Here is a 72,089-nt window from a genome sequence, read left to right as displayed (position 1 = left end):
AAAATGTATTATTATTATTATTACTGGTGTCAGTGCATCAAGAGCCACCACACACAGATGTATTCAGGAAAGGGGCTACAGCTGTTGCATTCCAAATATCTAGTCACTCCTGAACCAGAGACAATGTCAGAAGTGTCTTGCCTGAGCTAAGGAGAGAGAGAGAACTGGACTGTTGCTCAGTGGTCCAAAGTCCTGTAGTTTGGAGAGTGCATTGTCAGGCCAGGTTGTGATAGTCCTTGTGGTGGGCCTGGCTCTGCATCTGAGGGGGGTGTAGGCTGGGGAGAGCAGGAGGGAAAGATGGTCTAACTGGCCGAGGTGGGGGAGGGGTATGGCTCTGTACGCATGCTTGATGTTGGAGTAAACATGATCCAGAGTGGTCTCCCCTCTAGTAGAACACTTAACATGCTGGTAAAACTTCGGCAGTACAGTCTTCAAGTTGGCCTTATTAAAGTCTCCTGCTATTATGTGAACACTGTCAGGGTGGGCCCGCTGCTGTTTGTTAACGGTGTTCAGCAGGAGAGAGAGCACTGTGTTTACACTGGTGTCAGGTGGAATGTACACAGCTGTGACAATCACCACAGTTAGCTCTCTCAGTAGAAAAAAAGGCCGGCATCTTACAGATATGTACTCAAGGTCTGGGGAACAGAGTTTATCTATAATTGTTCCGTTGTTACACCAATTGTCATGCACATAAATACAGAGCCCCCCTCCTCTACTCTTACCAGAGTTCTCATTTCTATCCCAGCAGAGCAGAGTGCAGCCTGCTAGCTGCAAGCTAGCATCGGGTATTTCTGGATGAAGCCAGGTTTCTGTGATAATTAAAACACAGCAGTCCTGAACATAGCGATTTCCAGTGAGTTGTAATTCCAGATCATCTGTTTTATGCACCAGGGATCTAGCATTGGAGAGATACAGGCTCGGTAGAGGTGGCTTGTGTGGTTGTTTTCTTAGCCTTAGCATAGCACCGGACCTGCGGCCCCGCTTCTGCTTCCTCTCCCTCCTCCATCTGAGCCGCCTCCTAGACCCAACAACAATCCACGGAGAGCCCGGCGGTCTCGCTATGTCATCTGGGATGTTATGCATGAAGAGAAAGTCGCTTGAAACAGATATCTGGTGTTGGTCACCGATGGCTAAAAGTCTCTGGTGGGTGTACTGGATGTTCGCAGAACCAATGGTGCACAAACAAGAAAGAAAGAAATACACAAACAAACAAAAAAAAAAGAGCACTGAAAAGGAGAGCCATAAGCTGCTGCAACCACGCGCGCCGCCATCTTGAGCTGGAGACATTCACAGGAACGGTGCTGGACTATATCAAGTTGTGCATTGGGAATGTGATGGTGGATAAAAACATCCGGGTCTTCCCAAACCAGAAACCCTGGATGACCAGCCAGGTCTGCTCACTCCTCAGGGCTTGCGATGCTGCCTTCAGGTCAGGTGATAGAGCTCTGTACAGAGCTGCTCGAGCTGATCTGAAAAGATGAATAAATAAAGCCAAGGTGGACATAGAGTCCCAGCTGCGCATAGAGTCCCACCTGTCCAGCAACAACACACGGGAGGTGTGGCAGGGCATTCAGGACATCACAAACTTCAGAGACTGTGATGTGCCAACAGGAGACTTGAGTGCGCCACTAGCAGAGGAGCTAAATCGCTTCTTTGCTCGCTTTGAAACATCTCGGCAGCACTCATCTGCTCCTGCCCTGCCCCCACCACCACACAGTTCCTACACCACTCCTTTCACTGTACAGGAGCACGATGTCAGATGGGTGCTCCTGGCAGTGAACCCCAAGAAAGCTGCCGGCCCAGATGGTGTACCTGGTAAGGTGCTCAGAGCGTGCGCCCACCAGCTCGTCCCTACCTTCACCAGGACCTTTAACCTCTCCCTGGCTCAGGCAGTCATCCCGCCCTGCCTAAAATCTACAACAATAATCCCAGTGCCGAAGAAGTCTCCCGTCACCAGCCTGAATGATTACCGTCCTGCGGCCCTCACCCCGGTAATCATGAAGTGCTTCAAGAGACTAGTTCTTCAGCACATCAAGGACCACCTCCCCCCAGACTTCGACCCCTACCAGTTCGCATATCGCACAAACAGATCCACAGAGGACGCCATCGCCGTAGCTCTCCACTCTGCGCTAAATCACCTGGAGTAGCAGCAGAGCTATGTCCGCATACTCTTTGTGGATTACAGTTCAGCTTTTAATACAATAATCCTGGACATCCTTATTAGAAAACTGGACACTCTTGGCCTCCCCCCTCTCACATGTGCACTCAAAAAAAAAACCATTGGATTTACTTAACCGAGTTATGGCAACCGGTCCCACGAAACTGTGTTAATTTAGATGTATTGAATACAGTTATGTTGAGTTTTTCAACACATAACTGTATTCAATACATCTAAATTAACACAGTTTCGTTCGACCGGTTGCCATAACTCGGTTAAGTAAATCCAATGTTTTATTTTTTTGAATGTGCTTGGTTAAAGGACTTTCTTACTAACCGGCCCCAGACTGTGAGACTTGGCCCCCACTTCTCCTCCACCCGCAGGGCTGTGTGCTGAGCCCCCTCCTGTACTGCCTCTACACCCACGACTGTAGTTTGACCCACAACAACAACCTCGTCGTCAAGTTTGCTGACGACACCACAGTGGTCAGACTCATCTCAAAGGGAGACGAGGCAGCCTACAGAGAGGAGGTCCTGAAGTTGGCAGCCTGGTGTTCAGAAAATAACCTTGCTCTGAACACCAAGAAAATCAAAGAGCTCATTGTTGACTTCAGGAAGCACAGCACCGACCTAGCCCCCCTCTACATCAACAATGTGTATGTGGAGAGGGTCCACACCTTCCGGTTTCTTGGCATCCTCATCTCCGCCGACATTTCCTGGTCAGTAAACATCACAGCAGTCATTAAGAAGGCTCAGCAGTGGCTACACTTCCTGAGAGTCCTCAGGAAGTACAACCTAAACTCCAACCTGCTGCTGACCTTCTACTGCTCATCCATCAAGAGCCTGCTGACGTACTGTATTACAGTATGGTACGGCAGCTGCACTGCTGTAGACAGGGAGAGGCTCCAGAGGGTAGTTAAGGCAGCACAGAAGATCATTGGCTGCCCTCTCCACTCCCTGATGGACATTTACACCTCCCACTGCCTTAGCAGAGCTAAGAACATTATCAAGGACAGCTCCCACCCTGGCTTTGATCTGTTTGACCTGTTGCCTTCAGGGAGGCGCTACAGGTGCATCAGGACAAAGACAAACCAATCCAAAAACAGCTTCTTTCCAAAAGCCATAACTGCCCTGAACTTGGATATGCTCTGATTTTATAGTCTATTTATTTTACAATACGTGCAATAATTTATAACGTGCAGTACTTTATAAGGGACTCTGTCTGTGCAATACTTTTATAATGTGCAATACCTCACTCCATAATGTGAAACACAACACATTCACCTCACCTCAGGACTGTGCACCTTACATACAGCACATGCACCTCAGGACTGTGCACCTTACACACAACACGTACACATCAGGACTGTGCACCTTACACACAGCACATACACCTCAAGTCTGTGCACCTACCTTACCTTGCAATACTTCATAAATGTGTAATATTTTATTTTACGTATAATGTGAATTTCTTGTGCAATAATTTATAATGTGACTCTCTCTGTGCAATAATTTATATGTGCAATGAGCAATACCTCACTCCATAATGTGTAACACAACACATACACCTCAGGACTGTGCACCTTACCCCCCTTTTTTCCCCCCTTCCTCTCTCTCTCTCTCTCTCTCTCTACATGCTGTTTTGCACTGTTATTGGAGATGCTTTAATCTCATTGTACAGTACATGTGTATAGTGACAATAAAGGTATTCTATTCTATTCTATTCTATTCTATTCTATTCTATTCTATTCTATTCTAAAGTAAGTGTTGCTCTTCATTTGGAAATCAAGGCCCTAGAGTCTGGAGGAAGAGTGGAGAGGCACAAAATCCAAGGTGTTTGAAGTCCAGCGTGAAGTTTCCATAGTCTGTTATGATTTGGGGTGCCATGTCATCTGCTGGTGCTGGTCCACTGTGTTTTATCAAGTCCAGAGTCAGTGCAACATCTACCAGAAGATTTTAGAGCACTTCATGCTTCCATCTGCTGACAAGCTTTATGGAGATGCCAATTTCCTTTTCCAGCAGGACTTAGCACCTGCCCACAGTGCCAAAACTACGACCAAATGGTTTGCTGACCATGATATTACTGTACTTGATTGGCCAGCCAACTTGTCTCACTTGACCGCCAGAGAGAATCTATTTGGTATTCTCAAGAGGAAGATGAGAAACACCCAACCCAAAAATACAGATGAGCTGAAGGCTGCTATCAAAGCAACCTAAGCTTCAGTAACACCTCAGCAGCGCTGATTGCCTCCATGCCATGCCACATTGGTGCAGTAATTCTTGGTAAAGGAGCCCAAACCAAATATTGAGTGTATAAATGAACATACTTTTCAGAAGTTGGACATTTCTGTATTGTAAATCCTTTTTTGACTGATCTTTTCTAATTATTTAAGATACTGGATTTCTGATTTTCATGAGCTATAAGCCATGATCATCAAAATTAAAACAAACAAACAAACAAACAAACAAACAAACAAAAAGGCTTGGAGTATTCCATTTTACATGTAGCAAATGCACAGTATATGAAAGTTTACATTCTTGAATTAAATGATGGGAAAAATTCACTATATTCAAATTGTTTGAGACGCAGTAATAGATAATGGATGGGTGGATAGTTTCATTAATTTAAATGTCATAAACCTGGCCACATCCTGCACAAGGTGATTTCCTGAGCTTGATTTAGTCACACACAAACCCATCTTGTGGCTGGGTTTGTGTGTGACTAACCATCTGAACAAGGTAAACATAAATATAATCATAATAGTAATATGGATATAAAACATAAATATATAATCCATAAAATACAATAGTATGAGGTGGATCAAAAGCTATTTTATCAGCTGTAAAATAATGAGGATTGAAAATGTACTGTTGAATTAAACCACATTTATAGTGATATGAGAACTTACAACTTGGATTATTTATACAGCAAAAATATTGCCGGAAAACTTAGTTCCTATTAGATGCTCATTTCAATGCTTCCCATCCTCTTTCTTTTATTTTACGTTGTATACAGAAATGTACAGAAATCCTTTAGAATGGCTTTAATACAGATAAGCATGGTACTTATGTTATGCAGCCCCAATGTAGGTACCCTTCACACAAACTCTTTGCATTTTTTTTTTATTAAAATGATTCACACTAGTTTCATGCAATAATTTCACAACTGTGAATATCAGTTTTTTTAAATTAATTTTGTGTGTGTGTGTGTGTGTGTGTGTGTGTGTGTGTGTGTGTGTGTATATATATATATATAGCGCTAGAGTGAAGAATAGCCAAGTAGTTTCTGAAACTAAAGGACTAATCAGATGGTTCACAGCAGTTCATTTACTTTTTTAAATATTCTGCCATTGTATAAATAATGCATTGTCTTGTTTATTTCCACACCTGCATTATTACAAAATTAATTTTAATTGATGTTAATGTGCATGTTATTAGTCATGTGTTATAAGCTATTTGGAAATAAAGTTTTTCTTATGTTTTAGACAGAGCAGAACTAATGATCCGGTTTCATGAGGATGTTTTAGATATCGTATATCTCACCTTTGCTCATTACTCATCTCAGAGTAATTGACACTTGATAGAACACTGTAGGGCACAAAAAGCAATAAAATTACAATTTACATACATGAATATACCCCATTTTGAATAAGCACAGAACAACTGATTTTCTTTAAAAATGCATTCGACTGCCTTTGCTATTTGGAAGTTAATATGTCCTCACCTGGGTGTTGTGACCGCCCAAAGGCCACTAGTGCTGTTCAACATCACTGACATTTGTTAGGAAATAGTCATGCAAACTGAAAGCTTGGTAAACCACCTGTAATGTTAATTGCTAGCTCAAAAATATGATTCAGTAAACCACTGAACTGCAGAGTCTGTAGTTAAGCATACACGTTTTAGCTGTGAACACAAAACAGACAAGAGATATAGCCCAAATAATTGCATTCAGCAATTAATACATTCAATATGCATGCAATATATTCAGCATTTAATAAAATAAATAACACAACAAGCAACATTTACACTGCAAATAAGAAGTGATTCATATAATATGTGTAGTTGTCTGGGATAACACTTCTGCTGCATACTCACATGATTCAATAATAAACTCGTCCTTTCTGTTGCAAAGTCAAAACTGAAATGAGATACTAATGTTTGAGGTCTCTGATTTTCACACTTCTGTTTTTTTCTTTTCATGACGACTCTAGAGTTCTATGGAGACGTATATGACGTTTGCCCATTAGGTTGCCCAGCGAACAGCTAATGCGCTTGTATGCAGCAGCACTGAGGTTGTGGTTATATTTCAATGTATTGAGCTTGCTGAGTCCCAGGAAAGCTTGTGGTAAGATCATTTTTTTCTCATAAGAGGTAAGTATTGAATAAAAAATAAAGTGGCTTAGTGTGTAACAAAGACAAGCAGTCAGACAGTGTTGAATTGTTTTCAATAATAGTAGCTGTAATTGGAATTTGGCCTGCAAGGTTTATAATAATGTGCCCATCCTAATATATTACACTTTCTAGACCAAAAACATACACAGGGACTTGTACAACAGATGCTGCACATGAAAAAAAAAGTGTGTAATTGTTAATATGGTGACATTTTCCTTGAGAACATATTTACTCAACATTGATGGAAGGAGGTCATAAATGTCAGCACTTTCTGGAACAGTAACCTTAAGTTTTCCAGCACAAGAAGGATTTCAGGACCAAAAACTTTGTGTGCAACATTAAATGTGACCTATAATCAAATATTAATGCCAGATTTTTATGTCTTATATATTTATCACATCATTACTGTGGTACTAGAGGAACCTGTAACGACTTCTTCACCACATCCAAACCTCAAAACAGGCACATTCATATGAGCTGGAAAATGTGAAACCTCTTGTTGTTTTATCCCTTTTTGTAATTTTGTCTGTATGCATGCATGTATGTATGCATGCATGTATGTATGCATGTATGCATGCATGCATGTATGTATGTATGTATGTATGTATGCATGTATGCATGTATGTATGTATGCATGCATGTACTGTATGTATGTATGCATGCATGCATGCATGTACTGTATGTATGTATGCATGCATGCATGTATGTCTGAAAGAATTTTCACTCAAACTTTTTCGATTTGTCACATCCATTTGTGACAGTTAACCACTATGCCAACAGAGGGGACCTTTCCTGAATTCTTGAAACTGTCCTTTTGTTGTCATGCTCATTACCTGCTCACTCACTATAAAAAGAATAAATATAAAGAACATGGACACAGTGTCGAGAACTGGCACCTACGTCATGGCACATTGCATTGAGTTGTGGTCACCATATTTTAGAATACACCTGTTCAAATTATTTGCCTGTGGCCTCACTTACTTCTCTTTTTTCACTTTCTCTTGAAGTTAATGAGACAAAGAACAACTATTTTTCTTGTTACTGAGATTTTTAAGGAATTTTTATTTTTGCCTTTACTAATGCCCTTGCTCAAGGGCACTTCAGCCATGGATGTAAGGGAGTGTTCATTCACTTCCCCCACCTAGTTCTGTCCACCACCCACACATTTTCCTGAATCTCTAACATTTAAGCCATGGCTTCCCCAAGTCTTTTCCTCACCCAGGAATTGAACCCGGATCACAGCAGCGAGAGTGCCGAATCCTAGCCACTAGACCACCAGGGGGATAAAAGGGCCAATGTCAGCAGGGGCGATTTCTCAGAGACAACAAGGGAAGCCGAGCTTCCCCTAAAATTCTCTCCCCGAACTGCGGCGTCTACGACGTTGAATTCTCATTAAAACAATAACTTGCATAACATAATATATGCCCAAGATTGTATTTATGTTCATAACTATCCTGTAACTTATTTGAGTGATGTCTGACAAACTTGCAGTTCGCTACGAGAATCACCTTTGCTGCCAGGCTGTAACCTTTCTTATTTCAATGGGCTCTATGGACCGGCAGCAGTGTTGCCAGATTGGGTGGTTTTAAGTGCATTTTGGCGGGTTTTGAACATATTTTGGGATGGAAAATGTCAGCAGTATCTGGCAACACTGACTGGCAGCCGGGTATCCATTGCAGTCTACAAGACGGCTCTGAACAGCCAATTTCGGCTAGTTGTTATTGGTTAAAATCAACAAAATTGTCACTTCCAGGGAAGCCGGGCTTCTCTGCGACTAAACGAGACAGTGGGAGGGACAAGAAGCCGGGCTGATAAAGGATTATTGGAGGTAGTGTTTGAAAGACATGAGGAGGGCGGTACTTCGGCGAGGAACACGGAAGCATGATCAGTCAGTCCCTAGCGGATGTCGAGAAAGTGTAGTCGTGTGCCAAAGTGCTGTCCGAATTTCTTTTCATATAAACGGTTCTTCTCATTGATGTCTCTGTACATTACTCTGTAAATAAATGTAAATATTACTCATTGTGCTCCGTTAACTTTCATCCATTCTATCAGTTTGATCATTCGTGAATTCACTCATTTATTTCATTTGTAGTTCAATCAACGTGGTTGTAGGCTAGCTTGAGCCCTATTGGGATCTGCAGTGCTAGCTGCTAAAATTGGTAAAGTCTCTGGAAAGCACAACCAGCTGGTATGACAGGGTCACAGACCATTTTCTGGAAAAGGAGCGGAGGGCAGAATTTGTGTATAAATAGTGTTCATGTTCATGAATCTGAAGTGTGTATATTGTTCAGTAATGTTAAGAGAATGGTGGGCTCTGTGTTATAGGTTATACCTGGATATAATATTCAAGGTTCTGTGTGTTGCATAGCCTACCTGGTTATGAATTTCCAGACTGTGTTGCAGAAGATGTTCAAGGATGTGTTGCACAGCTGGGTGTTGTGTTAAAGACTCTGTGTTGCATATCAGGGTATGATGTTCAAGGCTCTTCGTTGAATAGCCAGTGATTTTTGGATGTTTGATATTTTTGATTAAGGATATGAGGCACTAGCCTGGCAAGCCAGACTATAACATGAAATGTACAAGCAAAAATACTTTCTGCCACTAGGTAGGGTTGTCTAGTTCACTATGCTAATGGGGCACACCTTTCTATGCTTTGATATCCGGCCTACAGGTTTTACGATGAATACGTAAAATGGGCTTCCCCTGTTTTAAAAACCAGCAGCTGCCACTGAATGTCAGTATTGAGAAACCAGAAAGCATAAACTCTTCTGTCCTTCAGATTCGAGTCTCACAGACAAGCAATAAGAACAGTTAAAAAGATTGATGTGTTGTTCATTTATAAATAAAAAATAATAATTGTTCATATTATAAGAGGAATATTGTGTCTGACAAACTCAGCAACCTCGAAATAAATAAATACCACAACCATTAAAGGCTTTATTTTGCTTTCTGAAAATATTACAATTATTGAAAGGAACACACATGGTACATGATATTTTTTTTTATTACAGATTTGTTATTTATATTTTCATAACATTTAATGACATCTGTTTTGACCTGCTTGAAGGACACTATGTCACATCTGCATCTGCTCGCACTCAAGACTCTACTAACGAGAATTCTCAGTGGCCTTCAAATATGGCTGCCACAGACTACAACGACCATCCTGCACCTCACTGCTCTCAGTCGCCTGAGTATTAATTATGCACACCTGTCCCTCATTACACTATATAAACAGACTTGAATTTTTCGGGATACTGAAAATACAGTTATTACCCTATATAAACAGACTTTGGACAATGCCTATTTGTGAAGTCAACAATCAGTGTTCCCTTGCCTTACTTAACCAAGCCTTTGTACTTGTGCTATTTGTCTGGCTACTGACATTGTTTGTACACTGGAACCCCGCTATAATGAACTCTTTTATTATGAAATTTCTCATATAACAAACGTTTGTGTCCCCCACCTTCAGTGACAATGAGTCAGAGTCTTAAAAAAAAAAAATCACTGAGCCGTGTGCTCCCAAGTCCAAAGTCAAGTTAACAATGTCTTAATGCCATAAAACAAAGACATAACTAGCCTTGCTTCGGTGTCAATCATGAACAATTATCAAGAACGGCAAAGACTGACTTAAAAGGAATTTATTTTCTGAGCTAAAAGCAGTTTTACTCAAATCTTTACTCTGTAAGCATTGTTGTCATGACTACTTGTAAATATAAAATACTCTCTGCTGAAGACAAACTTCATATCCTGGGCTGTCTAAAGTGTGGTGAGAAAGCAATGAATTTGTTGAAAGAATATGGTATCCTGAAAAATTCAATTCAGGCACCCATCTGTCACCTGCATTCCTTTCAGATTACTTCGCCATCACCATGGATGCAGTGAAGGAGAGAGGCATGCTGCATTATTGGCACAAGAGTGTCTCCTGGGAGAACAAGAGCAACGCATGAGTGAAATGGATGACTGCATTTCTGAATTCACCGCTACTGTTTCACAGGCACTCCTAGCATGCCCTGTGCTAGTTATGAGCTCTAGCAGATTTATTCCTGAAAAATTTCCTGAGAAGTATCGGAGTGCAAGGGATTCCTGCTGTAATGTTCCGTGTTCTTCACTGCCCAAGTCGGGTCAGCAGAAAATAGCCCAGTTCATCAACTTGCTCATGGGGAATGCACTCAAGTGGGCAAATGCTGTGTGGGAGAAGGGGGGGGCAAGCCGACAACCTTGTACGAGCACTTCATTGAACTGTTTCACTGGATTTTCAATTCCAGTCTTGAGGGAGTGGACATTGATGAACAGTTGCTCATTGTCAAGCATGGGAGGAGCAGCGAACAGAGGAAACTATAACCTAATGGTTAGAGAAGCAACTTTGGGACCAAGAGGTTGCCAGTTTGAGTCCCTGGACCAGCAGGAATGGCTGACGTGCCCTTGAGCAAGGCACCTAACCCTCAACTGCTCCCCAGGCTGCTCTGGGTATGTTGTATGCCACTCTGGATAAAAGTGTTTGCTAAATGCCTGTAATGTAATGTAATGAGTTGCAGAATATGTGCTAGAATCCTGCATGCTTGCCATTGGAAGCAGATGGAATGAAACAGCTCTCAAAGCAGCATTTTGTCAAGCATTTTGACTTGACCCAAAAGTGCTCACTTAACTAGCCTGCCAAGATGAACAGGCCTCTTTGGACTCTCTAATCAACCTGTCCATCCAACTAGAAAACTTGCTCGGGGATCAACTGTCACTGCAGAACTCTGTCTCATCCACCTGTCAAAGAGATCATGGAGTGTATGAAAATCTCCTGCACCAGAGGTGCTCAATCTGAACCTGAGCGAATGTGCAAAGAGGGGCTTTGCTTCTACTGTGGGGAAGCCACACACCATGCATTACATGTCCCTACTCATATGGAAGACCAAAAGGGTCCCACCTTCGATGAGAGGGTCTCAAACACCACCAGCCCTCTCCTGGTAAGTCTGTTTGAACCCCTCTCCTTCAAGTCATTTAAACTTGATATACAGATAAGGCTCTAAGAATCAGTCCAAGTTCTCTCTGCCCTGATAGATTCTGGAGCTTGTGTTCACTCAGGTCTGTTGACAGTGGCTAGCCGCTTTATGTCCCAGGGCTCCCTCATGTTTGTGTTACCTTCTGGCTCTCTCTTTTAGTTATGCTGTCATAGTTAGTTTTGCTGGAGTCCCTGCTTACACTCTGCACACAATGTATATTGTTCTTAACCATTAGGTGACATCAGGCATACCTAACAACCTGTGTTCTTTCTCTCTCTTTTGGTCTGTCTCACTCTGTCGAGTTACACATCAGTCCTGAGATACCAGTGATGCTGCCCTCTCTTGCTCTTCAGACTTGCCTGATCCATCCTGATGCCCTACTTCTGGCTGGAATTATCATCACCTTGCTCATGTGGAGGATGGCCCCATATGGACAGTCGAAAGATACACTTCAAAGATGGCATTAGACAATTACAGTTTTGCTATGATGGCTTAGCCATGATAACATGACAACTACCATGATAACTTGAGGACTGCAGTTGTCATGAACAGTTTTGCACTCAAATCTCCATCAGTGAACAGTGAATAGCTTAAACAAAATAGACTCCATGCAAAAACTATAATGAATTTCCTCGTTACACAATAGTACTTTGTGACTATATAGGACACAGCTAGAGGAGCAAGTTATTTATAATCACACCATCTGTTATTACCCAAATGAGGTTTGGTCCCCTTTTGAGTCTGGTTCCTCTCCAGGTTTCTTCCTCATGTCATCTGAAGGAGTTTTTCCTTGCCACCATCACCTCAGGCTTGCTCATTAGCAGAGGTGGAAAAACTGGATTGACAAAGTAAAAGTCCTGCTTAGGTTTTCCTTCTGCCTGTGCTCTCAACACAGGTGATTTCACCAATTAGCTCATCAACCTGGCTTAGGGGATGTGGTAATTAGGATCAGCTGGTTCATTGAATTGGCTGGAGCAAAAATGTGGCAGGGTTTTTACTTTCTGCACCCGGGTTTTTCCACCTCTGCTCATTAGGGATAAATAAATTTATTAGGGATAACCTTAGGTCATATGTTAAAGTCTTTGTTTTTCTTTCAAGTTGCTTTGCGACAATGTCTGTCGTTAAAAGTGCTGTACAAATAAACTGACTTGACTTAACTTCATGGACACTGAGACCACACCAGAACTCTAAGTGTCCACTCAAGAATTCCAGCAGTCACTAAGCATCAGGGCCATCTATGGTGGACCCATTGGAGAGGGGTTCATCATGACACACACCAAACCCCTCGTTCTCCAAGTCAATGCACTGCACTATGAGACCAATGCCTTCCTCACAAAGACCCAGAATCAGGCTACTATCTTGGGGTTCCCATGGTTGCAACACCATGACCCTCAGATCTCCTGACAATAGCCCATGTCTTGCAAACAACATTGTCTCCACCTCCCTATGGTCACAGTTGCTCTTACAACCATGGAGAACTCTGAAGTCTCACCATGGCCCCCATTCCTGAGTGTTGCTGGGTGTACATCGAGATCTTTAGCAAGGGTAAAGCCAGTGGGCTCCCTCCTCACTGCTCTTACAATTGTGGCATAGCACTTCTTCCTGGCACTATTCCTCCTCATTGCCAAATCTAACCTTGCACCATCTCGAAGGAAAAGGCTATGGAGGATATGAGGCTCTACAACAGGGGTACAGCCATCCCTCCACACTACCTGCATCTGCTGGATTTTTCTTCATAGAGAAAAAGGGTGGGGGCCTCAGGTCATGCATTGACTACTGTGGACAGTATCAGATCATGTTGAAATATCCATATCCCTTGCCTTTACTTCCATCAGCCATGGAACAATTTTGATCTGTCAAGCTGTTCACATAGCTGGACCTTTGTAGGGCCTACAACTTAGTGTGTATCCATGAGGACGATGAGTGGAAGATGACATATAGCACCACCTCTGGCCACTATGAGTACTGTGTCATGCCATATCGACTGTCTTGCTAATACAGACAATGTCCTCATGAACTATCCAGATGAAGAAAGCCATGAGGCCCATGTCAAAGAGGTCCAAGCTAAACTACTGGACAATCACCTGTTTTTGAAAGCAGAGAATTGTGAGTTTCATGCCAGTCAAACGTCCTTCCTGGGCTACATCACCAGTAACCACAGAACAAGACAAACTCACTGCAGTTATCACATGGCCTAACCCCACTACTGTCGAGGAGTGTCAACACTTCCTGGGATTCACCAACTTCTATTGGTGATTCATCAGGGGTTTCATTTCAATTGCCACCCCACTCACTGTCTTGCTCAAAAAGGGTCCCAAGCACCTCCAATGAAATCCTGAGGCAGAAAAAGCCTTCACCCAACTCAAGACTGCCTTCATGTCTGCTCCCATTCTTAAACACTCTGACCCCATTTCATGAATGTTACCTGACAGGGAAAAGGTGGAGGGATTGCAAATTTATTCAAAGTCTCTTTTCAATGTAAACAATCCTCACTTGGTGATTTTACATCCTTTGAACACTTATGTGCACTTGTTACATGCTCTCCTAACATATTGTTATTAACTATTTACAGGCCTCCAAGACATTCAGCCAAAGTTTTTCTGGAAGAGTTTGGTGAACTGTTGTCAGTCATTTGCTTAGAGTTTGACTGTCTTATTATATCTGGGGATTTTAACTTGCATGTAGATAATCCTGAAAACATTTATGCCAGAGATCTACTTGCACTTATTGACAACTTCAACCTAGTACAACATGTACAGGGGCCAACCCACTCTCGTGGTCATACCCTTGACCTCGTCATCACAAAGGGTCTTACTGTTTCTACTGCTGTTGTTGACCTGGCCTTATCTGATCATTTCTGTGTTTTCTCTGATGTTTCTATGTCTCCTCACATTCAGAACAGCTCAACGACTATGGGTAGGAGAGTCATAAACGACAACACGTGTTCTTTTGAGCAAGCTCTCTCGGATCTCAACCAAAATGTCAGACTCTGTAGATAATTTACTGGAATTTTTTAATTTAAATATGACCCAAATTATGGATGATATTGCTCCATTCAAAATAAAAAGAGTCAATGATAAGCAGAAAGCACCATGGAAGCAGTACCCGGCTGTTAAACTGCTAAAGAGAGAATGTAGAAAGACTGAAAGAAAATGGCGCAAATCTAAACTTCACATCCATTATCAAATCCATAAAGAGATGCTTTGTAATTATAATTATGGAATTCGTAAAGCAAGACAGTCTTTCTTCTCCAACATCATCAGCAGGAATATGAACAATGCCCGTGTGCTATTTTCAACAGTAGAGAAGCTAACTAATCCCCCACCACAATTAGCACCTGAACTTCTCTCAGTTAATAAATGCAATGAGTTTGCATCCTTCTTCAAAGGTAAAATTGATAAAATATGGCAGAATATTGCTCATAATATATCTCAGTTGCAAATAATTGAAAAGCTGCAATCACCAGTGACACAGACAGATAACTTCAACACAATGTCAGAATTTTGTTTAATTGATTATGAGACTCTTGAAAAAACTGTACAAAATCTCAGTTCCTCAACATCTGAATTGGACATTCTGCCCACCAACTTTTTTAAGTCTGTTCTTCATCTTATAATTACAGATGTGCTTCACATCATAAATACATCCCTAGAGACTGGCATTGTTCCTGTGTCCCTGAAAAAGCCGTTGTAAAGCCCCTACTTAAAAAGAATAATCTGGATGCTTCAGTATTAAACAACTACAGGCCAATATCAAATCTACCATTCATCGGGAAAATCCTTGAAAAAATTGTCTTCAATCAATTAACTGCCTTCTTGATATCAAACAGCTGTTTTGATAACTTTCAGTCAGGATTTCGTGCCAATCATAGCACTGAAACAGCACTGATTAAAGTTATAAATGACATATGTCTTAATACTGATGTAGGCAAAACATCGGTCCTGGTGTTACTGGACCTCAGTGCAGCTTTTGATACTGTTGATCACAACATACTGCTATATTGACTTGAACACTGGGTTGGGTTGACTGGTAAAGTTATCAATTGGTTAAAATCATACAAAGATAGAAGCTTCTTTGTTACCATGGGAAATTGTACCTCAACATCAATGTCCTTGACCTGCGGTGTCCCCCAGGGGTCAATTCTTGGACCATTACTATTCAACCTTTATATGCTCCCACTTGGGCAAATGATCAAGAACGACTCAATTTTGTATCACTGCTATGCAGATGACACCCAAATTTATTTTGCTCTATCACCTAATGATTACGCCCCCCTTGAATGTCTCTACCAGTTTATCGACCAAATCAACAACTGGATGTCACAAAATTTTCTTCAGCTGAACACAGATAAAACAGAAGTAATTCTATTTGGGAAAAAAAGATGAAAGACTCAGGATTACCACTATTCTTGACACAAAGGGGATTAAAACAAAATATATGGTTAAAAATCTTGGTGTTTTCATTGACAGCGAGCTAAACTTTGACAGTCACATGAAAGCAATCACTAAAACGGCATTTTATCACCTAAAAAACATTTCCAAACTAAGAGGACTTATGTCAAAAAATGATCTGGAAAAACTTATACATGCCTTCATCTCTAGTAGGGTTGATTACTGCAATGGCCTTTTCACAGGCCTGCCAAAAAAGACCATCAAACGACTTCAGCTGGTTCAAAATGCAGCGGCTAGGGTTCTCACATGAACAAAAAGAACAGAGCACATTACTCCAATTCTAAGGTCCCTTCACTGGCTTCCAGTAAACTACAGAATTGACTTTAAAGTATTGCTGCTGGTGTACAAATCTCTAAATGGTACAGGGCCCAATTACCTCTCTGATATGTTGCAGCAGCCTAACCCAATCAGATCTACCAGATCGCAGCAGCAAAATTTACTGGTAAAGCCTGTTGTTAAAACAAAGTGTGGTGAAGCAGCTTTTAGTTACTATGCAGTATAGCTATGGAACCAACTCCCAGAGGACATCAAAAATGCTCCTGCTGTTGGCAGCTTCAAACCTAGACTAAAGACCAAGCTGTTCTCAGATGCTTTCTGCTAAATTATTAATATTGTCATCTTTACATTTTTCTTAACTTTTACAGTCTCTGCATGTTTTAAACTTTACTTAACTTTTATTCTATTTTATTCTGCTGTTTTTTACTGAACTTTTACTTCATTTTATTATTTTATTTCTACTATTGTTTAATTCTTATTATTTCTATGTAATTTTATTTTCTATTGTTTACTGTTTTGCTCTTACTTCTGTAAAGCACATTGAACTGCCACTGTGTATGAAATGTGCTATATAAATAAACTTGCCTTGCCTTGCCTTGCCCACAAAACCATTCATTGTTGAGGTGGATGCCTCTGAGTTGGGAGTCAGAGCAGTGCTATCACAATGTTTTGGCGAGAAGCCTGTTACACCCTGTGGCTTTCTTTTCAAAGAAACTCATCTCATGGAACATAACTATGAAATAGACAACCTGGAGCTATTGGCCCTGAAGTTGGCACTGGAGGAGTGGCCACACTTGCTGGAGGGAGTAACCTACCCTTTTACTATCTACACCAATCATAAAAATCTGGAATATTTTTTAATATTTTAAATTTTTATGGTACACCAACCATAAAAATATGGAATATCTCAAAACAGCCAAAAGGTTGAACCCTGATCAAGCTAGGTGGGCCCTGTTCTTCACCTGCTTTCAGTTCACCACAGTTCACAGACCAGGTTCCAAGAATACCAAAGCTGATTCTCTGTTTCTACCCCAGAGTGCAGAACCCATTATCCCTCCAGCCTGCTTCATCAATTCCCTTACCTGGGATATAGACAAGGAACTCGCTCAAACCCTGCCATATCACACTCCTGACAACTGCCCGACCGATCTCACATATGTCCCTCAGATTCTTCTCAATGCAAGATGGCTCACTGCCTCTGAGTGTGACAAAGTTATAAAGTGTTCTCATTGTATGTCAGTGCAAACTGTGGCACAGCAGATTATGCAGCACTATGGGACCTAACGAAATGTCGACTCACATTATCTCATTGATAAGCTGCAATAGAGAGAGGCTATTGCATCAACAATGATATGCTCATAGAAAACCTGAAAGAGAGGACTCTTGTTGCCTTACACTTGCTCCAGGATACAATAGCTGGGCATGCTGTCGATGAAGCCCTACCAAAGGAGCTCATTCAACATTGCAAAGGAGCAAGAATGAGGTATGTACAGTATCTGGAAGATGAAAAAAAGCAAAAAGGCCAAATGGCTAAAGATGACAAAAGAAAGGATCTCCGCAATGAGACAGAAAACATCAAAGCAAAACAGCAAAAATAAATAAATAAATAAGTAAATAAATAAACAGTGGTATGCAAAAATGGGCACCCCTGGTCAAAATTGCTGTTACTGTGAACAGTTAAGCAAGTTGAAGATGAAATGAGCTCCAAAAGGCATAAAGTTAAAGATGACTCATTCCCTTTATATTTTAAGCAAAAACAATTTTTTTTTTAATTTTCATCTTTTACATTTTCAAAATTACAAAAAAAGGAAAAGAGACCAAAACAAAAGTTTGGGCACCCTGCATGGTTGGTACCTAGTAACACCCCTTTTGGCAAGTATCACAGCTTGTAAACACTTTTTGTAGCCAGCTAATAATCTTTCAGTTCTTACCTGGGGGATTTTCATACATTTGTCCTGGCAAAAGGCTTCCAGTTCTACAAGTTTCTTGGGCTGTCTTGCATGCACTGCTCTTTTGAGATCTATCCACAGATTTTCAATGATGTTTAGGTCAGGGGACTGTGTGGGCCAGGGCAAAACCTTCAGCTTGTGCCTCTTGAGGTATTCCATTGTAGATTTTGAGGTGTGTTTTGGATCATCGTCTTATTGTAGGACCCATCCTCTTTTTAACTTCAACTTTTTTACAGATGGTATGATGTTTGCTTCCAGAATTTATTGCTGGTATTTATTTGAATCCATGCTTCCCTCGACCAATGAAATGTGCCCTGTGCTACTGGCTGCAACACAATCCCAAAGCATGATCAATCCACACCCATGCTTCAGACTTGGAGAGGTGTTCTTTTCCTGGAATTTGGCACCCTTTTTCCTCCAAACATACCTTTACACATTGTGGCCAAAAAGTTCTATTTTGATTTCATCAGTCCACAGGACTTGTTTTCAAAATGCATCAGGCTTATTTAGATGTTCGTTTGCAAACTTCAGACGCTGAATTTTGTGGCTAGGATGCAGGAAAGGTTTTCTTCTGATGACTCTCCCATGAAGGTCATATTTGTTCAGGTGTTGCTGCATAGTAGAACAGTGCACCACCACTCCAGGGTCTGCTAAATCTTTCTGAAGGTCTTTTGCAGTCAAACAGGGGTTTTTATTTGCCTTTCTAGCAATCCAATGAGCAGTTCTTTCAGAAAGTTTTCTTCATCTTCCAGACCTCACCTTGATCTCCACTGTTTCTGTTAACTGTTATTTCTTGATAACATTACAATCTGAGGAAACGGCTACCTGAAAACACTTTGCGACATTCTTGTAGTCTTCTCCTGTTTTGTGAGCATCAATTATTTTATTATTCAGAATACGAGGGAGTTGCTTCGAGGAGCCCATGGCTGTTGATTTTAGGGACAAGTTTGAGGAGTCAGAGAATTTATACAGCTTTGAAATCTGCATCATCTGACCTTTCCTAATGAAGAATTTGAACAAGCCACAGCTCAATAAGCTAATTAAGGTCTGGAACCTTGGTAAAAGTTACCTGAAAACTCAAACGTATTAGGGTGTCCAAATTTTCGCATGGTGTTCCTTTTCTTTTTTCACTCTCCAATTGTACAAAACAAAAATAATACACAAATCTTGCAGAAAATGCTGAAAAGAAATGTATCATCTTTACCTTTATGCCTTTTGGTGATCAGTTCATCTTCTGCTCACTTAACTATTCACAGTAACAGACATTTTCAGTAAAGGTGCCCAAACTTTTGCATGCCACTGTATATATATTCAAAGCATTTCGATGATGCAGATGATGAAATGTCAGTCAGAGCATCCACCCTTGTGATGTCTTAGAATTCTGGATACTCCCCTTGTCCTTTTGGGTCAAAATTGACCCGCCTTCACTAAGGCCTTAAAATAAAGCAGCTTAATTTAATTTCACACCTCAAATTTATTTTGCATGAAGAAACAACCTGTCACTCATCATAAAATTTGTGAATATCTGGGTTTTTCCTCCTCACAGTGCAGGAAGACTGCATTTAATCAGTGGACATGACTCTTTTTTTATTGCAACACACCTGTCATAATTGTTTTTTTAACTAAAGTAGAGGTTTATTATTATGACTGCTAAAGGTACCTGCATAGGTGTAAAAATAATTTTTAGCAAGACACTTGTAAAGCTTAACAATGCAGCAGAAAGGTGCAGAAAGTAGTTTTGAATGCATTTTATTGAAGGGAAATAAGAACAGTAACTATAATAACAACAACTTCCAATGCAACTACAATATATCATTACAATAACTAACAAACTTATGGCAACATATCAAATCTAATTAGCACATATGGGACAGTAGGACAGTGTGTGCGCATGCACTTTGCAGATATATTTTTTTCTAGGTTGAGCACAGAGGATTTGCTTTACAGTCCTTTTTTGGGGGGTGGCATCTTCTCTTCTTGCTTGCCCCAGCTGCAGCCTTACATGGAACAGAACAAGATTCAACACCCTGAACAGCTTTCACAAGCACTGCAGAGGCTGCTGTGCAGGCAAGATGCTTTCTTGCAGGGGGTTACAAATAAAGGTGGCACAGTGGTGTAGTGGTTAGTACCGTCAGACCACAGCAAGAAGGTTCTGGGTTTGAGACCAGTGGCCGAATGGGGCCTTTCTCTGTGGAGTTTGCATGTTCTCCCCGTGTCTACGTGGGTTTCCTCTGGGTGCGCTGGCTTCCCCCACCTTCCAAAGACATGCAGGTTAGGTTAATTGGTGGCTCTACATTGACTGAAAGTGTGAATGTGAGTGTGAATGGTTGTTTGTCTCTGTGTGCCAGCCCTGCGATGATTTGGTGACTTGCCCAGGGTGTACCCTGCTTCTCGCCCGTAGTCAGCTGGGATAGGCTCCAGCTTGCCCGCGACCCTGCACAGGGTAAGCGGTTACAGATAATGGATGGATGGGTTACAATTGCTAGCTGCTCCAGGAACACCCTTCTCTTGTTCCGCTTATCAGGCATCCAGGTAGGGGCATGGAAAACAACATATCTTGTAGGCCCTGGGGTCATTTTCATGACATTTTGTGCTGCCATCCTGCCCTGGTTGCCATATGATTATGAGGACCATGTTATTTTGCTGTTCTTTGACAAAAACATCCCTTTGTCAGCTTGGAGAATTTCTTCTTCATCTGAAGATGATGAATCATCCTTTGAGTTGTATTTTTCCCCATCTTCTTCTTCAGATACCTCCACATTTTCCACATCATTGTTATCTTCTTCCTCCAGGACACCTGAAGTAATCAGGTCTGCGACTTGTCGGGCACTGAAATGGACACTCATGACTTCAGTAAAAAGAGAACTGGGGTACTGCAATCTGCAGCACCTATATATAAGCATTCCCTTTCAGTAAATAATGCTTTCAATAAATATTTATTTTGTCTGAAATTACTTTTATTTTGTCTCGAACTTGAGTCATGTGTGGGGTCATGGAGGGAAGAGGAGAGAGTGATCAATCAGTTGTACATGATCTTAGTTTCTCATGGTGTGTGTGTGTGTGTGTGGTGGAGTGTGCATGTGTGTGTCTGTAGTTTTTGTGGTGTATAAATGGTTTTATAGCTGTTGGGTGAAAATTGACCTCAAGACAATCTTACTCTAATTGTGTACAGCAGTCATGACAATATGAACACAGGTAATGTTTCATTGTTTCTTGTGTTGGGGTCACTCGAGGAAAAGTCATCAAATTTCAAGTTGAAAAAAATCATTTCATTTTTTTTTCTTTTCCTTGCTGTTAAACATAGTAGTAGGCCATTTTTGACCCTTAAGACAACACAAGGGTGAAAACAGCAGGAATTTACATTACTCTCAAAATCAAATGCCTTTCACAAAAGTATTGCAGAGAAAAAAAGGGAAGAATTGGCAGCTCTAGCAAAAACTTTGAAAAACCTGCAGGAGAGTAGCCTGGGCCCGCCCATCCTAAGTGTGACGCAACACGGGGGCCTGTTGCGAAATTAGTCTGGCAAGGCAAGCTATCTCCAGCTCTTCCAAGCTCCCGAAAAATCGGGAGCCAATCAACTTTGAGCATCTCCAACGGCCCTGGGTAGAGGCGTGTTCAAGGCAGTGACGTAGTAGAACTGCGACCGGAAGCCATAGATTGTTTACAGAATCTATGCCGGAAGCGCTTCATTCACTTGAAACATTACGAACATGGAGCAGCGGCAAGCCTTTGACACAGCGGTAGATGCTGTATTGAAAGCATTCAATGGGAAGTTCTCATTGAAAATGGAGCAAAGAGCAGCCCTGGAGGTATTTATCTTCTTCCTGTTACTCAAGCAGTTTCCGTCTCGTCACATACGTCAGAGGAAAGAGTGATGTGATTGGTTTAAGCTTCGTCACAGCCTTTTCTGGCTTCGACCAGTAGCAAACTGAGGCATTTCAGGGAGGCGGGTCAACCACGCGCTTTGGGAAATGGTTGGGGTTAATATCTTTGCCAGACCAATGCTCGCAGAGCTTTGAAGTTGCGTTAGCCAGACTAGCAGGAGAGTGCCAAGAGACTACACTAAACTCAATGAGGAATGTTTTTATTTGAATGTGAAAATTGCTTTGTTTTATAGATATATTTTGAGTTCCTTAAATGTTTGTGGCTGCAGACATTTGGACTTTCAGTTCTGCTTTGGTCAATTTATATTAGGCGTTTCTCTGATCTTCTTGATTTTCTTATTTATTTTGAGTAGAAAGAGATGGGAAAGTAAGAGAGAAAAGAAAAAAAAAAGCTCTTGTGGGCTAATCGTGCATCTCTCGCCTGGTAACTGGTTTTCTCTTGTGCAAAAAATGTTCATTCCCTCCCACATTTTTCACAGGACTTTTGTTCACAATGAGCAGAAATGGGGATGGAAATAATTCTCTCTCCACGAAAACTGATTGCACAAGTCCACAACAGAGGTTTCTATATCCAGGAGAACTTGATGGTCATACACGCAAAGAGAAGAGACAGACATCAGCAGACACCACACAATAACACAATCAGATAGCAAAGGCAAGGAGCAATGACTTACTAACGTACTGCACTGCAAAAACTAGCCATCCTAATATAAGGAAAAACATAATAAATTTGAGAACATTTAGACTATAATCAAGTGAAATAATCTGCCAGTGCAGTAAGATAATTACACTTGGTAAGACATCTTAGAATAAGTTGGTTGCAATCTAGAACTAGGTTTAATAATCTCAAAATTGGTGTCTTGTTTTCTTCTAATAAGAAATGCTAGATCGTTTCAACTATTTTCAAGATATTTTCACTTGCTAAGATATCATTTTTTGCAGGGCTTTGAACCGGTTCAAGGAACGAAAACGAAAACCGGGAACTTTTTCTATTTCACATGGAACAGAAACAAAACCAGAAACTTTATTATTTTTTATGTTCCGGAACAGAAACGCTTATTAAAAATAATGGTAACCGGTTAATACCGGTTTTTATTTCGTTCCTCAAAGTTTCCGTAGCCTACAAATAAAAAAGTCATTCTTCTCCTGCGCAAGTTTCTATGACCCGCTGGGGTTCACTTCCTGTGTGACGTTCGCTGACTGAATGGAGAGAGCGGGAGGGTGGACTACTATCACGTCTCCATGTGATAATAAGTGAATAAGTGCATTACTGAGTGTCTGAGCAAAGAAGAGCCTGAACGATGCAACCTCCCTATTGGCTGTTTGTAAAAATGTATCAGTTGTTGCCCTTCCCACGGGAATCATCGCGGGCTCGAGAGACGAGACCTGACAAGTTAGTTCGTTGGTAGCAGAACAAAATGTCTGGACACAAATCGGGTTTTCAGAAAAGGAAAGAAAAACGCAGGGTCGAAAATACAAAAAAGGAGGCAGAAAATGCAAAACGAGTTTTAAGGTAGGACAAATGGTTACTTTTCTGAGGCAGCCCGCCATGGCTGCAGGCTTTCAGCTGTGTCATTGAATGGTTACTTTTCTGAGGCAGCCCGCCGTGGCTGCCTGCAGGCTTATTTATTATAGCCCATTTAGTTAAAATAGTTGATATAAAATGTTTATAGTTATAGTTATGTGATGGTTGTCCTGATTTAGACTGGTGTTTTTTTTTTTTTGGGGGGGGGTTGCGCGATGTTGCACCCGGGTCCAGATTAGGGCAGAACCAGCCCTGGCTACATTTCAGGTGTAGTTTGTTTTATGAATGTATGTACTTGCATAGATGTGTACTTGGTCTTCCAATACCGTGCCTAACAAAATCTCGCGGCGCGGTGACGTCATGCGGTAGCCCTCTATAGGGCCTGACTAGCCTTTGGTAACACACTAAACGAATTATCTTTCATTTTTGGCACTTTTTCTGTTTGTGTAGATGGGAAGACATACTGAGAATCCAAATCGCCAACATTTGAAATAATTGTTTTGAATTATTTCTTGTCTTATTTAATGAAGGTTGTAATAGAATTAGCCTACATTTGGCTTAAGCTGGATGAGACAGAGACATAATTTTATAGCCATTTGTTAAACCGCTGACACGGAACGTAATTAACCGTTCCGGGAACGAAATTTTTTTGTTCTAACCGGTTCGGGAACGTCTATTTAATGGTGGAACCCAAAACCGGAAACGTTAAAATTCCGTTTCTGTTCGGAACGAACCAATAGGAAAAAAATTCTGGTTCAAAGCCCTGATTTTTTGCAGTGTGGTGCCATCTTGAATGGTTGATGTATGAAGTCATGTGCCGTATGTTACACTTCTTTTCTGGCTAAGACCAAAGTATTTAGCTTCATCTGAGTCCCTTGCTTTGTCTTGTGCTCAGTAAGACACCTTTTTTTTTAAATTAAGTAGTGCATAATACAGTTCTGAGGGAAGAAAGAAGGAACATTTAGCTTGACTAAAATGAATTACTGCAAGCTGTTTTTTATTTTATTACAGGCTTTTAAAAATAGAAAAATAGCAAAATGTAATATCAATGATAACATATAATTGTTGATATGGTGAAATTTTCTGTAAGTTCTGTAACATTTATGGAAGAAACTAGATTTTGGAGATAAATGCAAATTTTATTTCAAACCACACCCTTCTCACTTTGTGAACTTGCAAAATTAACAACTTCTCTTCAGTATGCTGTAAATTTAATAAACAGAAATGAAGGGAGTAAGAAGATGCACTTTTAAATCACAAAATATTGATTATATGGTAGCAATGCCACAACTTGTATCTGCACCTGCCTTGGCAACAACAAAAGAAAATTGCAGATGCAATCTTTCATCTGGTGATATCTTCAAAAATATTCTGATGAAATACATGAGAATGAGAAGATGCATAAAGAGAGATTTTTTTTCATAGAGGAACAAAAAAAATCAAGAATAAAACAAGGAAAAATAAGAACATGAACATCATATTGCAACAGTCGAGGCAGAAAACCACTAAAATCTCCACAGACTTTATATTTTTAAACAACTTTCACCAGTTGACCCCAAGAAAAAAAAAAAGTAAATAAAATAAGTAAATAAAATACACATTGTTTCATTTCATACATTTGTCAAAGCATATTCCATCATTCTGCAGAAATATACATACAAATATACATTTCCAGTATTATTGTCTGAAATCACCAGATTTGGGAAAAGTGGAGTTACCCCTTAATCACCATTGCTCCCAGATCTACTCTGACCCAGAGTGGTAGCAAAAAAAAAAAAAAATCTTTCCATCCAAGATGGCGCCGCAGATGGCTGCCACGGGACTTTGCTCTCTCATACTTTCTATGTTTTTCTATGTTTTTGTGTAATTGTTGTTAATTCTTCTCCGTGCTTCACGGAATGCTGCGCTGAGTTTTTTTTTAATGCCTACATATTCTGGTCCTGATAGGAGCGAAATGTGTGGGTGTTTTTTCCTCTCATCTCTCGTCTCCTCTCCCTTCCTGACAAGCCTCTCTCCTGCTTTGCTTCTGTGAACTCGTCTTGTCTGAGAGACCCTTCCTGCACTGTTCTCCGAATCGAAATTATGGATTTGATCAACTGGTCACTTCATGCAATTGACACAATCTTCTCGATGAGAAGCCTGGGGTTCGGGGGAACCTGCCTGTCCTGCCGGAACGTTTGCAGCCGGATACACCATGGATGCCTGGGAGAAGTGGCGTGTGGTGTGCTTGGCGATTCTTTCCGTGGAGGACATTGAGGATATTTACCTATTCGGAACCATGATCACAGGATTTTTGCTGATTGGACTTGGCATTGCCCTGGTGTATCGAGGAAATCAGTTAACGGGGGCAGCTGTTCAAAGCCCCACAAAGCTGCCCGACATGAATTTGAAGCGGTGGGCAGAGCCGTTGGCAATCAGACTGTGGCTGTAGAACTTGAGTCGCAACATTGATAACACCATGGAGAAGTTGATGGCTTTGCAAAGAGAAATGGATCATTTTGGTGGCCAGAATGAACAAGCGGGTTAAGCGACAAAGGACACGTCTAAACAAATTCCAATCTTATCTTGGCTCTCCTAGCCAGCGCTGCCTTCAAGGCCGTTTCTGTAGAAACGCGATTATCCCCCTGGAGTTCACTGCAGTGAGACTCTGTGTGTGTGTGTGTGTATTTTTTTTTCCCCTATACTTTTTTTCTGTCTGTACTATGAAAGCTAAGTCGAACCGGAGTCAAATTCCTCATGTGTGTAACATACCTGGCAATAAAGTGCTTTTGATTCTGATAGCAACTGCCTGGGTTCCAGCTATGGGTTAAATAGTACATCACCAATAAGACGCCAACAGTAGGGCACTTTTCGGTGGAATGTGACAGAAGAACCCAACAGGGTCAAGTTACTGTATATAAGTTATACAGTAACTTATGCAACATACATGTACATACATGCATTTTCACTGATAAAACATAAAAGGCTAATTAAATAATCAGGTGAACGAAGACAATCACATTCTGAAGCACATTAAATAATCTTATACCGATAACTTGAATACACAGTACAAGTTGCATGGATTAATCTAAATGCAGGTAAACAAGAAGTGTTGTTGTTTTTGTATCAAATGAGTGTCGCAGCTTACCAGTCTATGTTCTTGCTTCTTGAAGGCCGATCTTGTGGCTGATTGTTTTGAAACAATCTGACTTTCAGTTGTTCGTTCAGTTCTCCATTCATTCGCTTTTTCCATGTAAGGGTGAGATATTGCTGCTGAGCCAAGCATATCCAGTGGAGGAATCAGACAGCTGGTCCACTCATTCTCTATTTTCTCCATACTGAGTACTCTGCCATTAGTGTTTGGCTCAGGCAATTACTAAAACCCGGGACGGGACATCTCCGGTTTTAGCAACAACCGCGGGGAGGTCACTGCCTGAGCAATAATATGTCCCATTCCATCCTGGGTTTTAGCAACAACCCTCGGCTCACACTCCCAGAGAACTGGTGCAACTGAACTTACTTTCCTTTTCTCATAGTTTTATTTTTCCTTAATTGTTGGTACTGCACCCTCTTTCAATATGAGCTTATAGCCAACGCTCCTCAACAGATCAGAGGTCTCGTATGAGTCTTCAGTAAAATATGCAGAGCAGAGAAGAGACCATGTTGTAGGCGCCCAATGTGCCCGTGAACTTCTCGTAAAACGTGTCCAAATCTTTGCAGTTTGAACATTCTTGGGCCATGAATGCAACGTAAATCCACATTCTGTCATGTTGCTGCACCCACCAGCAACACATCTACGTGGCATGACAATAAATTAGCTCAAAAAGGAGGATCAGAGTTGCAGTCAGCTCTGTGTTTTAGTATAGTGGAAATGGCGATGAGACCGATAGACTTCCTGCTGTGAGGTCACAGACATCAAGGTCATTCACTCAGACCGCTACCTACATAAATCACTTTAATCATAAAAATTACAATATTAGATTTATTGTTAATGCTTAAAACTATTCCTGTGCCATTCTTGAGGTCTCAAGGCATTTATAAACAAAAAGTGAGGCCATGGTTCTGCATATATGCTTTAAACACAATGTTTCTCATTAAAACTTTCCACTTTCATCATGGTTGTTGCCATTGTTGGAGCTGTGTCTGCAGAAAACTCTGACTCGACCTTTGAAAGTAAATAATTCAGAAGGCTGGTACTCAAGACAGACATTTTAAAAATTCAAACACGAAGCAGAAGGAGGAAAATGATTAGCATTAGTACTCAGTAGCTATCAGTAATATATATTTGTGAGATTTCAGACACAATTTTAGACTGTAAAGTCAGTCACATGGTATTATACTGTCTCCAGTATTTATGGTGGTGATTTCTGACGATGTGCAAAAACAACACTTCAGTCAATCAACAACAATCTTTTGTAGACGTAGGCATATTTAAATCAGGTATCATCCATGTTTTACTCAAAGATGCAATTACAGTTCAATTATATATAAAATCTACATTAAAAAGATACCCTATATTCACTATAGACACAACATTCATGACATAGGTGGATAATACATATGGGTACCACCCCAACGAAAAGAACAGTTTGGGGCATACTATGGTGTTCTTTATTTATCTACATGCAGGAATATATAAAGCATGCAAATACACATGTGATTTTCACCAGTACATATAAAATTAATGTGCATTTATAAGTGGAGTTGTACAATAAGATTTCATGTTCCTCCAGCACTCAGAGACCAGCTAAGCGTTCGTCCACACTTGTGGTCTGTGAATACACAGAGGCTGCAGCTCGGGTCACGTAGCGCTTCATACACTGCACATGGATGCATGGTGTCTGGAGGAGGAGCCTAGCGATGTGCTTCCTGAACTTTTCACCCACAAACACGTAGAGGAATGGATTGAGGCAGCTGTGCGAGTATGCCACAGCTTCAGTGGCTTGCAGCATCAGCTGGATCCTTTTACTTGACTCACAGTTTGTGGCCAGGATTTCCCACAATTCCAGTGCTTTGAGGAATGCTGCAATGTTGTATGGTGTCCAACAGGAGAAGAAGACTACCATGACCGCAACAACAAGACGAATGGCCAGTCTCTTGGAATTACGAACCGTCTGAAGCTGTCGCAGTACCATTGAGTAGCAAAATCCCACAATACTCAGCGGAATTAGCAGGCCCAAAACATTCATTTTAATGAAAGCTACACTTCTTGCATGATTGTGTACTGTGTGATTTTCTACTGGATAAGCACTGCAAATTTTTTCTGAGCCATTTATAACTCCAATATACAGTAGCTCAGGAAATGATGATGCAATCGCTATAATCCAAATCGCCATGCTCGCTAAAATCCCATTAGCCTTTGTTCGGATTCTCAAGGCAAACACAGCATGGACAATAGCCAAGTATCTGTCAATGCTCATCAGCACAATAAAGAAAATGCCAGCATAAAATCCAATGTAGTACACACCAAGGACCAACATGCACATGGCATTACCAAAAACCCAGGGACCTTGGGCATAGTGAGCCAGGAAAGGGAGAGAAAAGATGAGTAGGAGGTCAGCAATGGCCAGGTTAAGGAGAGACACGTCAGTCATGCTTTTCATCTGAGCACCTCTCAGGATCACCCACAGCACCAGCATATTTCCCAGGAAGCCCACCACGAAGAACAGGGAGTAGAGCACTGGGAGAAAACGGCTTGCATGGGGTCCATAATCACATGGTTCCTCAACACTTGGGTAAACAAAGGTTGTTGCGCTGCAAACAATAAGGAGAGGGTTACTACATGAGAATTGCAGGAGAATTGTGCACACATGTATTCAGATTTCAGACATAACTTCTGACTTAAAGCATAGCCATGGCCTCACTTTCATTCATAAATGCCTTGAGACCTCAAGAATGGCACAGGAATAGTTTTAAGTGCAAACAATAAATCTAATATAGTAATTTTACGATTAAAGTGATTTATATAGGTAGCGGTCTGAGTGAATGACCTTGACGTCCGTAACGTCACAACAGGAAGTCTATCGGTCTCATCACCATTTCCGCTATACTAAAACTATAGCCGCTAGCTATTCAAATTTCAGACATAACTACAGATTTAAGTATGATTCAGATGTCTGAAAGTTCTGTATGCAGCTTGAGTAAAACACAGTGTGGTTGGTATTTCATAGTTGAAATGTATATAATGGGCTGTAAATACACTCAGAAACGATCGAATGCCATTCAAGGACATTATGGAATACTGTATAACACAATTAATTAAGGTTATCATCCCTTTACAGTGACTTTTACACCGAGCACTTTGGATGATACAGCATTTAAGTCAGAGACACTGCTTATCTCAAGGAACTACTGTAATTTAAGTGTTTTGCGTGAGTGTTAAATGTAGCAGAGGAGTACTTTTACACCTTATCCTTTTCCCCTATTTTTTTTAAAGGAGAGCACATTGAATTAACCAAAACGTTGGCTTTATTGTTTTATTAATTTCACAACTCAAAATGAGGAATTAAAATGTGATAAAATACAGTGGTGCTTGAAAGTTTGTGAACCCTTTAGGATTTTCTATATTTCTGCATAAATATGACCTAAAACATCATCAGATTTTCACACAAGTCCTAAAAGTAGACAAAAGAAAGAAAGCACAACTTTATTCATCAAACACTTGTGAAATTTCCTCTCTGCATTTAACCCATCTGAAGCAGTGAACACACACATGCACACACACGTGAGCAATGAGCACACATACATACCCAGAGCAGTGGGCAGCCATGCTAACAGTGCCTGGGGAGCAGTTGGGAGTTAGGTGTCTCACTCAAGGGCACCTCAGCCCAAGGCCGTCCCATATTAACCTAACCGCATGTCTTTAGACTGTGGGGGAAACGGGAGCACCCGGAGGAAACCCATGCAGACACGGGGAGAACATGCAAACTCCACACAAAAAGGCCCCTGCCGGCCACTGGGCTCGAACCCAGAACCTTCTTGCTGTGAGGCGACCGTGCTAACCACTACACCACTGTGCCGCCCAGTTAAAGAGAACCCAGTGAAACAAATGAGACAAAAATATTATACTAGGTTATTTATTTCTTGAGGAAAATGATCCAATATTACATATCTGTGAGTGGCAAAAGTATGTGAAACTCTAGGATTAGCAGTTAATTTGAAGGTGAAATTAGAGTCAGGTGTTTTCAGTCAATGGGATGACAAATCAGGTGTGAGTGGGCACCCTGTTTTATTTCAAGAACAGGGATCTATCAAAGTCTGATTTTCACAACACATGTTTGTGGAAGTGTATCATGGAACGAACAAAGGAGATTTCTGAGGACCTCAGAAAAAGTGTTGTTGATGCTCATCAGGCTGGAAAACATTACAAAACCATCTCTAAAGAGTTTGGACTCCACCAATCCACAGTCAGACAGATTGTGTACAAATGGAGGTAATTCAAGGCCATTGTTACCCTACCCAGGAGTGGTCGACCAACAAAGATCACTCCAAGAGCAAGGTGTGTAATAGTTGGTGAGGTCACAAAGGACCCCAGGGTAACTTCTAAGCAACTGAAGGCCTCTCTCACATTGGCTGTTGTTAATGTTCATGAGTCCACCATCAGGAGAACACTGAACAACAATGGTGTGCATGGCAGGGTTGCACGGAGAAAGCCACTGCTCTCCAAAAAGAACATTGCTGCTCGTCTGCAGTTTGCTAAAGATCACGTGAACAAGCCAGAAGGCTATTGGGAAAAATGTTTTGTGGATGGATGAGACCCAAACAGAACTTTTTGGTTTAAATGAGAAGCGTTCTGTTTGGATAAAGGAAAACACTGCATTCCAGCATAAGACCCTTATCCCATCTGTGAAACATGGTGGTGGTAGTATCATGGTTTGAGCCTGTTTGGGCCTATGCTATGCACTTCCTGGTTCCCGAGTTGTTTGCGATGAGTCTTTTTTTCTGTGAGTGTTGGTGTTAATTACTCATCTTTTTCTACAAATAATTTTCCAGTATCCTCTTCATTTTTATTGTCCTGTCGCGTTCCTTTTTGTACTTTCCATTTTCACTTTCCTTTTTTTTCTCTCTCTTTTTTTGGAAGAACGCCAAGACTGGAAGCTTTCTTTTTTTCTCCTCCTGTGTAAAGACCACAAGCAGAGGCCATCCACATCGGATCTGCTCTAATATCAACAGATCTTTGATTAAGGTATGTGAATCCTTTCAACATGGCACACCTTCAGCCTGTTCAGTGTGCTGAGTGCAGGATGTTTAGTCATTCTTCCTCCATCGCTAGCGATAGCTTTATTTGTGATGAGTGCAGATTAGTTAGCTCTCTGACGGAGAAGATTACAGTGTTAGAAGCATATGTCCAGGCTTTAGAGAAGGCCAGTGAGAATGAGAACAGTGTAGTTTCTGTAGGGGAAAGTCTGGATGCCCTAGGTGGAGTTAGCACCACAGTGGGGCGAATGGGTGACGACTCGGCGGCATAAGCATAGAGCCAAAGCTACCGCTGAGGCTCACCCACAGGAGCACCACTCCTCTCCGTGTCATGTGTCGAACAGGTTTGCTCTCCTTAGTGATGCACCCGCTGAGAAACCTGAAAGAGCTCTGGTTATAGGGGACTCTATCATACGGCACGTGAAATTAGCTCAGCCTTTAGGGGCACCAGCAGCTTTAGTCAGGTGTGTACAAGGACTAGTAGACTGACAAACAGTTTTTACCCCCAGGCCATCAGGCTTTTGAACCACGGATTATAATCACCATCTACCTCTATATTTCCATCAGGCTTTTGAACCATGGATTACAATCACCATCTACCTCTATATTTGCAATTTTGCACAAGACATTGCACATTATATCTACCTCCATGTTTGCATATTGTTTTTTTAATTGTTTATTTTCGTTTATTTTCATTCTACTTGTACATTTTGCATTGCATATGCACTTTATATTTTATATTTCATATTTTATATATATTTCTTTTTATATTAGTAAGCATAGTTTTGGTTGGGTAGTTGCAAAATAAGAATTTCATTACCCAATAATAAACCGCTGTGTCTGTTATTGTGTATATGACAAATAAACATCTTGAATCTTGAATCTATACTGGGAGCCAGGGTACCAGACATAGCAGGTAATCTTAGGGTCCTAGGCAAGCACAGGTTCTCAAAGATAGTTATCCATGCAGGAGCTAATGATATACGCCTTTGTCAGTCTGAGGTTACGAAGAGTAACTTTGTAGGGGTGTTTAAATTAGCGAAGGCAATGTCCGATGCTTTAGTATGCTCTGGCCCCATCCCAATGCGGCGTGGCGATGTAGCTTACAGCAGGTTATGGTTGCTGAACTTCTGGTTGTCCAGGTGGTGCTCTGAAAACAGTGTGGGCTTTATAGATAATTGGGCTAATTTTGAGGGCACTGCTGGCCTGTTAGGGCGGGACGGTATCCATCCCACTGCTCTCATTTCCTGCAGCATAGGTCATAGTCTCAGAACAGGTCTAGTTAATTTCTGACAATCCAGAGCCAAGGCCAGGGAGCAGATGAACAGGCTAAACCAACTGTCTGCTAGCTGCACAGAGTCATCACTCAGGGTCCACTACATCGAAACTGTGTCTGTTCCCCGAGCTAAACAAAAAGGTAGAAATATTCAGAGAGTTTGTTTCAGTAACCTAATCAATATAAAATTAGATCATACTGACTGTACAGCTGCTGCCAGCACCTTGATCTAAAGGTGGGGCTATTACTAAATATTAGATGTCTTACATCTAAAGCGGGCGGCACGGTGGTGTAGTGGTTAGCGCTGTCGCCTCACAGCAAGAAGGTCCTGGGTTCGAGCCCCGGGGCCGGCGAGGGCCTTTCTGTGTGGAGTTTGCATGTTCTCCCCGTGTCCGCGTGGGTTTCCTCCGGGTGCTCCGGTTTCCCCCACAGTCCAAAGACATGCAGGTTAGGTTAACTGGTGACTCTAAATTGACCGTAGGTGTGAATGTGAGTGTGAATGGTTGTCTATGTCTATGTGTCAGCCCTGTGATGACCTGGCGACTTGTCCAGGGTGTACCCTGCCTTTCGCCCGTAGTCAGCTGGGATAGGCTCCAGCTTGCCTGCGACCCTGTAGAAGGATAAAGCGGCTAGAGATAATGAGATGAGATGAGACATCTAAAGCGCTAATGGTTAATGAACTCATTACTGATCAGGAGTTTAATGTACTGTGTTTAACTGAAACATGGATTAAGCCAAATGAATATATAGCATTAAATTAAGTGAGTCCTCCTGGATACAGTTATATACACCAGCCTCATCTAACTGGCAAAGGAGGAGGAGGTGCGGTTATTTATAATGATTATCTAGGTGTAACACAAAACCTGGCTATAAATTTAATACATTCGAAGTTCTTCATACTAATATAATGTATGTAGCCTTGAAAAATAGGTCTACCCAGTTAATTCCGTTACTTATTATTGACAGGCCCCCGGGGCGATATTCTGAGTTTCTTTCTGAATTTGCAGATTTTATCTCAGATCTGGTTATTTCCTTAGACAAAGCTTTAGTTGTCAGAGATTTTAATATTCACTTCGATAACCCAGAAGACCCTTAATTTGAAAACAGCGTTTGTGGCCATTTAAGATTCAGTAGGGATTAATCAGAATGTCATAGGACTGACCCATAATGGTGGTCACACCCTTGATCTAATACTAACATTCAGGTTAAATGTAGAACATATAGTCATACTTCCACAGTCTGAAGTTATCTCAGATCATTATCTCATCTCATTCAAAATATGTCTGAGTAATAATATATGCACCTCACCATGCTTCTGTATTAAATGTACATTCACGTCAACTACTGCACAGAGCTTTATAAATGATCTCCCAGAGTTATCAACTTTGATTGGGTCACTGTCAGCTCCCGCAGAACTTGATCAGGCAACTGAATGCTTAGAGTCAACGTTCCGCCATACTTTAGATAATGTAGCTCCTCTTAAAAGGAAAATGGTCAGAGACAAAAAATTAGCACCCTGGTATAATGATGACACTCGCACATTAAAACAGACCACTCAAAAATTGGAACGTAAATGGTGTCAAACAAAATTGGTAGCGTTCAAATTAGCATGGAGGAGAGCTTCCTGAAGTATAGAAAAGCTCTTAGTGCTGCGAGATCAACATATCTCTCCTCCCTAATAGAAGATAACAAAAATAATCCTAGATTCCTATTTAATACTGTAGCAAAATTAACCAGGAATAAGTCCACTATAGACACATGCACACCTGTAGTATGTAGTAGCAATGATTTCATGAATTTTTTTAATGACAAAATTGAGAATATCCGACAAAAAATTCAAACAACTAATTTAAGGTCAGACAATGTAAGTGACCCTGTAGTTAACAATATAACTGTATTAGATCATCAATTAGAATGTTTTCCTCCCCTAAGAGAAACTGAATTACTTTCATTAATCTTGGCAACAAAAGCCTTAACTTGTGTACTAGATCCCTTACCTACACGTCTATTCAAACAGATAATACCTGAAGTAATTAAACCGCTTCTAAAAATAACAAATTCTTCTCTTACGATTGGCTATGTACCCAAATCCTGAAACTAGCAGTTATCAAACCCCTGATTAAAAAACCTGACCTTGATCCCTGTCAGCTGTCCAATTATCGGCCAATATCAAACCTCCCCTTTATCTCCAAGATCCTTGAAAAAGCTGTGGCACAGCAGCAGGGGTGAAAGTAAGCCGGTCCTGGCCGGTCCGGCACAACACTAAAAGATTTGGCCACACCGGAAAGAAAAATATACTGTCTCTGAAAAAAAATGCACTTTCAGCATAACAACACACCTGCTAACGTCAATTTACCAAAAGCAACACGTTTTCCTCAATATACATTGCATATAACTCGTTCTGACCTGTTTCTGAGTTATGTCTGAAGTGAATTCCTTCCGTGTTTCACTCGACAGACAACATGCGAGATAGTGCGCGTAGCCCACTGCTTAACCATATTGCGCCAACGTGCGCAGCTGGTATCCAAAGTGTTTTAGTAGACAGACGTTTGTCACCCAAATAAAAGCAATATATACAGAAACATATGTTAATGTTTCAATATTCTATTATGTGTGCAGTGTTTCGCTGGACAAACAACGAGCGAGCTACAGCGCGCGTACGGCTTAACCAGATTTTGTGCTATAACATGCGCAGCTGGTAATCAGTGTTTTAGCAGACAGACGTTAGTTGCAAAGTCTCCCAAATAAAAAGGCATATAAAGAAACATGTTAATGTTTCATGATAGGATATTTAAAAATTACTTTGATCAGAATTCGTAAATCAAGTGGAAGTTGGGGGCGGCACGGTGGTGTAGTGGTTAGCACTGTCGCCTCACAGCAAGAAGGTCCGGGTTTGAGCCCCATGGCCGGCGAGGGCCTTTCTGTGTGGAGTTTGCATGTTCTCCCCGTGGGTTTCCTCCGGGTGCTCCGGTTTCTCCCACAGTCCAAAGACATGCAGGTTAGGTTAACTGGTGACTCTAAATTGACCGTAGGTGTGAATGTGAGTGTGAATGGTTGTCTGTGTCTATGTGTCAGCCCTGTGATGACCTGGCGACTTGTCCAGGGTGTACCCCGTCTTTCGCCCGTAGTCAGCTGGGATAGGCTCCAGCTTGCCTGCGACCCTGTAGAACAGGATAAAGCGGCTAGAGATAATGAGATGAGATGAGAAGTGTAAGTTGGGGCAAAGATTCTAGATTACTGTCTGGTTGGAGCGAGCAGAGTAAATAGGCTACCAATGCATGGCACACGCACTGAGAACACACGCATTTACTGTAGAACGCACACACTTTCTCAAACGTTCAAGCCTCTTTGGAATTTATTTTAAGTGTTTTACCTAAAAACTTTCACTTTTCTGTTCTGTTACACTGTTCTGTGTCCAATGTCCAAAATGAAAAGTTAGTTTTCAACTGTTCAGCTAAAAAAATGTTATTAAAATGTTTGTGTTGTTGAAATGATGTGTTTGCAATTTATTTATAATCAAAAACTGATACAGGTGGATGAAAGAGTGATAGTGTGATAAAAAAGTACTATACTAGTACTACTGAGTGATAAGAAGTCCTAGTGAATGCTTGATAAGCAGACAATAATAAATAATTAGGTGTATTTTTCGGGCGTGTTGTGCGCGCACACTATGACTCAAAATAATAGTACTGGCAAGAAATAAAAGTTACTTTCACCCCTGCACAGCAGTTATGCTTATATTTACATAGGAATAACATCCATGAAATGTATCAGTCAGGATTTAGACCTCATCATAGCACAGAGACAGCTCTGATTAAAGTAGTAAACGACCTACTGTTGCTGTCTGATCAGGGCTGTGTCTCGCTGCTTGTGTTGCTTGACCTTAGTGCAGCATTTGATACCATTGATCATTCCATTCTTCTGGATAGACTAGAAAATGTTGTGGGAGTTAAGGGAACAGCCCTCTCCTGGCTCAGCTCTTATTTAACTGATCGCTATCAGTATGTTGATGTAAATGGTGATATTTCTAGACATACTGAGGTAAAGTTTGGTGTTCCACAAGGCCCTGTCTTGGGTCCACTGCTTTTTTCTTTATATATGTTACCTCTGGGTGATATTATTCGTACACATTGTATTAGTTTCCACTGTTATGCTGATGACACACAGTTGTGTGTTTCTGCAAAACCTGATGAGAGACACCAGCTTAATAGAATTGAGGAGTGTGTAAAGGACATTAGACACTGGATGCTTATTAATTTCCTTCTGCTTAACTCTGACAAGACTGAAGTACTTGTACTAGGACCACATGTAGCTAGAAGTAAGTTTTCTGATTCCACAGTAACTCTGGATGGCCTTTCTGTTTCTTCACGTGCAGCAGTAAAAGACCTCAGAGCGATTATTGACCCCAGTCTTTCATTCGAAACTTACATTGATAACATTACCCAGATAGTTTTCTTTCATCTCAGAAATAGTGCTAAGATAAGAAATGTAATGTTACTACATGACGCGGAAAAACTAATTCATGCTTTTTTTACCTCCAGGTTGGATTATTGTAATGCCTTACTGTCTGGATGTTCCAATAAGTGCATAAACAAGCTCCAGTTAGTTCAAAATGCAGCAGCAAGAGTCCTTACTAGAACTAGAACATATGACCACATCACCCCTGTCTTATCCACACTGCATTGGCTCCCAATCAAATTTTGTATTGATTATAAAGTACTACTGTTGACCTTTAAAGCACTGAATGGTCTCACACCACAGTACCTGAGTGAACTTCTGGTCCTCTAGGACCTGCCACGCCTACTTGGATCAAAAGATGCAGGCTATCTGCTGCTACCTTGTATAGTGAAGGCTACATCAGGGGGCAGAGCCTTTTCTTACAAAGCCCCACAGTTATGGAACAGCTTTCCAAGTTTGGGAATCAGACAGAGTCTCAGCGTTTAAGTCTAGGCTGAAAACATATCTGTTTAGTCAAGCCTTTTGTTAATGGTGTTTGAGGTAAACACCTGGAGGGTCCTCAGACATGGAGTGTTTTGGTCAACTGGGATGTATGGATGCTGTCAGTCCCCCACTTACTTGCTCACTCGAGTTTGTTGATGGTGTAGTGGCTGGCTGCTTTATGTCCCGGGGCTCCCTCATGCCTGTGTTACCTTCTGGCTCTCCCCTTTTAGTTATGCTGTCATAGTTAGTTGCCAGAGTCCCTGCTTGCACTCAGTGCAATATGTATACTGTTCCTACTTATTCAGGTGATGTTGGGCATATCTAACAACCTGTGTTTCTCTCTCTCTCTCTCTCTCTCTCTCCCTCCTCCCAAATCTGTCCCTCTGAGTTACATGTCGGTCCTGGGATTGAGATGCTGACCTCTTCTGCTCCTCGGACCTGCCTGATCCATCCTGGTGCCCTGTGTCTGGTTGGAGTCTCATCGCATCGCTCCTGTGGAGGGCGGCCCCATGTGGACAGTTGGGGGTCGCACCTGGAGGATGCTCTGGACTCTTGTAGTGGTGCTTTTGTGGCTGGGGACTGCAGTTGACTTGCTAACTTTAGGGCTGCAGTTGGACTTGCTGACTTTGGGACTACGGTTGTTGTGGACGGTTTTGCGCTCGGGTTTCCGTCAGTGGGGGGTTTATAGCATCAACTAAGCTGACTTTATGTTAGGACTGTTAATGCTATAGTCATGTTGTCTGTTGTTGCCCAAATGAGGATGGGTTCCCTTTTGAGTCCGGTTCCTCTCGAGGTTTCTTCCTCATGTTGTCTGTGGGAGTTTTTCCTTGCCACTGTCGCCACAGGCTTGCTCATTGGGGATAGATTAGGGATAAAATTAGCTCATATTTTAAGTCGTTCAAATTCTGTAAAGCTGCTTTGCGACAATGTTTATTGTTAAAAGTGCTATACAAATAAACTTGACTTGACTGTTTTGCTGCATCTGGGCCAGGACGGCTTGCCATCATTGATGGAACAATGAGTTCTGAATTATACCAGTGAATTCTAAAGGAAAATGTCAGGACATCTGTCCATGAACTGAATTTCAAGAAAAGGTGGGTCATGCAGCAAGACAATGACCCGAAGCACACAAGTCGTTCTACCAAAGAATGGTTAAAGAAGAATAAAGTTAATGTTTTGGAATGGCCAAGTCAAAGTCCTGAGCTTAATCCAATCAAAATGTTGTGGAAGGACCTGAAGCGAGCAGTTCATGTAAGGAAACCTACCAACATCCCAGAGTTGAAGCTGTTCTGTATGGAGGAATGGGCTAAAATTCCTCCAAGCCGGTGTGCAGGACTGATCAACAGTTACCAGAAACGTTTAGTTGCAGTTATTGCTGCACAAGGGGGTCACACCAGATACTGAAAGCAAAGGTTCACATACTTTTGCCACTCACAGATATGTAATATTGGATCATTTTCCTCAATAAATAAATGATCAAGTATAATATTTTTGTCTCATTTGTTTAACTGGGTTCTCTTTATCTACTTTTAGGACTTGTGTGAAAATCTGATGATGTTTTAGGTCATATTTATGCAGAAATATAGCAAATTCTAAAGGGTTCACAAACTTTCAAGCACCACTGTATATTATATCTCATGCATACTTCACAATTTCATGACCTTGATTTAATAGTTAGTGGCTACTTTAAGCTGTGTAAGCGCTTGATCACGAAATCACAGAAATAAGCTGACAAATAATGGGGAGGAAGCTGTACTGTTAAACCGAGTGTGCAGTGTTTAATGTGATCATTAACGAAGACTACTTATGCAGCAATATAATGGAAACATTCCAAATTCCTATTATATGTGTTATTTTCTATCCCTGATTTCTGGTGGTTGTTGTTGTTGTTCTTAAACATCAGTGCTTGTGTTGAAATGCAGTGGTCTGTACTCTTCTGAAAACTTCATCTTAGCTGCTTCTCATCAACAAAAAATTAGGCAACTTCAGAGGTTTGAACCACATACCGGTACAGGAAATTTGTATAATCTGAACGAAAAGCGCAAGAGACAAAAGCATCTCTCCAACCTGACTCACAAGCCTGACTAGTTGTTCACAAACAGATAACTATCAGGAGGCACAATCGCTAACATTTAGCTTTGCCCAAAACAATCTTTTATATAAAATTCAATTTGTTCACTTAAAGTCTTTAAAATAAGATTTAAAGCCAATAAATGACAATAGATTATCATCAAGTAAAAACAGCATGGGGGCATATACGGTATCTGCAGCACATCTAATCTTTCTACCACATCCCTTTCAGTAAATTCCATCACTTTGGTATTGGGTGAATACATTCATGAAGCAGATAAACACAGGAAACATGTACACTTTTCTGCGGGTCCTGCGATACAGAACTATGTGGCCTTTCTAACAAATTCTTGACCTACGTATGCATCTTTTATAAAGCAACAATAGGGAATTTAGAAAAGGCTTAACTTAAAACATGAGGTGACAATTTTCTGCAGATTTTCATGAAGAATAAAGCAGAGAGCTTTTTTTAATCATTTTGGGTCGAATTATGAGTATTGACAATGCAAATGGATAACTTTTATCTTGCAAGTTATTACTTGAGAAAGCTGTACAAGATATACATAGTAGTTCATAACAAATGTTAAAAATGCAAATGTGACTGTCATCTTCAGAATTGCTTTCATAAAGGTTTTTGCATTGCTAATAAATGTGCAGTGAAGGCCTTATGTAGGTACCCTTCAAATAGAGTCTTAGCCTTTTTAAAAAAAAAAATTATTTTAACTTAGCCCATTTCCAGAAAAGTTGGGATGTCTTCCAAAATGCAATAAAAACAAAAATCTGTGATTTTGTTTATTGACACAAACCTTTATTTATCTGACAAAAGTACAAAGAAAAGATTTTCAATAGTCTGACCAAACTTAACTGTATTTTGTCAATATTCACAAATTTCAAATTTGATGCCTGCAACACATATAAAACAAGAGTGCTCTGAGAGCACAATATCCCCCGCTGGCAACTATACCATAACTCTGGTAAAATGCGACTGAATTGAACAAAATTGTAATTTTCATATCACCAACATATAACAAAGAATCCTGTCAAGTTTTGTGAAATTCCTCCAAAAATTGTGAGAGGAGTTAATTTGAGAATGTGAGTACCCTTCCTGGGATGGACGGATAGATGGACATCACCATGACATAATCCCCCTTTGGGCCTTTTGGCCAGCGGGGGATAAAAAGTTGGGACAGAGGCAAAATAAGACTGAAAAATTCATAGGATATTCAAATAACACCATTTTGGAAGATTCCACAATAAGCAAGTTAACTGGTCACAGGTGAAAGCATTGTGATTGGGTATATTTACAAAATACAATTAAGTTTGTAAGTAAAACTATTGAAAGTCTTTTCTTTACATGTTTCTTAGTTAAATAAAGGTTCACATGAATTAACAAGTCACAGATTTTTGTTTTTATTGCATTTTGGATAATTTCCCAACTTCATTGGAAACGGGGTTTGTAAATACAATAATATAATGGATAAAACATAAAAAATACATAATACATAAAATATATCGTGCAATATAATTAGTATGAGGTGGATTAAGTGCTATTCTGTCAGCTACAGAATAATAAGGATTGGAAATCTCATCTCATTATCTCTAGCTGCTTTATCCTGTTCTACAGGGTCGCAGGCAAGCTGGAGCCTATCCCAGCTGACTACGGGCGAAAGGCGGGGTACACCCTGGACAAGTCGCCAGGTCATCACAGGGCTGACACACAGACACAGACAACCATTCACACTCACATTCACACCTACGCTCAATTTAGGGTCACCAGTTAACCTAACCTGCATGTCTTTGGACTGTGGGGGAAACCGGAGCACCTGGAGGAAACCCACGTGGACACGGGGAGAACATGCAAACTCCGCACAGAAAGGCCCTCGTCGGCCATGGGGCTCGAACCCGGACCTTCTTGCTGTGAGGTGACAGCGCTAACCACCACACCACCGTGCCGCCAGGATTGGAAATATATTGTTGAATTAAACCACATTTGTTGTGATATGAGAACTTACAACTTGGATTATTTATGCAGCAAAAATATTGCCAATAAAAGAAAGGATGGAAAGCATTGAAATGAGCATCTAATAGGAATGAAGTTTCATTCCTATTAGATGCTCATTTCAATGCTTTCCATCCTTTCTTTTATTTTATATTGCATACTGAAATATACAGAAATCCTTTAGAATGGCTTTAATACAGATAAGCATGGTACTTACAGTATGAATATGTTTTGCAGCGCCAGTGTAGGTATCCTTCAAGCAAACTGTTTGCCTTTTTTTTATATTAAAATGATTCACACTAGGTTCATGCAATAATTTCATCACTGTGAATATCAGTTCATTTAATTTATTAAATATTGCGCCATTATATAAATAATGCAATGCCCTGTTTATATCCACACCTGCATTATTACAAAAATAATTTTAATTGATGAAAATGTGCAAATCATGTGTGATATGTTATTGTGAAGGAAATAAAGTTTTTCTTATGTTTTAGATCAAGAGCAGAACTAATTATTTGTTTTCATGAGGACATTTTAGATATCGTATAGCTCACCTTTGCTTACTAGTCATCTCGGAGTAACTGACACTTGATAGAACACTGTAGGGCACAAAAAGCAATAAAATTACAATTTACATGCAATATATTTGAATACAACATTGTAATAATATATTGTAATATTATAATATAAATGCAATATTATATTGTATTTTGAATAAGCACAGAACACCTGATTTGCTTGAAAAGTACATTTGACTGCCTTTGCTATTTGGAATGTAATATGTCCTCACCTGGGTGTTGTGACCACCCAAAGGCCACTAGTGCTGTTCAACATCACTGACATTCAGTACTAAACAGTCCTACAAACCGAAAAGCTTGGCAAACCACCTGTAATGTTAATTGCCAGCTCAAAAATTATGCATTAGTAAACTGCTGAACTGCAGAGTCTGCATGTGCGTTTTAGCTGTGAACACAAACCAGAGAAGGCACAGAGCTCAAGATTATCGCATTCAGCAATTAATAAAATAATAATGCACAACAAGCAACATTTGCACAGCAAATAATAACTAATTCGAATAATAGACACAGTTATCTGGAACAACACTTCTGCCACATACTTACAAAATTAAATCATAGACTTGTTCTTTGCTGCTCAAAGTCAAAACTGAAATGAGATACTAATGTCTGAGGTCTCTGGTTTGCATACTTCTTCTTCTTCTTCTTTTTTTTTCTTTTTGTGATGACATGACTCTAGGGCTCTATGGAGCCGTAAGTGACGTTTGCCCATTAGGCTGCCCAGCAAACAGCTAATGCTCTTGTATGCAGCAGCACTGAGGTTGTGGTTATGTTTCAATGTATCAAGCTTGCTGATTCTCAGGAAGGCTTGTGGTAATGAGATATTAGATAATTTTTTTTCTCAGAATTGGTAAACTGAATGTTCCAACATTTCAGCATTGAATAAAAAAATAAAGTGGCTTAGTGTGTAACAAATACAAGCAGTCAGACGGTGTTGAATCATTTTCAATAATAGTGATGTAAATATGTGATTTGAATAAATAATGTGATTTACGGTAGCCGAGAAGTGCAAAACAAAATTACAAACTGTGAAACTGTGTGTGAAACACTTTCACATTTTATAAAACAAAATTCCATTTGCAAAAGACTTTTACCAAGGTCAAAACAAATTTACATCTTCGAAAACAAATTGACAAGATGTGAAACAGTTTTACGAGTGCTGAGACAAATTTGCAAGTGGTGGAACACTTTTACCAGCTCCGAAACAAACAAATTTACAAGCGAAAATCTTCACGGAAGGGGAATGTAACAAATGCCACAAGCGACCTGGAAGTACGGTGACTGGGATGTAATGGAGTGAGTGGTCAATTCGTGTTGTCTTCTATGGAGTTTATGGTGAAGGAAAGTCAACTGTGACCGAAAGATACTTTGCCCCTTTTGTGGAAACCACATGAACCACTTAACACGGCTTTGCTTTTTGTGTGGACAGTCTCTAGAATTTTTGAACGACACGGACCAGACAGAAGGACCAGATATGCCTCACCATCTCATCTCATTATCTTTAGCCGCTTTATCTTGTTCTACAGGGTCGCGGGCAAGCTGGAGCCTATCCCAGCTGACTACGGGCGAAAGGCGGGGTACACCCTGGACAAGTCGCCAGGTCATCACAGGGCTGACACATAGACACAGACAAACATTCACACTCACATTCACACCTACGGTCAATTTAGAGTCACCAGTTAACCTAACCTGCATGTCTTTGGACTGTGGGGGAAACCGGAGCACCCGGAGGAAACCCACGCGGACACGGGGAGAACATGCAAACTCCGCACAGAAAGGCCCTCGCCGGCCATGGGGCTCGAACCCAGACCTTCTTGCTGTGAGGCGACAGCACTAACCACTACACCACCGTGCCGCCCTATGCCTCACCATGACATACAATATTTTAATGAGGGCCACTCTTATGATGTACTGTAATCCTGGATATGATGTCAAGTTTACACAGTGTAATCATCAGCTTGAAGACTCTTAAAAGTAGTCAAAGAAGCCAGGTTGTACTGCAGAAAGGATTATTCCTCTGCAAACACCATAATTAATGCCATCGGATTGGAACTTTGTGGACCTGGACAACTGTATGGCTGCAGTACGATGTGGCAGGTACTCAAGCAAAAGTACAATCTTTGAGTGAAGAGAGACGATATGATTAATTTGCTCTGGGAGCTTAATTCTCGAGGGTGTGAGAGGAGAGCATGCAGGTTTATAAGAAGAACCTACCACTCAATGGGACTGAACTATATGTAGCATGCTGATGGTTATGTTGCTGAGTTTTCTGCCTGCATATTTTTTATTTTTATTTTTGATGTATGCCAAGAGATGACCATGTTGTAATTTGATGCTATATAAGTAAGATTTTCTAGCCTGAAAATCATGTACATTTGAAAATGCACTTTTTCACCCCTGTGTACAACACAGTGGGCTATTTACAAAATGGTACATATTGCTGCCTGTGCTATCTAACAGACCTACCCCAGAGGACACACCTGGCCAATCCCTGTCTGTCAATTTTCTTAAAGACATCACCTATGTGAAATCAGGGGCGGATCTAGAAAAAATATTTATGGGGTGGCAAGAGGGGGGCAGGAATTTTTGAGGGGTGGCAACGTATTACAGACATGTATATATACTGAATTTAATCACAGTTAGACGACAAATAGTATGTACACACTACAAAAGGGCACGGGCTGCCATTTACAAACTCATACAGACAAACTTAATCTCATGCTTTTATTGTTCACGAAGAACACATTCTCAGATGAGGTCTATACCGTTTCTGGACAGTTTTATACTGTATATGCAAAAGAACAGACACTAAAAAACAACAATAACAACACTGCTTCAAGTTCAGCATGATTTAAACCATTTACACCAGTGTCACATTTTATAGTTTTTTTTTCTCACGCTTTGTAAAGGCTCACCAGTGAGCATAACATGAACTTGTCATGCCTACAACAGCTGAATGCGGCAATTTCCATGTTGCTCAGCAAAACGCTTCAGAAATTTATCAAGATCTAATGCTTTTGTGCGCTTTGATTCAATGCTGAGGCCAGCCAAACTTGATAGTCTCTTTTTCTGTCATAGTCGACCGCAAATAAGTCTTTATGAGCCTGAGAGATGAAAAACTTCGTTCACAGGATGCACTGCTCACAGGCAAGACAACCGCTATTTTACACAACCTGAACAACTAAAAAAAAAAAACATCTTGGTATGGGTCCAAAAACTGAGTGAACTCCATGAGAGTGGTAGGACTCTCCTGTTCCCCCTTTTTTCTGTCTAGTACTCTCCTCGTCTGATGTAACTCATGTTTAAGATCCTCAATATTTGAATCATAAGCTTCAGCCAATAGCAGAACAGCCTCCTCTCTCAAAAAAGTTGGACTTGATGGATTTAGTGCCTGGACACCCTGCATAATGTTACAATTCGTGTTAGAAAATATTTCTCCAATCATGTTATCCAGAACTGGATAGTACACAGAGACACAAAAAGTGTGTTTGCTATCTGAAGGCATGTTTGGCTACTTCTTTTATTTTTGCTTGAACACCTGCATGTGCCCCATGCTTCACTGCTGCACCATCGTAGCCCTGTCCTACAAGGTTTTTCTTGTACTCCAGTTCATGTTTCTCAAGGAAGCAAATAATCTTATCACTTAAGGCGGTGGCATCCAGGTGTTCTGCCACTTCAAACTCCAGAAAGCTTTCATGAACCACACTGTTGTAAAAATATCTCAGAACAAATGACATTTGCTCTTTTTTCTGAACATCTTTAGTTTCATCAACAATAACTGAAAACTGCTTGCTCGTTTTAACTTCCTGGATGATTTCCTCTTTGACCATTGTAGCCAAGCACTCAAGTATTTCATTCTGTATTGTTTTACTTGTGTATTTTGCATTTTTAGCTTGTTGTTCAAGTCTTTTTTTAATGATAGGGTTATGATTACCCAGCAAGTCTAACATAGAAAGAAAAACACCCTTTTTTTCCAGAGTCAAGAGACTCCCTGTGACCCCGCTGTGCTATGTTTTCTGTGGCTGTTAGAACTAAAATTTCAGCTAATGTTTTAACATAGTATTGATTTTAACAAAGTTATCACGTTTTTACAATATATTTATCATGTAATATAACATCATGTAATTTCATGATACAAAATTATTGCGTTATTTCATGATACGAAATTATCACGTTATTTCATGATATTTTCATGTAATAACGTGAAAACACCTTATCAAGAAATAACGTGAAAATATGGTTTAACGTCCTAGGCTAGGCTACTTCCATTAAAAGCAGACGGCCTAGCCTACTGTAGAACTTGGGTCGAGCAAAAACACCAAGCAAAAACATGGCTGAATCCTGAATGACTCCTATTTGTATAAATAGGGGACTACATAGGCGGCAAAACGTAGTGTTTTTTCTGCCATGGAAGTGCACTTGTATATTGAAGAGGAAGCAATTTGCATTACAGCCTTGAATGAGGATTCAAAATGGCGGCTCGGCTCGCAGGAGGGCTGATAGAAGTGGCGAAACATTTTACTTTTTATCGTTTCTTTCACAACTTGAATATGTTGAAACAAAAAAATTATGACAAATGCCGCTTACACTAAAATATCGAGGGAAATTTGTAATAAAAACTTTATGGTCGGCAATTTCGACGCGGAAATTCTCGATCGGTCGGGTTACCGGAAACACACTTTTTTTTTTGGCCTTACATGTATAGAAAGCTAAATAATGTTCTCCAACCTGATTTTTATCCTCTCAAAATCAGCATCGCAACTATGCTAGCACTGTTCATTCATTATAATTTCATTTCTTGATAGATAGTTAATCAGCTTTTACCTCTGTCCTCCCGTGTCTCCTTTCCTCGCGACTCCTGGCTCCCTCACTTCGCGCCTCTCAATTTTCCAAAACAACCAATCTCTGGCGTTATCTCGTGCTGCATTCGCCGCAGTCAGACATTGGAAATCTGCGCATGTAAATATCAAATTGGCCGTAATTTTTCTTTGAATTCGTCGCTGCCAACTGGGGTGGCAGCAGGAGTGGCAAGGCTTTCTTTTAGAGTGGCATTTGCCACCCTATGCCACCCCGGTAGATCCGCCCATGGTTATTCACCCCCGAGCGCACTGGAAACTGTTCCATTGGTATGTTCAGATCCAGTCGCGAGATGAGGTTGCCAGATCTCTCTATAAAAAGGTGACTTTGCGGTCTGAATCTGTGGAATATTCGGAAGCAAGGACTGGCAACCAGCAGTGGGTTGCGCACCAGCTGATCAGAGCTCCAATGGAAAAGAAGCGCGTGTTAGTAACTGTTTATCTCGATTGGCTGTAACCTTGTAAGTGAAATGTTTGGCAACAATAACGTTGTAGCCTGCCTACCCCCCCCCAAAAAAAAAAAAAAACTCTTCGGATCTACACAATTCACATAAGTGACCTATTTTGGGACCAAAACGGCGAATTTCGCCGAAAGGTGAGGAGTTTGCATGTGTGTTACACACTCATCCAGAAGGGTAATTTTGCACAAGGCCATCTGTCTACAGTAGAAAAAAATAAAATAACAAAATGCATCTGGAAAAATCCCAAGGGAGTCTGGAGCCAGAATCGTGATGTTATCTGTGCAGGCTGCGTGAGCTTTGCATGGTTTAAGTGCACAGCCTGTGTAGACCAAGCGCTCCCATTTCTCTCTCATTGTCTGGTCTTTTGGAAAACAATGAGTACTAATCCCATCAAGATTGGTGTTGCTACACCCTCCTATGATACATCTGTTAACCATTTTAATAATTAAGTGATAACGTTGAATAAATTTGCAGAAAACCACCAGGTCATTTTCTCATAAACAAACCAACAAACGTAGGATTCAGAAGGAGGCGTCCCGTATGCGACGTCATGAAAATCAACGTTTCTCAGGAAATCCAAATGCCAAGTTTTTTCAGAGGCAGACCAATTCGCCTCAAATGGCTTGATTTCAACTGAATTTTTCTGGTATTGCGCAAGGCAACAAATTGCAGAGAATGCAGAATGTTACAGATATTTGACCAAAGTTTAATATAAAATAGGAGAATTACATTGATCTTGCTCCTGAATTTACCTGTGATATGCACTTTAAAATGGATTGGGAAAATCTCATGACCAGTCTATCACAGAAATAATTAAAAGGCAATATCTGAATTTTTGTTGTTTATTAACATAACCTTTGGTGAAAAGGTACCAGAATCAGTTGGAAACATCAGGGAAAAGGGAAAATGCATCTTGACCAACTATGGAACCAGACAGTGGTGAGCTCTGTCATCTGATTTGGAATGGAACATTGCTGTCTCTGTTTGAACACTAATGCCGCTTTTCCACTACAAACGCGGCTGAGCCGGGCTGAGCCGTGCCGTGCTGAGTCGAGCTGAGCGGGGCTGTTGGAGTTGCATTTCGACTACAACCGCGCTGAACCGTGCTGGCTGGAAGTGGGTGGACACATTGGGTGGAGTTAGCGAAAGTGGGTGGACGTCAGGTGATGTTGTTAAGCAGCGCAAACAGTGACATCAGTGAGCTTTTAAGCGGTAGTCTCATGACCCGAATAGTAAACAATAAACATGGAGGACATGGAGTCATTAGTGTTGCTGGTCTTGGTGCTGTGGCTTGTTGTCACCGACAACGCGGACAGATACTGGCAAGAGCGTATAGATGAGGCGAGGCGCATAAGGCTTCAGAAATTCTCGTAATTCGTAATTCTTCTCCTTCCGGGTTTGCGGTGTTTACAGATCCCAGCGTGCTCGCGGGGCGTGTGTGGGCATGTGAGGACACTCCTCCTCACCAATCAGTGCACAGGGGAGTGTCTGCTCACGCCCCCAGCCTCACTCGGCACGGTTTGGCTCGCTTCAGCCCTACTCCAAAACGGTGCGAGTTTTAGGGGCTAAGCAGGGCTGAAGCGAGCTGAATCGTGCTGGTTTTTGGTAGTCGAAACGCGAGCCGTGTCGGGCTGAAGTGAGCTGAAGCGAGCTGAAGTGAGCTGAAAAAGGGTAGTGGAAAAGGGCCATAAGTGTCTGAATCTGTCACCCACAGCTGTACAGTGGGTGTACATTGTACAGTGGGGAAAAACAAACAAACAAAAAACTGGAATGTCCCAGTTAATAGCTGTCAGTTTACATTGCTGTGTGTTGTAAATTTTTCACATTGGCTGCAGCCAGCTTCTCGTCCTCTTCCTCAATATCTGGTGCATACAGGTCTGTGTATTTACTGTTGGGAAATTACCATTTCCATGTGAAAACATCTTACAAACACATTTCTTTCCTATGTAATCAATGAAGTAAAATTAAGTGAGTCCCTTTTTTTTTTTTTTTTTTAAACTTACCTGTCGCAAGAAGTCTTGTCTGGATTTGTTTCAGGTGGATCCAGATCCTCAGTATCAGATATTACTATCAGAAAAACAATTTAAAATGTCTGAAACAACACAACACTGAAAGCAAGAAACATCAGGCTGCCACAGTCTGCCTTAATACCTGTCTAGACTGATTTGTGGCTGAATGTCCTGGTCTATCTCTGAAACATGATAAAATTAATAAAATTACTATGTTCATGATCCAGGCTACAATAGAGTTCTGTGTAACATTTAGTAGTAGGGGGAACTGTAAGATTTATAAAGAAGAGATTTTGTTATTAATCACATTACATGTTTAGTGCTTTCTGCTACATGTCCACCAAAGCAAATGCTCTGGGATAATAACATCAACAATTTAAAGATACATTACTTCTTGTATAAAAATTAGGACTTACCTTTCATCATCAGGTTTGTGTTTGGGAGTACTTTTGTGGTTCAAAAACCTGAGAGGAAACGCATACAATTATAAACAATTTTTGACAGTTTCCATTGTTGTTCCCTTGCCACATACAGTATATATCAATGGAGAAAGGTTGTCAGTGTTTCTGATAGTAATAGTAACTGAAAAATAATTAAAACAAGCCTTGTTCTTCTAAAATATAGACCAAGACATAGGTTTTAAGCTTAAAATGTATATCCAATAAATGAATGTGTAGGTACAGCACAATCTCTACAACTACATTTCCCATAATTCCCTCACTTTCTGCCCCAGAAAATATCCGCTTCATCTCATCTTTCACTGTGCCACGTAGATCTTGACACAAGCTCGCCATAAATTTAAAAAGCTGGTGAGCCCCGGTTTTCACTCTCTTTCGGCTCTTTCGGGCGGGCACGTTTGGACGCGACTTGCTACTCTGTCTGCCTCTCCAGTGCGCGCAGATGCGCCTCGTGCTCTCTGGCCTCATGCCTCGTGAGTGTGAATGGTTGTCTGTCTCTGTGTTGGCCCTGCAATGACCTGGCGACTTGTCCAAGGTGTACCCCACCTCTAACCCATAGTCAGCTGGGATAGGCTCCAGCTTGCCTTTGACCCTGCACAGGATAAATGGCTACAGATAATGGATGGGTTCCCTGCACGTCTTCAACCAACAAACTTTTGATGAGGACCATGTCCTCATGTTAGGACTGGTATTCTCATCTCATTATCTCTAGCTGCTTTATCCTTCTACAGGGTCGCAGGCAAGCTGGAGCCTATCCCAGCTGACTACAGGTGAAAGGTGGGGTACACCCTGGACAAGTCGCCAGGTCATCACAGGGCTGACACATAGACACAGACAACCATTCACACCTACGGTCAATTTAGAGTCACCAGTTAACCTAACCTGCATGTCTTTGGACTGTGGGGGAAACCGGAGCACCCGGAGGAAACCCACACGGACAGAACATGCAAACTCCACACAGAAAGGCCCTCACCGGCCCCAGGGCTTGAACCCAGGACCTTCTTGCTGTGAGGCGACAGCGCTAACCACTACACCACCGTGCCGCCGCAGATAAAATATGATATACTGTACATACATAGCATTGCAAAATTGTATAGAACTGCCAATACAACTTCCCTTGACATGTTTCCTTCCTTGTTTTAGCCTACGGTACATCTTCCTTTCGGCCCACAGTTAAAGGACTGTCATTCTTTTGACTTTGAGCTTCTGTGCTCCAGGAACCCTTTATATGAGGGGCATGGCTGTTCTGCTGGAATGAACAGTGTTCCATTTCAAAATAGAAAGTTAGCAGCAGCTCATAAATCACCCATAGCACATTTAACTTTTTATTCACTTCGTTTAGCATTAGCTGGTGTTGCACCCATGAAATGGACAGGAATCCGTCTTCGATTTGGCAACTTTATTCGTCCCCGGTGCTGCGTGATTTATTTATTTATTTATTTATTTTTAGAGTTTTTTTTTTTTTTTTTTCTTGGAGCAGCACAGACTCGCACAGTATCATGTACATGCACATGTCAATAACAACAACAAAAAAAATCTCACGGGTTCAACCTTGACCTGCAACACGGCTGTGCGCAGAGTGATGACATAAGCGAACTATAAATCAAAGCAAAATTATAGTGCGTGAATAAATTAAAATGAATAATGAAATTAAAATATACTATTGTACATACTTCAAAAAAATAAATCTCTACTCTTAAAGGTATGAAATATTTCCTGTTCTCAATACCCTCCCCCACTAAAAAAAAAATGTTGCCTAACATTTTCCTATACTCTTCTATCCAACTATAACTAACAACATGTATCAACAACAGAACACGTGGTGAAATGTCAGTAAACAGGTCAGCATTCAACAAACTACACATCACAGGATTAGGGTCTGCCTTCACTATTCAGTGTCCCTGTTTCTCCATCTTTTCATCAATGTCCATGGCAATAATACAAGACTAAGTGTCCATAGCCCTTTATTATTGAAGGGTTAGTCGTCCAGAGAAGTATTGGTGGGCCCCCCAATCTTCACAAAGGGACAAGGAAATTACCACATATACCCAACATTATGCTTCTACACATTTCAATGCCATACGCTCAGCTAATTTACCCGAATACATGTACACTAACATTTATTGCTACAATGTATGTCACACTATTCTCTTCTGTTATCTGGTTAGACAGTAACCTGTCTCTGTTTATTATTACTCGAATAAATGTTCAGATTTCCTGTTTCTAGCTTAACAGTAGTGTGTGTATTTTAATAATGATATGAATGCATCACTATGAACTTCAGCTAACTTTTTTTTCTATAGCTTTAACCACGACAATGAAAAGGATACATGAATGATGATCTGGCCAAGGGATCTCGGCTGACTTCTGGGACCCCCTTCACACTGACAGGACTTCAGCAGCTCAAGGGTCGGCTGCCCTAGCTGGTTATATGTGTAGATGCGCCTAGGCTGTCTGGCTCTCACTGGTCTCTCTCTCTCTCTCTCTCTATTCCTGTGTCAGCTTCCCTCTGCTCCTCCTCAGACTCAGCAGCAGATGAACCAGTCTCTCTCTCCACACAGCATCCCTTCTCCAGTTGGTCCTCTTCAGGATTCTCCTTTGGTATAATTACCTCCTCAGGTCTTTTCCCCAATCTTTCCACCACCACCCCCGGGCAGAACTCCTCTGCTTCCGGATTGAGGTTAGGGTTGTCTTGTCTTTCTGCTGTCCAAAAATAATACTCCTCATCACTGGAATTGTCTGTGGCTGTCAGGTGAGCATCACTTTCAGCTTTCTGCTTTCTTCTTGCTGTAAACTTAGCTTTTTTTCAATTTTCTCTCCTTCTCAGATTGGGACCACTGACGTCTGACTTTTCAACCAGGTAAGGACATGGCAAAAGTAGGTTACGATGTAACACATTTCTTTCCTGTAACTTGCAATGGTTCAACCATATAAACTGGGCTGTCAGGGCCTTTCCTTTCTCTGACGACATAAATCATGTCCTCCCAGTAACTACGTAGCTTCCCTGGACCCCCCCGGGTGTTAGATTTCTTACCAGGACATGATCACCTAGCTCAAGGGTGGAGCTCCATGGTCGCTGATTGTAGTTTCTCTGTCCTCTTCTTGCACACTTCCTCATATTTTCCATCGCAATAGTGTAGGCTTCTCGCATAGCTTCTCTCCACTTCTCTGCATAGCCTGTGTGTGATTGGCTTTCCTTTTCTCTCCCTTTTGGGAACATTAAATCAACTAGCAGAGTAGGCTCACGGCCAAAGAGAAGGAAAAATGGGGAGAAACCTGTCGATTCATGTACCGTGGAATTACAGGCATGGACCACCTTATTTAGGTGCTCTTTCCACCTCGACTTCTGAGTCTCTTCCAGTGTGCGCAACATACCCAGCAGTGTCCTGTTGAAGCGTTCGGCTGGATTGGCTTGGGGATGGTACAGGGAGGTGCGGGAATGGTGAATAGCACAGTAACTTTGGAGCTTGTGAAAGAGATTGTTTTCAAACTCTTAAAAAAACCCCAACCTTTATTTGTCACATGCACACTTCAAGCACAGTGAAATTCATCCTCTGCATTTAACCCATCTGAAGCAGTGAACACGCGCGCGCACACACACACAGAGAAGTGGGCAGCCACACTAGAGTGCCTGGAGAGCAGTCAGGGGTTAAGTACCTTGCTCAAGGGCACTTCAGCCCAAGGCCGCCCCACGTTCACACTCTGAGGAACCCTCTGACAGCTTTACTCTCTGCCAGCTTGTGTTTCTGTTTCAGGTAGATGTGTGTCTTTTTCAGGACCAAGACTCTGTTTATGACTGGATCTGCATTTTGGGCTGCCCTTGATGTCTTCTACTGCAAGAGGCTGAATTGGCACAGAGACACAGGTCCCTTCTGGTAGTGCATCTGCATTACAGGTAACAGCGGAGATCCAGTTAACTTCCCCAGTTTTTTCTCTCTCCAGGGCTTCTCCAATTGAGTCAATTACTTCTTGTGTGCACTCCTGTGAGCATTCTTGCATGATTTCCTCTCTCTGATTTGGTATTTGTGATAAGAAAGCTGCATCTCTATTTACTGATCCAGGCCTGTATTTAAGAGTGAACCTGTAATCGGCCAGTTCTGCCACCCAGCGATGTCCCATTGCATTGAGTTTTGCTGACTTGGTGACATATGTCAGGGGGTTGTTGTCACTATAGACAGTGAAATGAGGTGCATGAAACAGATAATCATGAAAGCGTTCTGTTACTGCCCATTTTAGCGCCAGGAACTCCAATTTACCTGAGTGTAACTTGTAGTTTTTCTCTGCCGCTGATAGTGTTCTGGATCCATATGTTTTTACTCTGAGTGCTCCCTCTTGTCGCTGATATAAGACTGCGCCCAGGCCCTCTTCTGAGGCATTGACGTGCAAGATGAATGGTTCCTCCACGTTTAGATACGCCATCACAGGTGGGTTTGTCAGTTGATCCACTATCTTTTCAAGAACTTCCCTGTGGATTTCTGTCCACTGGACTGGGTGAGGTGGTGGAAGTTGAGCAGATTGGCAGCCAGTTCTTTGTTTCTTTTGACTTTTCTTTTGCTCACGGGAAAATGCAATTTTTTTGGCTAATACGGCATACAGTCAAGTCAAGTTTATTTGTATAGTGCTTTTAACAATACACATTGTCGCAAAGCAGCTTTACAGAATTTGAACGACTTAAAACATGAGCTAATTTTATCCCTAATCTATCCCCAATGAGCAAGCCTGTGGCGACGGTGGCAAGGAAAAACTCCCTCAGATGACATGAGGAAGAAACCTCAAGAGGAACCAGACTCAAAAGGGAACCCATCCTCATTTGGGCAACAACCGACAGCATGACTATAACATTAACAGTTTTAACATGAAGTCAGTTTCGTTGATGTTGTAACTCTTCATTGATGGAAACTTGAGTGCAAAACTGTTCATGACAACTGCAGTCCTAAAGTTAGCAAGTCAACTGTAGTCCTCAGCCATAAAAGCATTACTGTAAGAGTCCAGAGCGTCCTCCAGGTGTGACTTTCAACTGTCCTCCACAGGAGCGATGCGATAAAACTCCAACCAGACACAGGGCACCAGGATGGATCAAGCAGGTCTGAGGAGCAGAAGAGGTCAGCATCTTGATCTCAGGACCGACATGTAACTCAGAGGGACATATTTGGGGGGGGGGAGAAAACACAGTTTGTTAGATATGCCCAATGTCACCTGAATAAGTGTAGGCAACAGGTCTCAATGTCTAAAAATAACACAAGTATTAAGTCTGTGTGGTAGGCTCGCAGAGATGAGAATCCTGACATCAGGCATAACACACAACAATGGCATGTTAATATGGTTAAAAAATATCATGACCTGCTCTGGCTGGATGCTTGATTGGGTGATGGGAGCACACTCCTCAGCAATGAGACAGTTGGAATTATAGATCAGAGTGAGTGCAGGCAGATGCAGATGGGACCCTTAGGGCTGGCCAAGACAATTCAGTTACACTGATTTTCATACGGGAAAATTATGTTTTGTCTCATCTCATCTCATTATCTCTAGCCGCTTTATCCTTCTACAGGGTCGCAGGCAAGCTGGAGCCTATCCCAACTGACTACGGGCGAAAGGCGGGGTACACCCTGGACAAGTCGCCAGGTCATCACAGGGCTGACACATAGACACAGACAACCATTCACACTCACATTCACACCTACGGTCAATTTAGAGTCACCAGTTAACCTAACCTGCATGTCTTTGGACTGTGGGGGAAACCGGAGCACCCGGAGGAAACCCACGCGGACACGGGGAGAACATGCAAACTCCGCACAGAAAGGCCCTCGCCGGCCCCGGGGCTCGAACCCAGGACCTTCTTGCTGTGAGGCGACAGCGCTAACCACTACACCACCGTGCCGCCCAATTATGTTTTGTATCAGAGATTTTTTTCCCGTTCCTCCGAGAATTTTCTTAGCATCCACCATTTATTTTTTCAAGCACGCATGCCCAATTAAATGGAACTATTTTCAATTTACGGTATGTGGTTTTATAGTTGTACGTGGTTTTCTTGGTCATTTAAGTCCATCGGCTCGGACTGCCCAGACTTCTGTAATGGCTGCAGAAGTTATGTTCTACCAGTTTCTCGTGGAACACAACATCCCCCCAACTGTGGCAGACCATTTTTCACAGCTAGTGAAAAAAAAAATGTTTCCTGATTCAAAGACTGCAGAGGTAAGCATTTGTGTGTGTTTTTTTTTTTTTTTAAATACATTTTTACTGTTTGCATGTAAGAAAGCTTTCTCCATTATCATGATAATTTAGGGAAGCGATACTGGGAGTCGCCGTTTATACAACGGCAACTGTAGTTACCCGACAATTTCTGGTTTCACTTCCCTAAACGTTTTAATTGCTGATAGACATTAGATGTAGACACAGATGACCAACACTTGTTACTACCATCAGTTGTCAATAAACTGGAAAAGTATTGAATGAAGAGTAATGGTGGTAATGACCGTTGGTAACCTGTCTCTAAAATGTGTAGTAGGGGATGGAAGCAATTTAACACCATCTACATGTTTGCCGTGCTCTGATTTTCTTTTATTGACCAGGAAAATAATAGATGTATATTGGGGAAAGGTCTTCGATGTAAAAACTGCTCTGGGTGTTGCCAGGTTTCTAATGCTGAAACAACTTTTTACTGCTTTGCTGTGCCTCCCACATAGCAATGCAGATAGTGAGAGAGCTTTTTCATTGGTTAGGAAAATTCATACTGAGGACAGAAAAAATATGGCTGCAGACAAATTAACTGCATATCTGCAAATTAAAATGAACTGTGATGAGGAGCTACAACTGCTACCCAAGCAGTGATATTATAGCTAGTGCCAAATCTGCAACATCTTTGTACAACAAAAAACACTCCAAAAAGTAATAAGATTTCAAATCTTGTTATAAATTACTGGGAAGATTTTCAATTTAACATCATAATTTATTAATATTTTCACTTATCCTTGTTTACATAATATACTTGATGTGGTACAGTCATCTTTAGTTGGATCTAACACTGCTTGCGGTGTCAACACTTTTTTATCAAATGGAACTTTTACTAACCTTCATTTACTGTTTGACATGATTTATATATAATTTATTATATGTAACCTACTATTTTAATTAACATACCTACTTAGTACTGCTGCTATATTTCAAGTAATTTTCTTTGGTGGAATGTAATATTGTAGGTGATGTCAGCACTTGTCAAATATAACTTTGTGTAATTTTTATGAAATATTTGCAAATTTTATTTGCAAATTTACATCAATAATGCTGGTATTACTGATGACTTCCCCTTAGGGGAAGTCATGGCCTAATGGTTAAGGCCCGGTCCCACTGGCCGATGGACACAAAACGTATGCAAAAAGGACACAGCGGACGAGCAAAATTTCGGGGGTGGCTCTATCCGTTTTCATCCGCTCCAGAAATGGACAAAATTGGCGAAAATTTGTGAAAACAGAACGGAAAAGAACGGACGTGGGTAGTATATAGCGGGGATGTTAAACGCATGTTCATAGGAAGCCTAGCGGATGAAAGCGGATGGAAGTGGATGACAGCTCCGAAGGGGTTACCGGTGATAACTGAGAAGCAGACGCATAGCAGAAAGAGCGGATGCATAGCGGATGAAGGGGATGCATCACGTACGCCTAACGGAAACAAAGGGGATGTTGCGCGGATGTATATCGGATGCAGACCGTTCACGGTGCATGCGGGGGGTATGAATTGCATCTGCTCCGCGGATATAAAGGGATGCAGCACGCACGCCGTCAGCATAAAGCGGAAAGACGTGCTGGCGGCTACATCGATACATCTCTACTACATCTCGTTTTTGAAGAAGGCTACATTGATACATCTCTACTACATCCTTCTACATACTCTAGACATACTCCAGACATCCTAAATGTACGAGATACATCCCAGATATAAACGCTTTGTCCGTTTTGAATACTTTATATACGAGATGCATATGCTTACATCCTTTCTATTTCCGTGCTACTAACGATGAATAGACGTTTCATGTACCTTATCTTTCCTCCCTCTTTCCGTTTTCAGCTGCAGCGGATGTGAGTTGCGAGGATGCCCAGAGGATGCAGAGAGGATACAGCAGACGTTTAACGGATGATAACGGACATAGAACGTTTGTTGCTCGTATATGTCGCGGATTTACATCGTACACGGCGGAAAGTTCATCCGTTCTAAAAGTTTTGTGCAGCTCAAAACTTTTTGCGCGGATGAAATCACAGTGGACGGATGCTCGATGGATAGAGCGTATGAAGCACGTATGCAATGAGTACACAACGGATGCATAGCGTTTTCCAACGGATGGCAAAGATTTTTTTACGTTTTACATCCTCTTTGCATCCGTAAGTGCAGTGGGACCGGGCCTTTAGAGAAACAGCTTTGGGACCAAAAGGTTGCTGGTTTGATTCCCCAGACTAGCAGGATTGACTTAAGTGCCCTTGAGCAAGGCACCTAACCCCCAACCGCTCCGGCAAGAGTGGTGGCGTACCTTGTGTCTGATTAACCAAAGAAAAACTGATGATGTGATCATCAGTTCGGGCACTGAACCCGACCAACTGAATTACTGATACAATGTATTTTAAATAATTAAGTTTATAGTTCAGTCATTCTCTTTAGTAGATAATTGTTTACTTGACTGTACATCAAAGTCCTTCCTGCGCCATGTGGTGCTGATCTCTGTAGCCCTTGGCCTCTCACATAGCTAGGGTTACAGTGGGGCGCTAGTCCTCTGGTAACCACGAGAGTTTAACTCCTCACTCGCATTGCAACATGCCTTGCCAGATGGTAGTAGGTACCATTTCTATGATGGTCTTTGGTATGACCCGACCGTGAATAGAACTCCCGATCTCCCAATCGAGAGGCAGACACGCTAACCACTAGGCCACTAGTTGACTGTACATAGTCCTTTTTAATTCAGTTGTTTTCTCTGGGATCTAAAATTTATTTTTATTCAGTACATGCTTATTTGATCCCTTTAACTTGATGCAGTGTGATAAATATGCCTATTACAATAGGAGTGTATACTGTAATGTGGAATAAAACAATCGGTGCTTTGGATTATATATTGGAATTTTTTCTTGTGTATAAGGGCTCATGGGTGTATGTAAGGGAAAAGTACAGATTTTGTAAGGGCATGGGTAACTAAAGGTTGAAATGCATGGCCTTACTACAGTTGTAAAGGCTTTCTTTCCATGCAGTTTGGAATACTACCAATTTAGTTTGATGCCTTTAAGGTTCAAATGGTCTGTTTTAATGCTCAAGTGGTCTGTTTTAAGGTTTGAGTGCTTTGTTTTACAGTACGAGTGTGGTCATTGTATCAGGATATATTTGTAGACCATTTTAAAAACAAACAGGTTTACAAAGTGCAACTATGATTACTCCAAACACCAACATACAACACATTATTAGGCTACGTAGCCTAAAATAATTTTTGTTGTTGTAATATCCCGAGCTTCTTGTAGCCTCCAGTTTCGAATGGATTGTGGCAATAAGCTGGTGTCCCCTAAGCTCCAGGAGGGTAAGGAGCTGATGGTAAGGCATGCCCTTTATAAAACCAAAGCTGTGTATGTGAGACCATCAAGGACCTTTCAGTGAGTTTTTTTTTTTTTTAAACCATTTCAGAAATTATGCTGAATATAATTATCTTTTGAAAATTAATTGTACACTTTTTATTGCTTGTAGCAATATATGGTATTGGTATACAGTGAAAAAAATGCTGACACATTTCTGTTTTAGCCAGCAGTAACTTTTTTAACAGTTTGTGCCGCAGTAGCTCTTCTGTGGGATTGGACCATATGGGCTAGCCTTTGTGACTCATGTGAATCACTGAGCTTTTGACACCCATGACCCTGTAGCCAGTTCACCAATTGTCCTTCCTTGGACCACTTTTGGTAGAGACTAAACAATACGTACCAGGAATACCCCACAAGATGTGCCATTTTGGAGATGCTCAGACCCAGTCATCTAGCCATCACAGTTTAGCCCTTGTCACTCAGATCCTTACACTTGCCCATTTTTCCTGCTTCCAATACATCAACTTTGAGAATTGACTGTCTTTTTGCTGCCTAGTATATCCCACCCATGGACAGGTGCCACTGTAATGAAATAACCAATATTATTCACTTCACGTGTCAGTGGTTTTAATGTTATAGCTGATCAATGTATGTCATAACTCCACATCAAAAACAAAGCCCATAATACTGAACTAATTTTGGGGCTTGGTAATGTCTATGGGGTAAGTTGTAGCCTCATGGTTCAAGAAGCAGCTTTGGGAACAAAAGGTCACCAGTTTGATTCCTTGGACCATCAGGAATAGCTGAAGTGCCCTTGAACAAGGCATCAAACCCTAACTGCTCCCCAGGCTGCTCTGGGTGCATTGTACATTGCTCTGGATAGGAGTGTCTGCTAAATGCCTGTAATGATAACAAGGTGCACCAGATCTAATGAAGTTTCATAGCATGGGAGTGAATAAGAAAACAATCACAACTTTTTTTTTAATCTGTAAATAGTTTTGAAAACTTTATTCATTTAACGCACAATATGATACTACCAAACAGCATGTGTCACTGTGGGGATGGTGTTATATATATATATATATATATATATATATATATATATATATATATATATATATATATATACAGGGGGTGCAGAATTATTACGCAAATGAGTATGTTGACCACATTACCCTCTCTATGCATGTTAGCCTACTCCAAGCTGCATAGGCTTGAAAGCCTCCTACCAATTAAGCATACCAGGTGATGTGCATCTCTGTAATGAAAAGGGGTGTGGTCTAATGACATCAACACCCTATATCAGGTGTGCAAAATTATTAGGCAACTTCCTTTCCTTTGGCAAAATGGGTCAGAAGAGGGATTTGACGGACTCAGAAAAGTCAAAAATAGTGACATATATTGCAAAGGGATGGAGCACTCTTAAAATTGCCCAGCTTTTGAAGTGTGACCATCGAACAATCAAGCGCTTCATTCAAAATAGTCAACAGGGTCGCAAGAAGCGCGTTGAAAAAAAAAGGCGCAAACTAACTGCCTGTGAACTGAGGAAAGTCAAGCGTGAAGCTGCCAAGATGCCACTCGCCACCAGTTTTGCCATATTTCAGAGCTGCAACATCACTGGAGTGTCAAAAAGCACAAGGTGTGCAATACTCAGGGACACGGCCAAGGTAACAAAGGCTGAAAAACGACCACCACTGAACAAGACACACAAGATGAAACGTCAAGACTGGGCCAAGTAGTATCACAAGATTGATTTTTCTAAGGTCTTATGGACAGATGAAATGAGAGTGAGTCTTGATGGGCCAGATGGATGGGCTCGTGGCTGGATCAGCAAAGGGCAGAGAGCTCCAGTCCGACTCAGACGCCAGCAAGGTGGAGGTGGGGTACTGGTATGGGCTGGTATCATCAAAGATGAGCTTGTGGGACCTTTTCGGGTTGAGGATGGCATCAAGCTCAACTCCCAGTCCTATTGTCAGTTTTTGGAAGACACCTTCTTCAAGCAGTGGTACAGGAAGAAGTCAGCATCCTTCAAGAAAAACATGATTTTCATGCAGGACAATGCTCCATCACACACATCCAAGTACTCCACAGCATGGCTGGCCAGAAAGGGTCTAAAGGAAGAAAGATTAATGACGTGGCCTCCTTGTTCACCTGATCTGAACCCCATAGAAAACCTGTGGTCCCTCATCAAATGTGAGATCTACAAGGAGGGGAAACAGTACACATCTCTGAACAGTGTCTGGGAGGCTGTGGTTGCTGCTGCACGCAATGTTGATCACAAACAGATCAAAACACTGACCGAATCCATGGATGGCAGGCTTTTGAGTGTCCTTGTAAAGAAAGGCGGCTATATTAGTCACTGATTTTTTTTGTTTGTTTTTGAATGCCAGCAATGTATATTAGTGAATGTTGAGTTGTTATATTGGTTTCCCTGGTGAAAATAAATGAGTGAAATGGGTATATGTTTGTTTTTTGTTAAGTTGCCTAATAATTATGCACAGTTATAGTCACCTGCACACACAGATATCCTCCTAAGATAGCTAAAACTAAGAAAGCCCTACTCCAACTTCCAAAAATACTCAGCTTTGATATTTATGAGTCTTTTGGGTTCATCAAGAACATAGTTGTTTTTCAATAATAAAACTAATCCTCAAAAATACAACTTGCCTAATAATTCTGCACTCCCTGTATATATATCACAAATTTTGAACTTAAGGACATATTTTTTACCTGGAAATATGCTACCTAGACATTGTTCCCATATTTGCCAGAATATCTAACTTATTCTCCTAAATATACATCAGTTAGCTTGCAAGGCAGAGGAAAATATACCTGTCCTTCAGATATCCATGTCAAACTTGAAAATGTTTAGCCATGTCATGCAAAACAATGTTAAACACAATGTTTCTCCTTAAAACCTTACACTGTCATCATGGTTATTTGCATTGTCTCCATGTGAAAGTAAATAATCCAGAAAATTGAAAATAAGCTGACATGTGAAAGTAAATAATCCAGAAAATTGTTACACAAGACAGACATTTTTGTAGGTTTGAAAGCTGCATATGATGTTTTTAAAATTAAAAAACTAACTCGAAGAAGGAAACTGATTAGCATTAGTGATCAGTAACTATCAGTATTATATGGTGCTATACTGTCTCCAATATTTATACTGGTGATTTCTGATGTTGTGCACAAACAATACTTCAATCAACAACAATCTTGTGGAGTTCTCATCATGGATGTCACGTCAAAGTCAACGAAGACTACTGGTGGTGGATGGCGTGGGTATGGGCTGCGAGGCCAGCAGCCGAAGCACACAGCCTTGAACAGGTGGCAAATCTATAAGGGGCGTCAGCAGAGTCAGGAGCTTTCCACCTATGGCGGACCTGGTGGATGTTATACACCCTCTTTTCCTCAAAGATGGAGATTCCCTTCTGAATGGTGGCTTTCCAGAGTGGGTGGTTTTGTGCTAGCAGTTCGAGCTCACAAGCAGCAATGCCACACTTCTTAAGAGAGTCCTTTACAGAGTCTTTGTAGCGCTTCCTGGGCCTTTCAACTCAGTGCTCGCCACTGGCGAGCTTACCATAGAATAATTGCTTGGGAGTTCTATGATCGTTCATACGGACGAGGTGACCTGTCCATTGGAGTTGTTTCTTCACGATGACGCTTTCAACGGATTGACTTGGATCTGCATAACACCTCAAGATTGGACACTTTCTCCTCCCAGGATATCTTCAGGATCTTTCTAAGGCAGCGTTGCTAAAAGGCCTCGAGTTGCTGGATGTGGCGGCGGTATGTTGTCCAGCACTCTCCTCCGTTGAGAACGGTACTTAAGACGATGGCTCGATACACAACAACCTTTGTGGATGGAGTTATGGTGTGGCTATTCCACACCCTCTTTTGCAGGCGTCCGAAGGATGCGCTAGCCTTTGCGATGCGGCTGGAGATCTCTCTATCCAGTTGGGCATCACTCGACAGAATGCTCCCTAAGTACACAAAGGTGTCTGTGTTCTTCAGAAGCTTACCATCAATACATACTGCTGGATTGATGTACTGTGTACTGGGGGGGGGGCTGGTAGAGAACTTCTGTTTTCTTAGTGCTCACGCAAAGGCCGAACCACTTCGAGGCAGCAGAGAAGCTGCTGACCAGTAGCTGCAGTCCATCCTTGCTGTGGGAGAAAAGAGCACAGTCATCAGCGAAGAGTAGATCTTGGACCAGCTGGTGGCTGACCTTGGTTTTGGCGCGCAATCTTGATATATTGAATATGTTGCCATCGGATCTGAACCTGATATAGACGCCTTGGTCTCTGCAGTTAGCCAGTGCCTCGTCAAGCATAGCGCCAAAGAAGATGATGAACAATATAGTGGCAATCACACAACCTTGTTTGACCCCAGTTGTTATTGGAAAAGGGTCGGAGAGCCGACCATCTGCACACACATGCGCTTGCATACTGTCATGGAGCCCCACGAGTATTCTGATGAACTTATCCAGAACACCCTGCTTCCCCGAGATCTTCCAGAGGCCGGTGTGCGGGACGGAGTCAAACGCCTTGGTTAGATCGATAAAGGCAGCGTAAAGGCCGACATTTTGCTCCACGCACTTCTCTTGAAGCTGTCTGGCGGCGAAGATCATGTCAGTTGTTCCCCGCTTGCTTCTAAAGCCACACTGCGACTTGGAGATGACATCATCGAGAATGGAGTGGCCAAGTCGGCATTGCATGATCTTAGTGAGGATTTTGGAGGCAATGGCTAGGAGAGATATACCGTGATGGTTGTCACAGTCACGGGAGTCTCCTTTGCGTTTGAAGATGGTAATGATAACAGCGTCCCTGAATTGGTCAGGGATGTCCTCGCTCCACCATATGCACAATAAAAGGTCGTGGATCTTGTCCGTCAGGGTGACACCACCGTACTTGAAGACTTCAGCTGGTAGTCCATCTTCACCAGCAGCCTTGCCAGTCTGCAGAGAGTGGATGGCATCGCACACTTCTTTCCTGCTAGGACGGTCAGCCAGATCTTCCATGATTTCTCTCTGTTTCATGGCATCGATGCTGTCTTGTTGGACATAAGTTGACTTATTTAGGAGGACACTAAAGTGTCCTACCCAGCGTTTCAGAATGTCAGACATCTCTGTAAGGAGTTCCCCCTCTGATGAATAAATGGGGCTTGGACCACGCACGGCGGGGCCGTAGAGCTCTTTCAGAGAGTGATAGAAGTTTCTCATATCGTTGGTGTCAGCATAGCATTGAATTTGCATAGCCTTTTCCAGTAACCAATCATTTTTCAGCTGTCTGGTCCTCTGCTGGAGGGAGTTTCTAGCCACTGCGAATTCCTTTTTCGCCGATCTGGTGTTCCGATTTACATATCTTAGGTAAGCAACATTCTTCCTCTCAATTAGGAGGTGCATTTCCTCGAAGTTATCAGCAAACCAGTCAGGTTGCTTCCTTTTGGCTATCCCAAGCATGTCTACCGCTGTTTTGTAGATAGAGGACCGTAGATGGTCCCACTTGACAGTTGAAGCGTTGGATTCCACGGTGTCGGCTGAATTTAGCATCACTATGGAGTTCTATGCATATTTAAAATTAAGTATAACCCATGCTTTACTCAAAAATGCAATTAAAGTTCAATTATGTAAAATCTCTCTTAAAAATATATAATTGCAGGTATTAAAATATATATTCACTATATTCATATTTCTAGGTGGTTAATACAAAACGAAAAGAAAAGGAAAGGTTTAGGAGCATGTTATGGTGTTCTGTATTTACCTACATGCAGGGATATATAAAGCATGCAAATACGTTATGTTATTTTTACCAGTACGTATAAAATGAATGTGCATTTGTAAGTGGAATTGTACAATATGACTTCATGTTCGTCCATCAATTAGATGGCACCTGAGCGTTTGTCCACACTTGTGGTCTGTGAATCCACAGAGAAACACTAACCACAAGGAGGAAAATGATTAGCATTAGTACTCAGTAGCTATCAGTAATGTATATTTGTTAGATTTTAGACACAATTTTAGACTGTAAAGTAAGTCACATGGTACTATACTGCCTCCAGTATTTATGGTGGTGATTTCTGACGACGTGCAAAAACAACATTTCAGTCAATCAACAACAATCTTGTATAGGTGTGGGCATTATTTAAAATCATGTATCATCCATGCTTTACTCTCAGATGCAATTACAGTTCAATTATGTAAAATCTACCTTAAAAAGATACACTATATGCGCTATAGACACTAGCTTTACTATATAGGTGGATAATACATATGGGTACCACCCCAATGAAAAGAACAGTTTAGGGGCATTCTTTATTTAACTACATGCAGGAATATATAAAGCATGCAAATACACATTGTGATTTTTCATCAATACATATAAAATTAATGTGCATTTATAAGTGGAGTTGTACAATAAGATTTCATGTTCCTCCAGCATTCAGACACCAGCTGAGCGTTCGTCCACACTTGTGGTCTGTGAATACACAGAGGCTGCAGCCCGGGTCACGTAGCGCTTCATACACTGCACATGGATGCATGGTGTCTGGAGGAGGAGCCTAGCGATGTGCTTCCTGAACTTTTCACCCACAAACACGTAGAGGAATGGATTGAGGCAGCTGTGCGAGTATGCCACAGCTTCAGTGGCTTGCAGCATCAGCTGGATCCTTTTACTTGACTCACAGTTTGTGGCCAGGATTTCCCACAATTCCAGTGCTTTGAGGAATGCTGCAATGTTGTATGGTGTCCAACAGCAGAAGAAGACTACCATGACCGCAACAACAAGACGAACGGCCAGTCTCTTGGAATTACGAACCATCTGAAGCTGCCGCAGTACCATTGAGTAGCAAAATCCCACAATACTCAGCGGAATTAGCAGGCCCAAAACATTCATTTTAATGAAAGCTACACTTCTTGCATTATTGTGTGCGTCGTGATTTTCTCCTGGATAAGCACTGCAAATTTTTTCTGAGCCATTTATAACTCCAATATACAGTAGCTCAGGAAATGATGATGCAATCGCTATAATCCAAATCGCCATGCTTGCTAAAATCCCATTAGCCTTTGTTCGGATTCTCAAGGCAAACACAGCATGGACAATAGCCAAGTATCTGTCGATGCTCATCAGCACAATAAAGAAAATGCCAGCATAAAATCCAATGTAGTACACACCAAGGACCACTGTGCACATGGCATCACCAAAAACCCAGGGACCTTGGGCATAGTGAGCCAGGAAGGGGAGAGAAAAGATGAGTAGGAGGTCAGCAATGGCCAGGTTCAGGAGAGACACGTCAGTCATGCTTTTCATCTGAGCACCTCTCAGGATCACCCACAGCACCAGCATATTTCCCGGGAAGCCCACCATGAAGAACAGGGAGTAAAGCACTGGGAGAAAATGGCTTGCATGGGTTCCATAATCACATGGTTCCGGAAAATCGTCATTAAAGGGTGTTGTGCTGCAAACAATAAGGAGAGGGTTACTACATGAGAATTGCAGGAGAATTGTGCACACAGGTATTCAGACTTCAGACATAACTTCAGACTTGGTGTATATGCAGAGCCATGGCCTCACTTTCATTCATAAATGCCTTGAGACCTCAAGAATGGCACAGGAATAGTTTTAAGTGCTAACAATAAATCTAATATAGTAATTTTTACGATTAAAGTGATTTATATAGGTAGCGGTCTGAGTGAATGACCTTGACATCCATAACGTCACAACAGGAAGTCTATCGGTCTCATCACCATTTCCGCTATACTAAAACACAGAGCTGACTGCAACTCTAATCCTCCATTTTGAGCTAATTTATCGCCATGCCACGTAGATGTGTTTTTGGCCGAAAAAGCAACATTACAGAAGGTGGATTTACGTTGCATTCATGGCCCAATAATGTTCAAACTGCAAAGATGAAAGGGTTGTTGCTAAAATCTGGGACGGAATGGGACGGGACTTTTTTTTTTAAAAGGAAAGTGAGTTCAGTTGCACCAGTCCTCCCAGAGTGAGCTGAGGGTTGTTGCTAAAACCCGGGACGGAACGGGACGGGACATATCGCTTGGGCAGTGACCTCCCTGCGGTTGTTGCTAAAACCGGTGACATCCCATTCCGTCCCGGGTTTTAGTAATTGCCTGAGCCGAGCAGTAATGGCGGAATACACAGGATGAAGAGAATGAATGGACCAGCCGTCTTATTTCTAAACTGGATATTGCTGCCATCTCACCCTTACATGGAAGAAGTGAATAAATGGAGAACTGAACAATCAACTGAAAGTCAGATTGTTTCAAAACAATCGGCCACAAGATCGGCCTTCAAGAAGCGAGAACACAGATGGGTAAGCTCCGACTCTCATTCGGATAAAAAAAAAACATCAAAAACAACACGTTCTTTACCTGCATTTAGATTAATACATGTAACTTGTATTGTGTGTTTAAGTTGCCGATATAAAATTATTTAATTTGCTTCAGAATGTGATTGTCTCATTTCATCTGATTATTTAATTAGCCTTTTACATTTTATCAGTGAAAATGCATGCATGTACATGTATGTTGCATAAGTTATAACACCTATCCTGTTTTAATAAGAGTCAACCCACAATCAATGAAGTCATATCAGTCTTAGTTGAGCAAGTCAGTCACGGTTTTTCTTATTTTCACCATAAATTTTTATTTATATGACTTTGGTCTATCGCTGTAAAAGGCCTTGGCCTTAAAACTGGTTACCGCAGTGATGTCATGCACTCAGGGAAGGCTAGCTCAGTGGGGCAGCTCAAATGCCAACTTTGCGGTTGATTTTAACTCTCAAAAAAAATCTATCTATCTATCTATCTATCTATCTATCTATCTATCTATCTATCTATCTATCTATCTATCTATCTATCTATCTATTTCCATTTATGCAGCATACAAGAGTCAAGGATGGAGATACTATCCACTCAAACTTATTTGAAAATAAAGGTTCTGTGTATCTGCTTTAAGTACTAGTCAGATGTCTGAGAGCACTGGAAGAAAATGGCTTGCATGCTCTTCATTGTCACATATTTCAGGCTCAATGACAGAAGTATAGTCAGTTGATGTGCTGATGATGAAAGTAGAGAGCCAAGAGTCTTTTGTGAGTTACTCCTGAGGTGTGGAATGCCAATATTCAATATTTAATATATGCCAATATTATTTAATCATTTAAATGTATCAGCCCTTTAAAGTCCTTGTAACATGGAGTATTTTGGAGGAGTTTGCATCTTAACTAGAGACACTGCTTATCTTTGGGACCAAATTAGTGTATCGACAAAATTATGAACAGCACTTAAAGTGAGGTGCATGCATCGCAGATGAGCACTTTGTCAGCTTATCCTTCAAACTATAGCAAAGACAGCACATTGAATTAACCAAAACAATGACATTATTTTATTTATTTGACAAGTCAAATTAAGCAGTTAAAAACAAATTATGTCCCATATACATTACAATTTCATGAGCATTATTTAATATTGACTGTTTTCAAGTTATGCCACTATCTGTGCCTTGACTTAAATAAATGTCCTATTATTTTGCAGTGGGGCTGATTTTTCACACACACATGGAATATCCACAATAACAAACCGAAAGTTTAAACTCTTGATTATTGCCTCTGCCAATTTTGTTGGAAGAGGTTATGTTTTCTCCTTCATTCCCAACATAACTCAAGAAGTAGTGAACAGATTATGATGAAATTCTGAGGAAAGGTGGGCAATGGGCTAAGGAACCATTGGCTAGATTTTGATGCAAATTTGGATATGAATGTGGATCTAGGATTTTTTTTTTACTTTTTCCAACATAACTCAAAAAGTAATGAATGGATTTTGATGAAATTTTGAGGAAAGGTGACCCATGGGCCAAGGAAGAATTGATTAGATTTTGATGTAAATCCGAATCTGTGGCTTGGCAGATGTATGCACTCTATTGAGTTCCCCTTCTAGTTTTCAAAGATATTGCACAGTAGATAGGAAAAACAACACAGATTAAATAAATATGCAAAAAAAAAAAAGGCCTAAAATGTGTCTGTGTTAAATAGAATCCTGTTATGGAGAAAGATTGATCAAACTCATCAGCCATCTGGCAGTTGGTCTAGGGGAGGTGTACCCCAAATTCAAACACCAGATAGAAGTCCCGATAGGCAGTTTTCTTATTCACAGAATACCTCTCTGGCAGCTTCTGCAGCTGAACAAGTGCCGGATATATTGGCCCTTGCCTTTCCTTCAGGTCACACTTGAGATGCTGAGAGAGGGGGATTACAGCATGGGCAAGTCAGTCCTCCTTATTTCTGCCCTGGCTTTCTGCCCTGGAGAGGACACTCTAGCTTTGTGTGCAAACATGAGGACACAACGCGGGAGATGGCAGTTACGGGTTATAAGTCCAAGTTTGACTGGCATAAAACATGGGCGTCACAGGTCATCTCTGACAATGGGTGAGGTACTTTTACCTCACTGGTCAGCTACCACCTGTCCTAGCTGGGCAGCCCCTGGCCAATAAGGTGCTGACCTGCCATGATCTGCCTGCCCCAGTGGGTGCCTGGGGCTAAAGGTTTTGCCTGACAAGTGGACCATAAGACATGCACCAGACAAAAAGAAATTCACATTTGGACTGACCACATGGAATGTAAGGACCATGTGCCCCGGTATCACTGATGACCTCACACAAGTTGAAGATGTCAGAAAGGCAGCAGTCATTGATGAGGAACTCTCAAAGTTGAACTCTGGTATTGCTGGTCTTCAAGAAACACATCTCTCAGATCTAGGTGAAAAGAGCAAATACTTTCTTCTGGAATGGTAAAAGTAAGGATGAACCTAGACAACATGGCACTGGATTTGCCATTAGGAACTCCTTGTTGAATAGAATACAGAACCCCACCGGAAATGACTGTATCTCTATCCTAGTTCTTGATATCGCTAATGGTCCCATCACCATTGTGAATGTTTATGCTCCCACCCTGTCATCTGAGCAGTCCTTGAAAGATCAGTTCTATGATGAATTGCATGCTGTGTTAGCTGGAATTTCTAGCAATGAAAAGCTGTATGTGGTAGGTGACTTCAATGCTAAGGTTGGTAATGATTATGACACTTGGCCTACTTGTCTTTGGCACTTTGGCATTGGTAACATGAATGAAAATGGGCAGTGATTACTTGAGCTATGTTTGCAGCATGGTTTATGTGTCACAAACATTCTTTCAATCTTGACCAAGGTACAAGGTTTCTTGGAGGCACCCTAGGTCTGGACACTGGCATCAACTAGATTTAGTCTTCTCTCAAAGATCTGACTTGTGTGATGTGCAAAACACTAGATTATATCACAGCACAGACTGTGATACAGCCCATGCTGTATCACAAATTGCAGCAAATTGAAAATTACCCCAAAGAAAATACACTGATCAAAGATAACAGGAAAGAAGAAGATCAACACTTCTCAGTGCCAAAATCCTGACAAGGTTGTTGGATTTCTTGACTAAGTTGAAACAAAGCTTGGTTCTTTGCGAATGAGTGACTTGATTGAAGAGACCTGGAACATGTTAAAGACAACTATATATGACACAGCAACTGCCACATTTGGTTGCAAGAAACACCAGAATGAAGACTGGTTTGAGGCATCATTTGAAGACCTCAATGCTTACCTCAAACACAATGCTTACCTCAAACACAAAGCTAATCCCTCACAGAAGAACCTTCAACATCTGCATCAGGCAAGAAGTGTAGTACAGAGAGCAGCTAGAAGATGTACTAATCAATACTGGTTGAAGCTTTGTGATGACATTGAAAAGGCTTCCCAAACAGGCAATGCTTCAGCCTTGTCTGATGGCATCAAGACAGCCATTTGACCAACTGTGAAGAGAATTGCTCCTCTCAAGGACTTGGACGGTGAACTTATCAAAGATCATCAAAAGCTGATGGAAAAATGAGTTGAACACTATCTAGAGTTGTACTCCAGAGAGAATGTGGTCTCCAATGCAGCATTGGAAGTGCTTGGAGATTTGCCAATCATGACAGATCTTGATACTGAGCCATCTCTTGAAGAATTGACTGTATAATAAATGCATAATAATTGACTGTATAATAAAGTCACAGGTCAAG

The 72,089-nt window shown here is 41.3% G+C and overlaps 3 protein-coding genes across 4 annotated transcripts in view; all 3 read right to left on the bottom strand.

The window, feature by feature from the left end:
* Window positions 1–6,368, bottom strand: part of LOC132885890 (C-C chemokine receptor type 5-like) — a 9,533-nt gene extending 3,165 nt beyond the window's left edge. The window contains exons 1-3 of the mRNA XM_060920412.1: window positions 6,253–6,368; window positions 5,882–6,060; window positions 5,701–5,745 (exon numbers count right to left, since the gene is read on the bottom strand). Of these exons, the coding sequence (XP_060776395.1) occupies window positions 5,701–5,745; window positions 5,882–5,934 (98 nt within the window). The 5' untranslated portion in view covers window positions 5,935–6,060; window positions 6,253–6,368. The remainder of the gene's footprint in view (window positions 1–5,700; window positions 5,746–5,881; window positions 6,061–6,252) is intronic.
* Window positions 6,369–24,746: 18,378 nt separating this feature from the next.
* On the bottom strand, window positions 24,747–50,496 carry LOC132886515 (C-C chemokine receptor type 5-like). Of its 2 annotated transcripts, none has more exons than XM_060921221.1 (4): window positions 50,410–50,496; window positions 49,988–50,051; window positions 42,647–42,691; window positions 24,747–29,361 (listed from the first exon to the last, which is right to left on the bottom strand). In XM_060921221.1, exons 1-4 carry the CDS (start codon window positions 50,417–50,419, stop codon window positions 28,344–28,346), a joined length of 1,137 nt encoding a protein of 378 aa, XP_060777204.1. In that variant the 5' UTR covers window positions 50,420–50,496; the 3' UTR covers window positions 24,747–28,343. The 2 variants fall into 2 exon arrangements, with proteins under 2 accessions (XP_060777204.1, XP_060777205.1); XM_060921222.1 differs by lacking the exons at window positions 49,988–50,051; window positions 50,410–50,496 and adding exons at window positions 42,883–43,055; window positions 43,214–43,446.
* Window positions 50,497–65,781: 15,285 nt separating this feature from the next.
* The window catches only part of LOC132886513 (C-C chemokine receptor type 4-like), an 11,930-nt gene continuing 5,622 nt past the window's right edge, over window positions 65,782–72,089 (bottom strand). Inside the window, exon 3 of the mRNA XM_060921220.1 lies at window positions 65,782–67,451. Within this exon, the coding sequence (XP_060777203.1) occupies window positions 66,437–67,451 (1,015 nt within the window). The 3' untranslated portion in view covers window positions 65,782–66,436. The remainder of the gene's footprint in view (window positions 67,452–72,089) is intronic.

The sequence above is a fragment of the Neoarius graeffei genome, chromosome 5 (genome assembly GCF_027579695.1).
Source record: "Neoarius graeffei isolate fNeoGra1 chromosome 5, fNeoGra1.pri, whole genome shotgun sequence".
Taxonomy (NCBI): Eukaryota; Metazoa; Chordata; class Actinopteri; order Siluriformes; family Ariidae; genus Neoarius; species Neoarius graeffei.
Note: the sequence above shows the minus strand (reverse complement) of the source record. Positions and strands in the feature narration are given on the sequence as shown.

Coding starts and splice junctions, on each gene's coding strand:
- LOC132886515 (XM_060921221.1), bottom strand. Junction 42,692..49,987: donor GACAAGACTTCTTGCGACAG/GTAAGTTTAAAA, acceptor TGTGCCCTACAG/TGTTCTATCAAGTGTCAGTT. Junction 29,362..42,646: donor GAGATGACTAGTAAGCAAAG/GTGAGCTATACG, acceptor TATTGTTTGCAG/CGCAACAACCTTTGTTTACC.